The sequence below is a fragment of the Physeter macrocephalus genome, chromosome 10 (genome assembly GCF_002837175.3).
Source record: "Physeter macrocephalus isolate SW-GA chromosome 10, ASM283717v5, whole genome shotgun sequence".
Classification (NCBI taxonomy): domain Eukaryota; kingdom Metazoa; phylum Chordata; class Mammalia; order Artiodactyla; family Physeteridae; genus Physeter; species Physeter macrocephalus.
Genome location: NC_041223.1, coordinates 81,895,482 through 81,956,526, shown reverse-complemented (window position 1 = coordinate 81,956,526; position 61,045 = coordinate 81,895,482). Strand labels below are relative to the sequence as shown.

The following is a 61,045-nucleotide window of genomic DNA, read 5'->3' as shown; positions in this document are numbered from 1 at the left end:
CACGCCCCCTGACGCCCCCTGACGCCCCATTATCCACCACGCCCCCAGACACCCCATTATCCACCATGCCCCCTGACGCCCCATTATACACCACGCCCCCTGACGTTCCATTATCCACCACACCAAGTGACCTTCTACGGCACGACGCACCACGTCACCCCCTGCTCAAACTACCCTGAGGCCTCTAATGGCCACCGTCCCCGGGCGCTCGTGACCTTGGTCTGCCTTTCCCATCTCCTCCCCGCCCCCAGCTCACGTCTAGACTCTAACGCACACACTGGCCTCCTTCTGTCCTTTGAAGACCTCAGGTCCGTTCCTACCTCAGGCGCCTCCTGCCTGCTCTTCCCCTGTCTGGAATGCTCTGGCCCGGGGTCCCTGCGTGGCTCACGCCTTCTTATCAATCGGGTCTCTGAGTGCTGCCTTCTCACACTTCACCTCTTTCCTTAGCAGAGCCCACACCATCACTCTTTATTCCCTAACGGTGTCTTAATTTCGTCAACTGACTTACTGTCTACAGCCCTCTGTTTGCTTGTTCCCTATTTACTGCATTAGAATACAAGATCCAAGAGAGCAGAGACACTGCCTAACTTGTTTTCTGCTCTCCTCCCAGTGCTGAGTGAACGAATGAGTGAGTGAGTGACCATGTGCAGTGCTGGGCGTAGTACCATTTTCCCCCAGCATCTCCCGAGATTTCTACAGAGATCGGGAATTGCTTTTATAATGGCAAAAAAATAAAAAAATAAAAAGAAGCGAGTTTTTCGTTAACCAGGAAATGTTATTCCTTAAAAAAAAAATTCATCTGTCCTAATACTAAGTCTTTGGAAATTTTCTTTCTCTATTGTTCTTTTATGGACTCTTTGGATTTCAAAACGAGACCTAGTTTCTAAAATACCATACTGTTAGCCGGACAAAGTCGTGGGCCCAGAGTCTAGGCAGAGCACACAGAGCACACAGCAGGCCAGCTGCCTGTGGAGGACAGCATCAGGGTGGGTGTCCAGAGGGGAAAGTCACAGAGACCAGATGTCAGCAGACAAGGAGCTGGCCTCCAGCCTGAGAGCCACGGACAATGGGGAGAGCCTTACGCTGACGATGCAGGTACAGGGCTTTGTAAATGAGGACAGCGTTCTTTAAACTCAGAATGAAGAAGGAAGTCACCTGAGTCAGCAAGGTGGGCTGGCAGGCAAGCCTCCCCTGTGCGAGACAAGTTAAATCAGCTGCTCCAAAAACAAGCCAAGAAGTGACTGAGCCCTTTTCCAGAAGGTAGTCTGGGTTTGTCTGGGCTGTGATGTCCCACATTGAAATTGTGGCTGTCAATTCTTTGGGTAACACCCAACTAAGGGCATTAGGTGATGCTAGGCCAGGTGAGCCCAGACCTTCTCGGGGTTATTACTCAGGCGCCCGTGGGCTCGCTGCGGGTGCCCTGGACAGGCTTCTGGGGTCCCTTTATGAGTGTCACCTTTGCCAGCAATCAGGGTCCCTTGCCCTGGACTCCGGGTCAGGATTGGAGAAAGAAAGTAAGCTGGAGGTTGCCATGAGGTCCAACCTCAGTACTCACGGTCAAGGAACCAGGTTCACTCAGCTAGGGCTCCACCAGAGAATGAGGCTAGTGTGAGATCTGCAGTCATTCTCTAAGTAACTGAAATAACTCCCCAACCTGAGCATGAGTGATCTGAAAAAGTCCATGGGAGGCCCATAAGTAAAGAGAGAAAGCTGGTTGTCTGCCAGGAAACACTAAGCTTTGCTCCCAGACACCATCCACGCCATCCACCTCCGGCTGCCTGGTGGACTGAGTGCTGGTCCCAGTGGTGCAAACCCCAGCATGGTCCAGATCCTGCCAAAGCAATTAACTTACATCAAAGAAGTGGACTCAAAATGAAAACAAAGGGATTTCAAAAGTTCAACTCTGAGTTAAAAAGTGCACAGCTGGGGTTCCCTGGTGGCGCAGTGGTTAAGAATCCTCCTGCCAATGCAGGGGACACGAGTTCGAGCCCTGGTCCAGGAAGATCCCACATGCTGCAGAGCAACTGAGCCCGTGCACCACAACTACTGAGCCTGCACTCTAGAGCCCGGGTGCCACAACTACTGAGCCTATGTGCCACAACTACTGAAGCCCATGTGCCTAGAGCCCGTGCTCCACAACAAGAGAAGCCACTGCAATGAGAAGCCTGAGTACCGCAACAAAGAGTAGCCCCCGCTCGACACAACTAGAGAAAGCCCGCGCGCAGCAACGAAGACCCAATGCAGCCAAAAATAAATTTAAAAAGGAGAAAAAATAAAAGCACACAGCTGCTGGTGCTAAGTGGGTAAGCTGCTTTGAAAATTGGTGTTGGGTTCATAATGGGACTTGATTATTTCCACATGGTACTTAACAGGCTCATGAAATTCCTCTAATAGGAAAGAAATGTATTTTAAATGGTGGCTGACAGGAAAAATAATACTTGAAATTACTAAAAAAAAATGCAAAAAGAAATAGTATGGCAACTTAAGTATATTATATTGATTTTAAGCTGTTCAAATAAGACAGAATTGCTTAAGTGACTTTTTGCTATTAATATGTATCCAGTTGATTAGAATGGAGCCTTTTTTGTTTCTAAGAAACTGTTTTCGACTTTGAAATAAACTTCAATTATATTTGAAACTGTTTACCTGAAACAAATAAACTGCCAGGTATGTCTCCAGCGAACATGGGTTCATTCAGGATCAGCAGAGAATTGCAATTCGGGGTCTGCAACCGTGGTGAGCCACGCGGAAGTCCCCACACGGTAAGGGAAGGAGAAGGCTTTTATAGAGAGGAAAGGAAGGTAGGAGGGCTGTAGTATACAAAACATCCACGGCTTTTCATTGGCCGAGTCCTTGTGAGGAAAGAAGAGGACTCTTTCTCCCTCCGGTTGGGCTCTGCCATCATCAAAGGGTGCGAGAGCGCCCCCTGCTGGTCTCCGCACTCTAATGTAGGTTTCTGTTTATTACTTTTTTTTACAAAACCTTCCAGCAAAACATTCACCAGAGATTTCCAAGACTCCTTGAGCTAGACGTCATTTGCTGTCTGGATTAATCTCTAACACCTGGACCCTTCTGCCTCTGAATTGTGGCTGGGCCGTTCTGCTCCGTTTGGACTTGTTGACATACACATGAACAAGCAACCATTACTCAACAGCTTGGTTTTGTTGCTAACATCTTAAACCCTGGAGTCAGACTCTCCTGGTCTCTGTGAAATACAATACTCCCTAACGTTGGGAACCAAAACAAGCAAACCAAAACAAAGGCCCCATCAGCAGGGTCATCCAACTAAAAAAAAAATGTATCTAAGATTTGCGCTGATAAACAACATCCACACACCCTATAGGCCTCCGTGCAGACCACTAGCTCCTAGTAATTTGTACCAGCTTCCCCTCCTTCCAATCAGCTCTGCTCTGACCAATGACTGGCACACAACACTCGATAAATGTGGACAAACATTAGCTGCTCATCTAGATTCCTTAAAAGCAAATTCATTACAACATACCATGCCTGGGGCCCCAAGACACACTGGAACTAGTGACAGGGCCAAGCCCTCAGGTACTGGTGGGCAGCAGTCAGGCTCAATGAGACATGTCTTGGTACATGTGTGCCTCTCTGCTTGGACCACATAGTTACAGCCCTTAGAAGCAGAGACAGCTCCGCTTTCTGAGAGCTACTGTACGCAAGGCAGTGTGCTTATTATTTATACGATCTCCTTTCATCTTTGCCTTTATCTTTGCATTGCTGTGGGAGAAACAAAAATGTCAGCCAACCTCTGATGCTGACTCTTTAAGAAGAGATAATTCCATTCCCCAAGTTCCTCCACTAATGATATTTTTCAGTTCTTTGTATCAGGGGCCGATGGATACAAAATGACTCTGTATTCAATTCTACTCCTACTCAGCATTTTTATGAGAACTACTGTCTTATTTTAAAAGCCAGTATGTAAAGTACAGCAAAGTTTAAACCCATTTCTTTCTGGTTTTACCTTTTATTTGAAGTGTGAGAAACGTAAGGAAACAATGCACACATAATAACTCTACGGCTTGCTGTATTTTCACAAGCTGTAAACAGCACCCAGATAAAGAAACCGAACGTGAGCAACATTGTGCTCTTTCTTCCTGTCACCAGCCATTCCACGATGGTAACCGCCACCCCAACCTGCAGCCCCACTGACATGGTTTTGCCTGTATTTGTCTCTATGGGATAGAGTCACAGAGGATAAACTCTTTTGCATCTGACTTATTTCACCCAACTTTCTGTTGGTGAGAACCAGCTCTATTGCCATGTACAGTTGTAAACAGCCCCTGATCATTACTATATAGAATCCCATTCTTAAATACACTACAATTTATTTACAACTTTTAACGGCAGCTTGATGGGCAGGCTGGCTGTTAAGAATAGTCTGTGTCCTTCGGTGCACATATGTGCACTTCTGTTGGGCTTCCACCTAGGAGTTCAAGGGCTGGGCTACAGGATATACATATGTTCTGCTTTAGCAGCTACTGCCGAATGGTTTTCCAAAGTGGTTACACCAGTTTACATGCTTGTGAAGGAGCATTCCAGTTCTTCCACAGCCAAACCGACGCTTGACTTTTTCCATTTTGTAAATTGTAGCCATTCTCGTAAGGGGATTTTAGCTCATCTCTGCCTTACTCTTAAACCCACACTTTCCTCCGTGGCTGCAAGGTACAGCATGTTCCCTGGCGATAGTACAGGATCACCACCTGCCCAACTGCACTAGGCCACCTGGAGGACAATCCCAGCACAGTGACATGGCCTAAAAATAACAAATCCCACCCCAAAAGCCTGGAAAAGCAACAAGACCTCCACCTAGTCTCTTGAGAAGGAGGTAGAGAATCAGGACACACAGTGCACAGCAGGACGTCCTGCAGGAACGCTCAGGACAGCCCCTCCCAAGCCCCGCTGTCAAGCCCTTCTTCCTCAGGACTCCCCCTCGGCTCTCCTCTCCGCCGGGCTCTTCCTGTCTTTCTCCCATCCTCTATGACTTCGGGGCTCTCTCCCCCTCCTCCTCACCCTGGACAGCACCCCTCGAGTCCACGACAGACAGTCTGGCCAAAACCCAGTCCCTCGTCCCTCGAGGTGGGTGGAGCTGCAGATCATAAACATTATACCTGGACATTGCCCCGTATTACCTGCGTGGTGGGGATTCAACGTGCTGCACTCTTAGTTTTCCCCTGTCCCCTGTTCCAAGCTGGTGGCCTGTCCTGGTAACCACTTTCCATGACGACTTGGCCGGAGAGCCAAACCCCCGACCCCAAGGAGTTCTAAGTCTTTCGCAAAGTCCTAAATCCTCAAAGGAGATTGCCCTGGGGGTCCCAGAGAGAAGGAGAGAGGAACAGTGCCCGTGCGAAGAGGTGGGGCTGAGAGAAGGGACTCCCTTCCCGGGCAGGGGGGAGAGGACCTGGCCCGAGGGCCCTGCAGGGAGGCACCTGGCGCTGGGCTCTGCTGCCGTTAGGGAGGGGAAGAGCGGGAGGAGGAGGGGTGGGAGGAGGAGGAGGGGTGGGAAGAGGTGTTTCCCCCTTGGGAACAACAAGAAAATCACAGTGATAATAATAACACTTGTATCAGTAATAGACATAAAAGTTGTTCCATTTGGTGTGCAGGGAGTCATCTGTGACATCCAGGGAGTAATTCAGAAATCCAAGACAGAGTGAAAGGAGCTGGGAAGTGAGTGTGATGCAAGGCTGAGAGGAGGAAGTGCAGTGCCGCAGCTAGTGGGCAGCTGAAGCCTTTTTCCAGCGGGAAAAGCCATGGCTCCACCCCTCATTTCCAGCCCCACTCCCCCCCCCAACCCCCTCCCAAAGATGTGGGCAGAAAGGAAGAGGCTTCCGAGCAGATGTGCCTCTGTCCAGCCCACGCCCAGTCGGGGCCTGGTGAGCATGCAGGCCCTGTGCCCCTCGCCCTCCCTCCAGCCTTCCGTGCAGATGGACATGAAGCGTACCACTGCCCAGTGACCCAGGAAGATGCAGCGAGATCTGGGGATGGTCACTGGTCACCGAGGGAGGAGGCACCCCGGGTGCTGGCCCCCCTGCCCCACTGCTGTGGAGCGGAGCCCGGAACATTCAAGGCAGCACCGGTTTTGAAGGTTAACTGGGATATGTCAGCTGGGACCACGATGGCCTGGCAACTAGAGGCCCTTTCCTGACCCCGCTCCCTGTGAGCCCTGGATGCTGATTTGACCTGAGGGCCATCTGGGACGCCGACACTGACTGAGATGGGGTTCCTGGAGTCTGATACGGTGGGAGTCAGTCTTCTTCATTTGACTTAAAGGCAGTGAGAACTGGGATGTTTCTTGTACACTTGAGTTTACTTCCCACACCTGTGACACATGAAGTTCCTTTTCCACATAAACCTATTTTGATTAGTGAAACTATAAAACTGAACTTGCAGAATGACAGTGAGATAACTCCTGTGTAGGTCTAAACAAGAAGATTTTTATTTAGCCCATGTGAACATTCGAATACAATCTTAAATTTGAATGTAATCCCGTACATTTTTATATGATAGTCTTAACAATAGGCTATAATTCTCATCACATAAAACATGGGGAATTCAAGATCATAATGAGTAAAGATCTGACATTTCCAAATATTCACGTGCGTAGTTAAGAAGATTACTTGTCAATCAATGGTTTCTCTTTGTTCCACTGCTTTTTAGATTGCTGTTTGTTTTTCTTTTTTTTTTTTTTTACGTGAGAAACAGAAATACCTGAAAGAAATATAACTGCTGTCACATTAGCACCTACTCTGAACTATCTGCAAGTGTCTGCAACTGAAATGTTTATTTTTGAACACACAGCAGTAAAGTGTTGTCATGACACTGAAGAGAGGTAGTTGAATAATATACAGCCTGATTTTGAGAGACCCAAATTCATCATGATTGAAAATGAGAATTAACTTCAAAGTTATTGTCAGGCACTACAATCACAATCAGAAACATCCAGAAACACAAAGAAAAATTGTCAATGTTATTCTCATTTAATCTAGAATAAGTCTGATTTTCTAATAGTTTTTCCTTATGAATAAAGTCTGGGTAATAAAACAAATATTTATTAAAAACTTGCAATTCATTTTTCTTATAAGTTTTTCATAGAAATGACTAGGAGAAGGATTATTTTATATTATTATAGTGAGTAAAATCATAATAGATAGTAAGAGTGACAAAAATCGGATACCTCAATTATGCTGTGGAGTTTTAGGTGCCGTTCCTTTGAAAAGTCTGAAGTAGTTGAAAATGGATTATCTTAAGATATTCTATTTTTAGGAGGATGAAAAGGCAATATGACTATCCCCAGTGCATAAACAAACTGGAGCACAAAAATTTAATATATTCCTCAAGACCACAGTCAGCCATTAAATTATTCATATACATGTATACTTTAATGCTTCTATGTTTTTCTTTTGTCATAGGATTTTTTTTCCTTATTCTCTGTCCTTCAAAATGCTTTCTAAAAATCTAAGACCAAACTGAAATATCACCCCTTCCATCAAGCCCTCTCTGACCCTCAGACAGAAATAACAGACAAGGCTGGGTGTTATTCACCAATTCCATTTGCCTTAACAACTGAATCTCATCCCTTTGGATTTGGAAGAGTCTTCTTAAATTATGCCTAAATACAAGCCAAAAAGGAAGAGAAACTACGCCAGACTTGTTAGCCATGATTATGTGTGGGACTTGTACCGTGCATAGCTTTTAACTTTATATTTTCCGAATTTTCTCTTAAGGCCCTCTAGTTTATCGTCAGAAAAAGCCAAACAAAACAAATGGGGAGAAGTTTTATGAGCCATCGCTTTAATTCACAGCTAGGAGAAGGCAATGCTCCAAGGCAAGAATATAGAAGAGACATCGAGGAGAGGTCAGAGGCCTTTGGATGGAGGGTCAACCAAACAGTGCCCCCCCGCAAGATTTTACCCCCTTCACATGTTCTGTCCAGATGTGACCCTGTTCCTCAGGCAGCTGGGGAGACATGAGAACAGCCCCCGGGAATCCGTGCATCTGTTTCAAGAAAGTGTGAGACAAAAGGCCAAGTGGACACGTGGTGCCTGAGAACACTAGTCTCTCTTCCTTAAGTAAAATGAATAGAGAGGAAGGAATCACTTAGGAGCTTCTTGGGAGAAGTAAGAGGTGGTGACAGTCCATCTCAGAAGGCTGGAGCCCAGCTGAAGCTTCCTTGTGAAGTGATTCTGAGGAAGGGCAGCAAGTCTGCTCGCGTGCTGGTTGGGAAAATGGCCACCGAGGTGAGGGGTCTGGTCTGCGGGCAGCTCCGGACCCTCATTGAGCCACGTCTTTCCTTCCAGAGCGTGTCCATCGTAGGGCGGGAGTTAGAAAACTGCAGGCCTGTGCGCCAAATCCGGCCCGCCACCTGTTTTGTAAAGAACATTTTATTAGAATCCAGCCATGCCTATCTGTTTATGTGTCATCTTTGGGTGCTTTCACAACACGAGGCAAAGACTGGCCGCAAAGCTGGAAATATTTACTGTTCGCCCCTTGACAGAAGAGGTTTCCCACCTCTGCTCTGGGGTGTGGACCTGGCTGTGTGATGGAAGCTGGGTCGTGGGCGTGTGGAAGTTCCAGCTTGTGAAAGGCAGACGGCACGCGCCCAAGTACCAGGTCACGCCCCACGCCCCACACCCACCCAGAGCAGCACTGTCCCTGCTGGACTCACGGGGTGGTAAAGAGTCGGAGACATGAGACTCTGGCTGAACCGTGGGTCCAGCTACCACTTGCTGCCAGTGGAACAAAGGGAGAAGGAGTTTCGAGGACAGCCAAGAGCCTCCATCACACGGGGTGTTTGTTTTGTCCATTTGCCTTAACGTTAATCATTTAAAAGTAGGATCTAGCCACGTGTGTGTCACGTCATAGGCAAATGACCACATTTTATCCACACAGGAAATGCATTTGTACTACAACCAAGCCTATACACTTTCTAGTATCGATTGTCAGATAGAAGGTTGATGAGGAACAATTTGGTGTAAGGTGGGGGAGCTCTAGGGAATGTAGAGCCAGAGCCAAGATAGACAGAGTTTCTACTGGGACATGCAAGGGCGTAAGCAAGCTGGTCAGGACGGAACGTGGCTCTTCCCAAACAGCATCGTGGTGTCAAAGGGCGGCCTGGGGAGTGTGCCAGTGAGTTTGCAGGTGGAAAAGGTGCCATCCAAAATTCTGTTTTGTGAAACCATTCCTTAAACACAAAAGAGTTTGAGGCCCATTTAAAAAATACAGACCACATGCAAAATATTCTGTAAGTCTCCAACCAAGCTCCGTTTAAAAAGAAAAAAAAAAGTGTGTATAAAAAGATCTAATGAATAGTCACAATTCCCATAGGGGACTTTACAGTTCATTTGCTCCACTACCTTGTGAGATTAGAAGAAGAAAAGGCATCTAAGCTAATCTTTCTGCTAGGATGGCTCCCTGAGAAAGTTCCACTACCTTCTTGGGTTCAATTCTGAATGTCTGGAGCCATGCACTCTCCTCGTCCTTGTCCTGGAGGCAATTCAAAGTCCTGTGGAGGATTTTCCCAACACCCCTGGTGTAAAAAGCAATAGAGTGAGAGGAATAGGGGGATAGAAGTCTGGTCTTCACTCTCTGCTTCTCAACCACCAGCGCCTGCATGATTCTTTCCTCATGTTCATTCAATTTGTGTGTTCTTCCTACTGGATCGATGTCAGAGACAGAGCCCTAGGCTCTAAGAGTTTATAATCAAACACAGGAGCGGCTGCAGCAGGAGGGAAAATGCTCTGGCAGGTGCAGCCGCATCAGCCGTGAGTGATGGCGGAGGAGATGACCTGCCAGCTGGCACGGAAGGTTGGTGAGAGGTGGAAAGGCCAGGTCGGAGGAGAAGCATCCCACGTGGAAAGAGGGCCTAAGCAAAGGGGTAGGGAGGAAAGGATGTAACGAAGGAATGACTGGGTGTCAGGCTCAGCTCGAATATGGCACTCACAGGGGAGCAGTGAGAGGTTAGCTGGGAAAGATAGTAAGGACCCAGACTGGGAAAACAAATTAGCCTGCTGTTAATCAGTAAGCAAAGTGAGGGGTCCTGAGAAGGGGGGTGATTTGATCAAGGACAGACTTCAGAAGGATGACTCACAGGGCGATTTGTAGACTGGAGTGCGGGTAGGGAGACTAGTTAGAAACTAGTTAGAAAGCTAGGACAACAAGACAGATGTGGAGGAGATTTACCAATAAGGAACACATTCAAGGAATTCTTTTGCCTGTGTTGAACGTGATCCAATCAATTATCCTGGAGATGCCATTCATGAAAAAATGATGAAGCAACAAAATATAACACAGAACAAAGAACATTTGAAATTGAAAATGAGGGGACTTCCCTGGTGGCCCAGTGGTTAAGACTTGGCGCTTTCACTGCAGGGGGCACGGGTTCGATCCCTGGTCGGGGAACCAAGACCCTGCAAGCCTCACAGGGCACAGCCAAAGACAAAAAATGAAATTGAAAATGACTAGAAATGCATTTGAATTTTAGCCATTTGATTTGATGTTTATAAAGATGTTTAACTATTTTGTAAGCTGCAACGGGCAGTAACCTGAAACTCTGAGAAGGGTGCAGGAGCCTCCTGCTTAGGAAGAGGATGTAGACAGAGAGAGAATTACTGTCCTCCTCAGTCCTTCACACTTATTCCAAGTTAGAGGGACCGTCTAGGCACTACTGTTCCCGATTTTAAATGGGGAGGTAGTCTATTTCATTTATTTATTTTACTTTATCAAACTATATTCTGCATATAATAAAATGCACCTATTTTAAATGTACAGTTTGATACGCTTGACAATGTATACATCTATATAGTCATCACCATAATTAAGATACAGAACACTCCTTGGACTTCCCTGGTGGCGCAGCGGTTAAGAATCTGCCTGTCAATGCAGGGGACACGGGTTCGAGCCATGGTCCGGGAAGATCCCACATGCTGCGGAGCAAGTAAGCCCGTGCACCACAGCTACTGAGCCTGCGCTCTAGAGCCCGCGAACCACAACTGCTGACCCTGTGTGCCACAGTTACTGAAGCCCACGTGCCTAGAGCCCGTGCTCTGCAACAGGAGAAGCCACCAAAATGACAAGCCCCCGCAGCACAACGGAGACTCAATGCAGCCAAAAATAAATAAATAAATAAATAAATAAATAAATAAATAAATAAATAAATAAATAAATTTTTAAAAAAAGATACAGAACACTCCTGTCACCACCTGGCCCCCAAATTCCCTCCTAACTCTGCAACTGACTCCAACCCATCCTCAGGCAACTGCTGACCTGACTCCTGACACTATGGATTTAGTTTTGCCTGTTCTAGAACTTCATGGATATATTATACAATCATACACACACATTCTTTTGTGTCTGGCTTCTTTTGCTCAGAATGTTTTTGACATCCATCAATGATGTTACATGTATAGTTTCTTCTTTGTAAATTATTGGATACATTGTATGAATATTCCACAAATTTTTTATCCATTCATCTGTAACTGGATGTTTGCGTTGATTCCATTTTGGGGCTATTATGAATAAAGCTGTTATGAACATTAGTGTACAGACTCTTTGTGGACATAGGTTTTCATTTCTCTTAAGGAAATACCTAAGCTTGAGTCATATGGAAATTTATGTTTGATTTTATAGGAAACTGACAAAAAGTTTTCTAAAGTATTATAGTATTTTACATTCCCAACAGCAGTGTAGGAGAGTTCTGGTTGCCCCACATCCTTTCCAACACTTGATATCGTCAATCTTTTTCAGTTTTAACATTCTGGTAGGTTTGTAGTAGTGTCTCATTGTGGTTCTAATTTGCATTTCACTAATGATTAATGATGTGTTCATGTCTTTATTTTCCTGTCCTCACCATATATATATATATATATATATATATATATATATATAGTGTGGGTGTGGGTGTGTGTGTGTGTGTGTGAAGTGTCTGTTCAAACCTTTTACCCAGTTTTTATTGTCACTTGTCTTATTTTTGAGTTGTGAGAGTTCTTTACATAGTCTGGATATGTCCTTTTTCAGACATATGTATTGCAGATATTTTCTTCTGATCTGTGCCTTGCTTTTTCATTCAGTTTCTTCGTGGTATCTTTGGAAGTGCAGAAGGTTTTAATTTTAACAAAGTCCAATTTATAAATTTTTACGGATAGGGTTATGTTCTCTTTACAAAATCTTTGCCTGCCCCCAAATCTTGAAAAATTCCTATGTTTTCCTCTAGAGGTTTTATATGCTTAGATTTTGTTCTAGGTCTCTGACCCACTTTGAGTTTATTTTTGTGCACAGTATGAGTAACATTCAAGGTTCACTTTTTTTTTTTTTTTTCTATTTCAATGTTCAGATGTCCCAGCACTACCTACTGACAGTACTATTATTTCCTCATCAAATTACCTTGGCACTTTTGTCAAAGATCAATTGACTCTGTGAATGGTGGTCTATTTCTGAACCCCTTTTTGCATTCCATTGACCTATTTGTTTATCCTTACACTGAGGCCACAGTCTTGATTCTTTAGCTCTGAAGTAAAGCTTTAGAATCAGGAAATGGAAGTCCTCCAAACTTATTTTTGTTTTTAAGCATTATTTTGGCAATTCTAGGTCCTTTATATTTCCATACATGCATTAGAATCCGTTTGCCAGTTTCTACAAAGAAGTCCTGGGGCTTCCATTGTATTTATAGATCAGTCTGGGGAGAAATGACATATTAACAATGAGTTTTCTAGTCCCAGAATATCTTTCCTTTATATTGTCTTTTAAAATTTCTCTTAACAATCTTTTGTAGTTTTCAATGTACGTATCTTGCACATGTTTTGTTAAATTTATCCCTCAGTACTCCAAGCAGCCTGCCTTAGAAGTTATCTACTGCAGAAAGCAATCTTCCATTATTTATTAGTTTTATTAGCTTAATTCCCAGAATAACGATTTCTTCAAATTGATGGTAGAGGAGGGGTGGTAATGGGGGAAGGGTCGTTCCCAGTGGGAAGCATTTCCAGTTACAAGATAATTCCCTGCTGTATTAGAAAAAGGTATCTCTGGAAAACACTCACTCCACCCCATTCAAGGGAGACTGCAGACGTGAACAAGTCTCGCTGGTATCAGTAACGAAGCTACTTACTAAGACACTTAGATCTTTAAAGTTGAAAGCAGCTCTTTTATGGATTCCCCCATCTACAGATCTATGTGGAGTTACCAGTCAAAACTTATCTAATTTATGATGGTAATGGGCACTTGGAAATTTTTTTCCTAGGCCTAGATATTTCTTTTCGCAGAATTCCCATACTTTAGTTTGAATCGGCAATAGCATTTGTGCAATTACAGAGCACTTGTAGGAGGCTAAAGATTAAGAGAAATGTTTATCAGCGGAGTTTTACCTAGATGCACAAAATTCTTTTGAAAACACTTTGGGGAGCTGTTAACTACCCACTGATCTTTTTGCTTTGCACACAAAAATGTTGACGATAAAGAGGAAACTAACTTTCTGAACCATCAGATATTATATTATTTATTCCTCTCACCAAATCCCCTGATGGGTAGTTTATAGATTTTCCTTCATTTAAAAAGTAGATTACTCAAGATTCCTGAAAGAATTGTATTACAAATATAATAATAACATATTAACTTACACAATGCTTCTTCTGTGATATCAATTTTTTCCTCTTAACCATCAAATTAGATAAAGAAGGATTAGGTGTTATCTAATCAGGAACCCAACCCTAAAGACAAAGCAAAGAGCAATCTAAAATGTTATACAGAGATCTGGTTCTGTGTTTTTCTTTATTCCCTTTCTTCTTTACCTCCATCTTTCTCTCTTTTAAATTTTGGCCTTTCAACGAAAAACTCAGAAACCACAAATATTTAAGAAATACCAACAACAATGATAGTTTATTAACTGCTCCGTGCCATGAAAAAACAATGCAATTCTCTAACTTTCAGTTTCCTCCAAGGTGAATATTATTGTCCCCACTTTACAGACAAAGAAGCTGGAGCTCATGGAGTATCAGTGACCTTCCCCAAGGCCACATGGCCAACAGTGGAGACGGGATTCAAATCACAGAGCCCAACGTTTATCACACAGATGACTCCAAAACTAAAATATTTACTTAATTAATTCAACCAAAGGGTGAATAAAAAGGGACACTTTAGCATTTAGTTTAACAGATCTTCCAACCTGCCTCTATTTAGGAAAATACACATACAGAAAAGGTGACACCACATCACGGAAAGAGCACAGAGCTATAGGGGCCGGGAGCTAGAATGGAGCTAAACCAAAGAGCAAATTGTCACAAAATCGAAGAAACTCTTTAAACGTGTTTCTTCATGAGTAAATGCCAACGTCGGACTTCATGCTTTCTAAAGCCTGTTCCAACTCTAGATTCTACCAAACACCACCACCACCAACAACTTTGTGTCTATCATTACAGGGGTAATATTCTTTTCTCGTTTGAGTTTTACGTAAGTGATCTTTTCAACTCAGACCGGAGTCTTTAGAAACATCATAGACTTCTAAGGAGGCTGGAGTCATCGGGGCAGGTGCCCCGCCTTCCTGGACACCCTCTGTGGGCTGAAGCCTCCGGGAGACGAGACGCTGCTTAGCAGCTGCTTCCACCACAGCCCGGAGGCCAGAACTGAGATGACCTCGGACAGGAAACTGACCCCGTATGTGTCAGTACTTCTGGTTTCCCGGTGACCACGAGGGCCCAGGGGAGCCGACGTGTCCGTGACCCACGGAGGCTTGGGGTCTGAAGGCTGTCAGCTCCATCACCGGCACCACTGGCCTAAGTTCAAATCGCCAGCTGAGACCTTGAACTTCAGCAGTTACCACCTTAGCAGCAGCCAAGCCCAGCCACTCCACAGGCCTGCCCAGAGGACACCCCGGGCATCTTCTCACCTGTTCTCCTCTGCTGCCACAAATGTGCAGCGAGACCACGTCAATGCCCACAGATGCCTTCCTGAGCAAGAAAAGAGAGGGGGGTATAAAATCCCAATGACTAGTCCCTTTACCGAAAGAAATAGGGTCATTCCAAAGAGGCTGTCACTCCAGCCATGATCCAGATTTTGAACAGACGGGATGTTTAACCTAAAAGTAGAAATATGAACAAGAGTGACAGAGATAGCTCCCGTTGACAAGTCTAAGAGGTCCCTATCAATCAGCAGGATGGGACTCGTGAGGAAGATCCGATGAGCTCTTGAGAAACAGATGCTCCATTTTCTCTACATGTCTCATTTCACTGTGAGTGGTTTTGTGACCTCAAACAATTTTAGAATTTGAGTTCATTACCATAAGCTAAAAAAGGACAAACAAAATGAGGAACCGCCCTCTTCACAAAGTCATGTTCGGCTGAAGTGTTTTTCTGAGTATGTAACACACTCAAGCCTTTCTTAGGATGGCCTGAAAAAATGTTCATGGAGGTTAAAGGAATTTGGGCGACCATTTACTCCATCCATGAAAACTTCCGTAGGGTTTCCATTTAATGAAACCTTAAGATAAGCGAGTTCTGAGTTTCAATGGGTTGTCAACATGTAGGAAAAAGAAAAGCTCACATCAAAGAAGCAATACAACTGGAAAATTAAACATTAAGGTGAAAAGCCATTTCTTAAAGTGTAGCCTTTACTGTCAATCAGAATTTGGTCTAAAGTGTGAAACCAGAAGGGAAAAGTCAGCTCTGCTGTGAACTGCCAAGGAATTGCCTTTATTCTGCCAAAAGCTCCAGATGCTTTTCTTACAGAAACACTTCTGTCTCATGCTCTCACTTGTTTATTTCCACGCGCATAACGCAGCCAGGCACGGAAACAGGTACTCTGTTAATCCACCAAATGTGATTTTGAAATCACTTCATGTTATTTCAGATTTCAAACCAAGCAGGAAGAGTAGGACCGTGTACTTCCCTTTCTTTTTTTTAACCTCGGATTTGAAACTTCCGAGGTTAAAAAAACTTTAAACTGTTTTAAAGTTAAATCAGTTTAAAAGCAATTAATGACATTTGTTACTAAGGGACCCCAAATCAGGAAGAAATTATGACCCAAGTTTGTCAAACAAAGCATTAAATACTTAGGAAATGTTTCAATATAAATCTTTGTACTGGCATACAAATAATTCATTTTGAAAGCTTTGTCTGTGGAAGACATCTCATTTCAGAAATGGATCCAGAAATAGCTGTCCATATATTCACGCATCTTGTTTCAAGATATCGCTGCTAAACATCTTTTTAAATTCAGTGGCTGTTGATTGACTGCTTATTATATGCTGGATCCTAGGTTAGGCACCCGAGATACAAGACACACTGTGGCATCTTGGGAAGGCTGCATTCTCTCTGAAGGCAGAGGGAAACTTAGGAGTCTTTACACTAGATAAAGGCCTACAGAGGCAGCAGGGGTGCAAACGAGGGGGTGGATTGCAGGCAAACTCCAGAAGTAGAATCAACAGAACTTGTTGCCAAACGGGGTGAGTTGGCAAATGAACATTCCCACGTAGCTCCCTGGTTTCCAGTTCCTTTGGGGGATCAGGTGATGCCATTCGATGAGCTTAGAAACGTCGGGGGCTCAGCCCAGCCAGCTCCGTGTCATCCCAGAGGTGAGCTCTAAGGAGCGGCTGGTGCGGAAAGGCACACGTGGGAGGTGACGACAAAGTCCACTGGCAGAGCCCCGGTGGGTTCTTCCCCAGTGGAAATGTTTGCGCCGACTCGAGAGCCTGTCAACGTGAACACTGGCCAGTGGAGAATGCTCGGGGAGGTGAGAAAGCCACTCTCACGGACAGGACTCCAGTCTTGGGTGACACCGCTGCACGGGCCAGCCCCCTGTCCAGGCTGATGCTTTTGAACCCTTCCAGTTTTCCGAGGGCGCTCACGGGTTACGGGGCAAACACACTGGGCTGGGAGCCCGGGCTCCGGTGCCACCTCGAGCTCTTGCATCTGCAGCATCTGAGGGAGGACAGTTGTGTCCCCTCTCTTCGTTTTCTAGGACATTAGGATTCACACTTAGTGTCAACTACGGAAGTCTGTAATAGCCCTTCCCATTTCTGGACAGGGAAACAGGTAAAACGAGGGGGAACTGGTCGAAATGAATGCCAGAGGAAAAAGCAAATATTCAGCTTCTATCGGCGTCAATGAGAATTTATTTCCTATCTTATTGATAGTGCTGTGTGGTGCATTCTGCAAGGATTTACAGTTGAACGAGACAGCGGCCCAGGAACTCTGGTGACCCCATTTTAATTTCACGGTACGAAGATACTTACAGGTTAGAATTTTGAGAGATGAATATTTATTTAGCAGAAGATTATTCATCTTCCTGGTTCTGGTTGTTAGAAAACAATGGCAAGAAGGCCACCAAGTTCATAGAATCGATCACACACACGTTTTTAAACAGTGTTAACGGTGAAGTGGCCCTCTACTAAGGTATGACGTAAATGTCTATTTGGAGGGTTTTAAGTTAAAATTTCCTGCTTCCCATAAGAATCAATGCTGACGGTGTCCTAAAATAAACTAAGATCATCGCCTGACCCTGATCAAAAGGCTTCAGCTCTGTCCCACACTCCAGCTCTTTCTTGGCAGAGAAGGGAAACCAGTTCAAAAAATTATGCAGGAAGTAATAAAGGGCTATTTTGTCCATCCGTTACATTCACAATGAGGGAAATTTTCTATCCTGTCAATATCAGCGTGTCTAATATAAAATCCTCCATTTTATACCTGGTAGCTTTTCTAGTGAGAACTACATTAAAATAATAAACAAAGCTCAAGATGTTTATTTTGATCTATAAACCCTGTAAGCGTAGATTAGGTTAGATTGACTTCCATTGAGACAAATGCTGCAAATGCCTGTGGTGACCAAACACCTAGATTTTCTCTAGAATGCTAGCAACCACTATACAGAAGTGTCTTGGATATGTCCCTGGCATTTCACCCACGCTCTAATTCTCCCAAGAAACTCACAAAGTAGACACTGTTGCCAACAGGAGACCAGAGACCCTGAGAACTTACGTGACTCACCCAAAGCCACACAGCCAGCTGGAAGTGACCAGGTTGCTACTTGGACCCAAGTCCACCTGGCCTCCAAGCCAGCTCTCCCCGGTTAGACAAAACGCTTCTTTGCCCTTACTTTTTCCTCCTTCAGGGATTTTTCTTGAACTTCTCTTCCTGACAACAGTGAAATCATCCACTCAGGGATCTCAGACACCCTCTGGGTCCTAAGGTGAGCCACCAGGGCTCCTCTGGTTCACATCATCCACCACTTCTCTGTTTATTCTTTCCTCCTCTACCCTCTTCCTTCTCTCAAGCTGAGAGTAGAACAAACAAGCTATTTCAATCACAACAAAATATGTTACACACCATTTGAGAAGAACATATTTGTATATTCCTCGGTAGTGCTGAACATACATTAAGGTTATAAAAATAGTGGAATGCTAACGATTATAGCAAAATTAATAAACCCAGCCTTCCTTAGTAAAGTCAGATCTGCGGTGGCTCTCTAATCTCTCTCGTGAATAACCTATTTTTAAAACGCTCTTCCAATTAATCCCACATATTCACGGGGATAATACCAAGGGCAGGATCATCCTTACATGTTCCCTGTAATCAGGCAAACTCCTTAGTCAGTCACCATCACGGAGCCTAAACTCACCCACGAGAGGCCACCCTGACCGTTGACACTTTTCTCCAGGCTGGGATTTCCTGCCATCCCTGGAACACCAGCTCGCCTTCTCTGCATCCACTTGAGGCTTAAAATAAGGAACGTGTTTTAAATCTCTTCTGCGAACTGTCTCCCGTATTATTTAGATTTTACATTCGTAAATAAATGTAGACTCGGTCCTGCTTTTTTCACTCTACTGAGAATCTCCATCTTTTTAAGATCTTAGGTTGCCTTCTGACATTTGACCTTTGGAGAAAAGCAAACATCTCTATTTTCTGTTACCAGAATGTGTCCCTTAGGACGGTGATTGCTTGTGTGTGTGTGTTGCTCTCTCCCTAAACAGCTCATCCCAAAGCCTGCAGTTAAAATCATGCTTTCTCGCCACCATGGCTGTGGTTTGTTCCCTCTCTCTCTCTCTGAGTTTCTCAATTTTGCACAATGTGATTTCATTCCGACTCTTACTAGTTTGTTCTTAGTTCTTTCATACGCTCTTTTCCCGCCTCTATAGGTCAGCGCAGGCAAGCTCCAACGTGATGCTTTTCCTCACCTTCGTCCCCGCTGTCCTGTGGCATCTCGAGCAACGTCCTCAATTGCATCTCACAGCTGCATTTTTCTTAATCAAAAAATTGTTGTTAGAAGACTAGCTCTATTAAGTGAAAAAAAAATCTGTCCCCTCCATCAGTTATTCATTTTCAGTCATCTATATTAAATATACTTTTAAAACTGTGCATTCAAGTGAAAAAGAGAGAGAACAGTAAACATCCAGGTACTTACACGTGTGATCTGCCCTCCAAAGTCTCCCGACAAAAATAACTGCCTGTGTAAAGAAGATCTCACTCTTCAAAATACAATATTTATTTTAGGGGATGAAAAGGAAATAATGTTGATCTCATACCATAACCATAAAAAAAGTCTAATCATAGAAAAACAGCAAAGTCATTTGTTCCAGCTCTTTAAAAATATTTTAATCATGCAAAATCAGCATAATGCTAAAATGTTAAGTAAGATGAAGTGGCTTCTGGTCGTTTTACAGGATGTATATTTGGCAATAGTTATTAAAAATAACAGAACTCTAAATATATAGTTTCAGAAACGATATTTTTAAATACAGCAGTAAACAACAGACACTACTGCACTTTATACATTTTCTGGCATAACACTGCCATACAGTTACAGGATTATAAAATAAGTGTTTCATAGTACCATACAGATCCAGAAACTGGTTACAGCTCCTACCACATACACATGGTATTGGTGTGCACGGACGTGCACAGCGTTCTGTAATTCATCCTGCAGGAGATGTCAGAGCACAGAGAAGGCCCACGGCTGCTGGAGAGTCAGCGCTCACGTAGGAAGGAAAGCACACATCTTTCTAAGAATCTACCCATTTTCCTGAAATACTCAAAGTACAAAGGACACAACAGTTTCCCAGTTGAAACAGTGACCGGACCCAGTTAGCCATCTACCTTCTTAGGTAACACGGAAGAAGAGTGGACAGCTCACTTGGGAAACAAGGAAACAACCTTCTTATTAAAAGGACAAAGAACAAAACGCTTGTCAAACCCTTGCTCTGGTTTGCTGCTCTTAACTGTTGGCGCCACACGAGGAAGGCGCCATGGCTCTCGCTGGCGTGGGCTGTACCGTCACAGCGTCAGAAACAGCCTAGCGCGGGACCTCCTTCCCGTCTCTGCAGCCACTGCCTCCACTTCACTTCCTGTCAGTAGAACCACGGGCAGAGGAATGAAACCTGGTGGCGGATCATGTGATTATTTCTCTCAGTCTGTGAAAGGTTTCCACCTCCTGTGGAGTAAGCAGAATCCAGGCTGCAGATGAGACCACGAATGGGACTGCTTCCCATTCACACCAGTCCGGATCTCCCTGGCACGGATCACACCGAGCACGTTCCCACCGTAGAGCTTCTGCACATCATCCTCATCTATTCCTCGTTCCAGGAAATTCTGGCACTCCACAAACCTACAGTCAGTTACATCTTTATTTCTATAGTGAGTTTCTAGTTAGTTTCTAATTTTTTGTTTCGATTGTTATTTTCCTCTCCTCCACATGAAACTAAACCCACCAGCAATGAAAAAGGTGTTCATTTGACCAACGAGTGCAGACCTTGGACACTTCTTAGGACCAAAGCTTATTACACAACTAATCTCTCTAGTTAATGTAACTGTTCCACAAACTCCATTAGAAGACAGCGATCACGGGGTCCGACACCCTCGTCATCCAGGGGAGGCTCCGGAGACCCCTCCTCCGCTGGAGAGGATGCAGCCCAGTGTACGTGCCCCTTCACCAAGACGCCCACTCTGGCTCTCGGCCACCTCCCCGTCTCTGGACTCAACCTCCAGGAAGAGTTTGGGCCATAAAACGAAGCAGTTAATTGTATCCTCCACATGAACACTTTAATTCAGGGAAACAAACATATTAAGAAGTTATTTCCCACAAGTAACTAAAACAGTAAACTTCTCAACAGATGAAGGAAAAAGCAGAAGATGACAAAAAACATTCTCTCTAATCTAGGGAAAAAGCAAGAACAGTACTGTTTAAATGTTTCTAATAAAACTACAGCATAAAAGTCCAAATTAATTTCAGATTCCTCCAACTATCTACTGGAATTAAACTTTTAAATCATTTCTCTAATAGAATTCCATTCTCTACATCCCTCGGTATCGAAAAGCAAAAGTAAAACACAGATTAATATTACTTGTAGTAACTGAGAGGTGTTTACAATGAAAATTACAGGGTGTAGCAAAATTAGGCAGAAGCATAAATAAATGTAACAATGAAGTTAATCTTTCTGCTGTGAGATCCTGCTTACTTCTTTCCTCAAATGTAACACATTTTTGAACATTGTGGCTAGTACACTTCGTTTCCAACTGATGCTATTGATACAAATGGAAATGTCTCCAAAATGAAAAAGCAGGAATGTAAATTTCATTAAATTAACTGATCTTCACGGTTTGGAATGTTTCTTATGGCAAGATTTTATAATGGAGTAAAAATTTAAACTTCTGAATGAAAAGCATTCACAGTAGTTAAGGCACATCTGGACACCTCCAGGCATTCATATTTATAACTATATTATTATATTATTAACTTCGGTAATAAGGAATTTCTAAAACATGGTCTGTCCCTAAGCACAGTCTGCTGGGTGGGCTGGAACAGGCAAAGAGGCAGGGTGTACTCACTGTTACCCGAGAGATTACTCAACAAATATGCTCATGGAATAAACACTAAAGAATTCTAAATTGAAAGAAGTCAACCCTTTGTACACCCCTAATTTTCCAGATCCTACTGACCCAGGCCATCATTTTCTACAACTGCACCTACATTTGAAATGATTCTTGCTTGTCTAACTTCAGCCTACCTTACACTTAATGGATATACCCCAAAGGAAAAAAAAAAAAAAAAAAAAAGGGAACTTTTTAAGTGGGAAACAAAATAGAAATCTTCAAAACTACTCCTATAACAAAGAGTCCCCACTCATCCCAAATAAACTTGAGAGACCCACAGATGCAATTACAATCAAGCAAGATCAGGAACACCCTTCTTTTCTCAGGTTAGAAAATAAAGCTTTTAGAAGAGCCTCAGTTATAGAAAGACAAAAAAACTGGCTTGATTTAGTTACTCAGTCGATTATACACTCAACCATAACTCTACTATAAACTTGGGAAATTTAACTTTAAACAATTAAACAAATATTCTCTCTCCATCAGTTCAACCAATTTTTGACAACTTGATACGGAAGTTTACTTTCTAAAATGATTTTTTAGAGAGTAACTCAAACGTAATACTGTACTACAGTATTTTTCCTTTTTCACCAGAGCATTCCTTCTTCTGTCAGGTGAAAGTGTAAAAACTAGAAACAAAGTAGGTAATTTTTAAACATAATCCTTATATTTTTAATACTTAGCAAAAAATCTTAGAACTTCTCTGGTAACTCCGGAGTCATAAGTTTTGTTTTCTCCTTGAAACTGAAAAAGGTTGTTTCTCAAAACTAAAATTCAAAATAAAACTATACCAAATAATTTTTGAACTGAGAACTGGACCTGACTTAGAGAAAGCAGACATATTTTCAGTTCTGTCATGATTCTTTTCAGTTTTTTATGAGATTGAGCATAAGAATGTATAATGGTACAATACTCTTAATGTTATCAACTTTTTCTCTACAGAAATATATCTTGTCATTATATATCACTTTACAGTATTTCAAAATATTTTCACATATATCATCTCCTTTGCGATATGAAAGCACAAAATATTAGAAATATACTAGACTAACCAAGCGGTATAACATGTATTTGCCTGAAATGCAAATTAGTATTTTATCAATAGCCAATACTGAGTATCTTCACAGTCCATGGTACAATGATAAAGTCTATATATTCACAAAAATTCCATAAAGTTGCTAGGTATTTGGCCATGCTCCACTGCGTTTTTATAACAGCTTCTTAGTAAGTTTCTGCAAGCACATGGTTGTTTTTAAACATACAAAACATCACAGTCAAACCCAGAGGGTTGTTTCATGTCGTAACACACACACCTAAAGACACACCTATAGATCTTATTTTAAAACTATTGAATGTACAGAGTATTCTTAATGGAAAAAAACTCTAGATGTTCATAATTTTTATCTGCAAAAGGAATGCCATCCTCTCACTTGTTTCCACTGAAGAATTCTCTCATAAGTTATTTACAGATTAAACGTAGGAATCATACTGTTTCATGTGAGTATGCATCTCAAAACAGCATGGTAGAAAAAGGCCACTGTTTTAAGTGGAAGCCAGGCAGTTTTCCCTTGAGACTAAATATTCTCAAATTAAACAGTACAATCTAATCAAATCCCTAATTAGGAATATGCTAAAAGTTAAATTACTGAATGAAACATTTTTACTTCTAAGGGTTCTGAAATACTACTAGTTTCTAAGTGATTCAGATTATATCCATTTATTTTAGTATCTGTCCACTTCTTAATATTTTAATATCTGGTCACAAAATTTTAACATTATGCATTTAGAAAGTGGTGTGAACACCTTATCATGTATGCAAAGTTGGTAAGGTATTCCAAATGAATCATATTCCTACAATTCAGCCCAATGTGACAACCTACTCCCATGCCCTAAGCTGTAAAACTGTTTATTGAGCTCCATGGGGCCATTACAGGGTCCATGTAAAAAAAAAAGAAATTGAAATGCAAAAGCAGAATTGTTTCCCCAAACCCTAATGCTCACTTCACAAAACAGAAGAAAGCAAAAACTGTCATGTTATGAGAAATGATAGTGAGAAAATATTCTATATTTACTGGAATACAATATCTAAAACGAGCGTTACTAACATTCATATAAAATAAGTCAGATTTGATCAACAATGATGTTTCACGTAAACTTCAAGGCAATGAAACCCTTCTAAAGCATACCACTTGTGTGTTTATTTTCTAGAAACCCTCTGCTAAAGATCCTCTGATCAATAAAGGTTACAGAAGATGACATAATGTGGTTTAAAAATAGGACATAGTAAAAATTCGCTGAGGGTTAAAGTGAATAGAACTTCCCTCAAGAGGCTAAGAAACACACAAAAGCCAATTCCTTTCTAAATGAAATGAAAGGAAAAAATTTTTTTTCTGTGAATTGCTTTCACTATATTTGTACGTATGCTCTGAAGCTCTCACCACAGTGTTTGTTTTCGAATGTGTAATAATTAGTAATGATAGTATGAGCAAGAAAGTTATTTGCTCTTACCCAATATTAACACATTCAGTGCTTACTAAAACTGAATATATGGGATGTCCAGTCTGTTCTCAGTTTCGAGCTTTGACAACTTAAAGATGCAGCAGATTATATTTTTTCTAAAGATATACTGTGGACTAAGCCATATTAATGTCAGAGGCCACGTAACACTGAGATATTCATGGTTTTAGGCACCACTGCCTTGTTGCCGGTGCCAGACGCATGCCTTTTGAAAACGAATAATTTCCTTTCTTATTTTTTAATTCTTCAGTCATTTGCATTCAGAAACAAGCACCAAATTTGTACAGAACAGCCACAGAAGGCAAAATTCTCTTCTTGGATTTTTGCATCAAAATTTGTTTTTAAGCACTTAACACAGAAAACCATTTTTATTATTTTAGACAAAACAAATTCTTGAAATAATACAGGCGACAGTCCCCTCTATGCCATGTAAATGTCACTGTAGGTAGGTCATCCGAATGTACACTAGAAATGCAACCGTGCCAGCTGACACAGGTGGCCAATAGGGAGAGAATGGAGAGGGGGAAGAGGAAAAACAGCAGGACCGACAAACGGGGAGGGGCAAGTATATCTCCCCAAGAACATCCATCCCACTTACCAGAAACTAAAAAGAAGCTTGCTGAGGTGCTGTAATGAAAAAACTCCCAATTTCTTCCGAATACATCTGAGAAGACCAAATTCTTTCTCGCAGCTTAAAAAAAAAAAAAGGAATCCATAAATCGGGCAAAGGGGTGGCAACCTAACGAAATGATCCTCTTGATTTTCTTCGTGTAGAGTGGAGTCTCTCCAAAGAATTTATTTGCTGTATCGAAGACTCCATGATTATTTCCAGATACACTGAAAATAGTTTAAAAGTAATTGTTGTGTACAGGATTCGAAAACTCACATGCCCAAAGTGTCACAGAATACATTCATTAACTGGGTCCCGTCTTCAGACTTCTGGCTAAATATTAAATTCACTGTCATCCAAAATCAAAACCAAGTGACAACCTAATGCTTACAACAGAGATCACCAACAGCCGGCGACCCTCCGAAACGTGGCCTCTGTTCCTCACGCACACGGGTTTGTGGGCTTCCTGACAATTCACTGTAATAGTGCATCATCGTGGGAACCTGTCTCTCCAGGACTTTCACAGTCCTTGTTACGGTTGGCACGCTCTGCATCTTTTTCAGAGGGAGACGCACTCTCCTTTTTCTCCGGCGCCTGAGCAATTGTCTCTTCTGGTTGAGGACTGGAATTGGCGGCGTCACTCTCTCTCCCTGCGTCTCCTGGCCTGGCAGCCTCACTGCCGGCCTCTGAGCTGGGCCAGTCTGTCTCCTCCCCCGGCTCCCCGGGTGCCACTTTTTTGTCTTCGGCAGCTTTGCTATTTACACGCACAGCTGCAGAGGGATTTTTGGAGTCCTTGGGTTTTTTGTGCATAGACGTCTGGCTGTGATGCCCCGAGGTGGGCGGGGCGGGGGTCTTCGGGGCTTTGCTGCCCTCGGGCTGTTCCCTCCTGGGTGGTCCCCAGATAAAATTCTCCGAGGGCGTGTAATGTTTCTGGGCGAACCGCAGGAGTCTTCTCCTTTCCCTTCTGTCTCTAATTGTGTACACGAAATACTCCAGGGCGCTCTGTTTAATATTGGGGATGGTATTTTCCACGAGAGCCTCATGAAGAATAAATTTTACAAGAGGAGATTTGAAACTTTCATATCCAAGCTCGCCGAGGCTTTTCAGAATACGAGTGATCCTTAAATAGTTGTGCTGAGACCTGGAAGAGGATTGAATACAACGAAGGAGGAAAATTAGGTGGCGGAAAGCGGGGGCATAAAAACCACCGGGAAACTACTTTTGATGGAAGCGGAAGCTGGGAAAACATGCCTTGTAACGACTTTGCTAAAAGTCGTAGTAGACACCGCTAAGAAGAACAAAAAAGATGTGAAACCCCTGTACCTCAGTGTAATGCCAATCTATGTAAAACTACAACGCATAAAATAAATTCTCCTTTTTCCTTTAGTTCTTCGTACTTGAAAAACATTTAGATTTTAAATGTATTCCCACGGATGTCGAATTGCTGTTTGTTTGTTAAATACACTGAGGATGACTATCTACTACACAAATGTATCGTACCTGTCACAGGTAAACAGTGCTGAGCACTGGTGACCAGCCGAATGTACGACTTACAGGGTCAGGGGGCCAGCAGAACCCGCCATATCAACCAACTCAGAAGGAAAGCGGCAGAAACCATTCTACCTTGCTAGAACAATTCTGACAATGGAGGCAGAACTGACTTATTTAGCAGAGCAAAGAATGTAGGCTTTGGAGTCAGAACTGAATTCACACCCCAGCTGTGCCACCAACAGCTACGTGAAATCATGGCACCTCTAAGGCTCAAGTACCCTCATCTGTAACATGGGGGAAAGGGCCCACACCTCACTGCACTTGTAAGCATCAAATTAGCTGACATATATGCAGAGCATGTGGAACTCAATAAATTTCAGACACATTTAACATCAATATAATTATTGGTATTGGTATTATTCAGATTTGGTACTAAGGACTACCATATGTGTACCTATCCCAACTTAATCACCTCATTCTCTTCCGTCTGTGGCCTCTCTCTCACCTCCTCTTTCCCTATCACAGAATTTAAAATTTTTGCTTCTAATGGCATTGACTGCAAAGACTCCTCTTTCCCCAGATTGCACTAACATCTTTCTTTTTTTGTCCCCAAACTAAAGCCATTAGCAGATGAAAGCTTTCCAAACCTATTTTGTCACGATTCATAATCTTGCCCCCCTACCTCACTCAGCCCAAGAGTTGCTTTACTACAAATACCTGGCTGCATCCTAAGGGAACCTTCAGGTCCATGTATTAATCATGTGTGTCATCCACAGCCCGGGTTAGTTACTCACCCAGTATTGCACCACTTATTCCTCACTTCCCAAACCTGTCTATACCTCAGACACTGAACTTTAGACAAGCATCACATACTCCTGCCTTGGCTTCCACAAGTGCTTGGTATTCACTTAGGAATAACTAGCAACTTATTTGGGAAGCATGGAGAAGGATACTGAATTATTTGAGGGATGGAAGGGTGTGGTTCCATGGCCTTATATTTTAAGAAGAGAGTTAATTTGGACAAAACTAAACCCTTAATGATGTGGGCTCACCAGACACTAGAAATGACACCTCCAGCAGTTTTCATTATCTCCAGCCTTCTGGATGTTTACCAAACTAGTGTTCTCTTACTATTCAACTCTTTGAAGGCCAAAGGGTAGAACATAGCACAGATACATTTCAGTTTTATGAATCTGTATTTTTTAATAGTTAGGAAGTACCAGTCTTTTGAGACAATACAAATTTGAGTGAAGTTAAGACAATGTCTTTATCAGCAAGACTGATCCAATGCAGAGTTTGCATACTCTAAAAACCTGGTGGTAAAATCCCAACATCTGCTTCACAAGTCTATGAGAAAGAGAGATATGGAAAAGCGGAAGAATGTTTTCCTTTAAAAATCCCAAAGAAGAGTTAGACGACACAACAAAATTTACTATATTTGCAAGCAGCTCAATTTCACATATCCAGTCCAGGATGAATGACCAAGATATAATTTCTGTGCACACTTATCTGTAACAACACGTTCTCCAATTTAAAAGTTTACATAACAGTAGAAAAGGACAAACACTTGGGTTAAAGAGAATGAAGATCAGGATTATAAAACAAAATTATACAAGAAAGAAACTGGGTGTTTCAGTATGATTTGAAATAAATGTCACAAAGAAATACAAAAAAAACCCCACTCTCCTAGAGTTGAGTAGACTTTGGGGTTGCGTGGCAGATAAAAGAGAGAAGCTGGGCTTCCAGACAGCGTTAAGGGTAAGAAGGGCTGAAGCTGTCAGGAAGAGCAGGTTAGCGAGGAAAGGACACACAAAAGCCAAGAACCAGGAGACAGAAAGTAAAAGTGACAGGGGATTCCAGGGTCTAAAATACAGCTCTGTAATCCAAGGTGATTACAAATAAAATTGGAAATCCATCTTAGTGGTTGGTCTATATATCTTTACTCTCGTGTTTGAAAATGTTTTACCTCTTTTAGTCATGGTCACTTGTTCACTAAACTTTATTTCAGTTGATTTTCATTCAATATTTTTTATCCGCTGGGCTACTATAAATGTATTGAGTTCCCTGCTTACTGTGAAAAACTCAAGATGTCATACAGATTAAAACACAGATAAGAGCTATAAGCAATACCCACGGAAAAGAAAAATGATGGTGGAAAGAAAGGGAGCAGGATGGGGCAGTAAGGGTCAGGTTCCCCTCCCCGTCCCAAGCTAGGAGATCATTCAACGAAAGCCTTCAGAAGGGCGGTTTCCAGCTACTAATTTGAGGATCTGACAATAAAACCCCAAGGAGGATTTAGGCAGACAAATCTGTTTTGTTCATCATTATTCATTCAACAAGGAGGATTTAGGCAGACAAACCTGTTTTGTTCATCATTATTCATTCAACAAACATTTACTAAGTATGACTGCTATTCCGACCAAAACAAAACCAGGTGGAGATTCTCTAAAACAATAGTCGTGGGTACACGGAAGATGAGATGCTACCAGATCCTCTTCAAAGGCTGCCTTCTGCTGTCCTTCATGTCAAAGGCTACTTGCACACAGCTTTCTGTGACAGTCTGACACAGGTGCTTAGAAACTGTCCAGAGATAGCTACCTGCATTGCTTAGGCAGAGGCATATATACTTCTGCTATAAGTGCTCTACAGAAATCAAAGTGAACTTGAGTTACGAGTTAATGGGTCTTCTAGTCAAGATCATAAAGCTTTATGCCCATATCCTGCGTGTTTTAGTGCAAGCTACCATTTTAACAGCGTTGATTATAACTCATAAAGTAAATGGAAGGCTTAAACATTAATATTGTACTCATATTCATTTTACCCAAGCAAGATAAAAGTTCTAGGAAAACACAAAAAATTTAGTTAATCAACGCAAAAAATTCTGTTTGGGGCAAAGAAAAATTTCTTAGGTTAGTTTTAATTTTTTTTTCTCTTAGTACTTGCCCAGTTCAGCTAATTACAATGTGCTAAAAATGTTTAAGGTTGGCTTTATAGTCCAGTGCTCATAAGTCACCCTATAATTAAAAAGAAAAAAAAAGCCAGTTTGCATGCAAAGAAAATAATAATAATAAAAACCAACTCTGGGCCTAAGTGTTAATGAAAGTTATCAATATCCAAGCAAAAGAATATAGCAAATCAATTCCCAATAAACTGGTAAAATTTTCTTCCAGGTGTCTGGCTTTATTAAGCAAAAATGGGCTTCTGGTTTTGACCTAAATGGCGAAGATTCTAATTTTCCCTCTCTCGTAGTAAAATGTATGAGCACTTGTCAGTCTTATGAAATGATTTTTATACGTCCTAGGCTTAATTCATAGATTGAATCTAAGGAGGCACTGTGCCTGAGGGGCATGCTGAACTACCAGAATCTCACCACCTAGGGGATGGGTCTGGGAAAGTGCACACGAACAACAACCGCAAAGGCCAAGCAACGTGGTGTAAAGAGGGAGCGAGGCCACACTTGGCTGGGGGCAGCGGAGATGCTTCAGGAAGAAACAGCTCCGAAACCGAGCAGCCGCGTTTCTACCTGGAATGTCATTCTTTTCTGGCTGCTGCTTTGTTTTGCTTTAGAATATAGAACAGGAAAAAAATGCATTTCAGACGAGCTTTTGAATTCAAATTCCTGAGTCCATCGGTTGCTTGTTCTATGAACCACAGAGAATTCCAACCCGGGAAAAACACCACGCCAGCCCGGGTCGCACTGCGGGGCTTTACTTACTCGTTCAGGTGCTGAAACCTTTCCTGCCAGTTAACAGCCCGAGCAACATTTCCAGTTTTATCGATCAGTTTTATTCCAAAAAATTCCAACATCATTTTATAAGCCAAGAGGAATCTTCTAATTGCCTCTTTTGTTTTCTTGAATTCCTAATGAAAAAAGAAAAGTCAGCTGGGTGACTTGGACTTACCAGGGCCATCAAATGGCAATATTATTAGGCTAATTCACACCAAATGAAATGAGCTTGCCTTACCTCAATTTCATACGTAGTTAGTTCTTTAGCATAAAAGTTCAAGCCTTGTTCTCTCAGGGGGAAAAGCCTACGTTTCAGAAAAATAATATTTTTATATTAATGTTGCCTGGGAGACACACATGATGAAACAGGTGCGAGAGAGAGCACACGACTGACCATTGGATGTAGGTGTGGCTGTATTCCAGCTTCTCGTAATCTCCTTTCCACTTACTGAGAACTTCTTCAATGTAAACACCTAAAAAGTAAAGATTTAGAACATGAACCAGACGTGTAAAGCATTGTTGGAGGCATTTTAAGACTGAATCGCTGAAGCCTTATGTTAAAACTTAACAACAGCACACAACAACAATACTTTTGTAAGATGAATACCCTATGCCATATACTCTGTTATGTAATAAGTCTAATTCTAAAAAAAATTTATGGCATCTCAGATTGGAGAAAGTGCTATTGGACAGTTACTCTAAAGCAGAGGCTGGCAACCTATGGCCTGCCATCTGTTTTATAAATAAAGCTTTATTGGAACACAGCCAGGCACATCCATTCACGTATTTTCTATCATAACAGGGGAGTTGAGTAGTTGCAACAGAGATTGCGTGGCCCGCAAAGCTGAGGATATTTACTCTCTGGCTCTGTACAGAGAAAGTTGGCCAACCCCTGCCCTGGAGGGTCATAGAGTTCTTGAAATAATAGATCGAATAAAAATGAAATGTATGCCAGGCAAAAAGAAAAGAAGGAGACAAAGATGGGAAGAAGAGAAAGGAGCGAAGCAGGGAAAAGGAGGAAAGGGAGGCGAGGAAAGGGAAAGGAAATGGTGGTGAGCGCCTCCTAGCGGCGGGGGCCGGGATTACACAGGGTGTAGCCAGCCCGCTGAATCCACCCAGCACTGTCTCAAACCAGCGTCACCAGCCCCTGCTTTACCACTGAGGACATGGTGTGATTTGCTCAGTCACACACTAGCAAAACCAGGAGTAGAACACAGGTCTTTCTGGTTCTGAAACGTTAAGCCCCCTTCTTCACCACATCTAGTTCTCCTTTAAGAACTTATCACGGCAAAATCCTCTGCTTCCCAAATCTGTCTAGTCACAACTGACTGTGCGGCCGTTTCGTCAATTTTATAGGAAGAGAGACAACAACCTAATATCTTTCTTTTTTTTTTTTCCGGTACGCGGGCCTCCCTCTGCTGTGGCCTCTCCCGTTGCGGAGGACAGGCTCCGGACGTGCAGGCTCAGCGGCCATGGCTCACGGGCCCAGCCGCTCCGCGGCATGTGGGATCCTCCCAGACCGGGGCGCGAACCCGGTTCCCCTGCATCGGCAGGCGGACGCGCAACCGCTGCGCCAGCGGGGAAGCCCAACCTAATATCTTTCTAAACGTAACTCATCTCCTTCTCGTTTCCTCCAGAGATCACCAGTTTGTGCTAGAGGTCCACACTCAGGGTTTTTGGTAAAAGGCTGTTTTTTAATCATCAGCATGTTGAAGCCATTTACCTCCATAATTTCCCATTTGTTTCCCCTTCCATCTATCCCCCCTCCTACTTAATAAGTAACATACATCGTTGCAGCCTTATGCTTACTGGCAAGTGTGGGGTGTGTGTGTGTGTGTGTGTGTGTGTGTGTGTGTGTGTGTGTGTGTGTGTTCACACATACTGCGAAGGAAAGTGAGAGTTGATGTAATTTATATTTGGGGTGTGTGTGTGTGTGTGTGTGTGTGTGTGTGTTCACACATACTGCGAAGGAAAGTGAGAGTTGATGTAATTTATATAATAAACTAGAATAACATTTTATGTGACCTTAGCTAAAACTTCTGACCTCCACCAGTCTTATAAGATTTCCAAATAACTTTTGTGATAAAGATTACAAAAAATTAATGCATTGCTTTAAGTTATTGCTCTAAATTACCACCTCAAAAATAAATTCACTGTCAGAAACATAAAAATAATTGAGTTAAATACTGTCATTATCTCTATGTTCAATGCTTTTAGTATTTTGAAGGCATTCCTTTGGGAAAAGTTTTTACAATTCACATCAGAGTCAAATTACCTATCTATCATTGCATTTCTTCAAAAGGTTTTCTTACTCCAGGTCCTAAAAAACTAACTTATCTAATTAATACTATTTCAGTTAGTAAATAAAGCAGTACCTTTCTATCGTTAGTCAATACAACAGGGCATTTTTATCTAGAGGGCTCCTTCCAAAACAGTGTCCCTTCTGGGACACCAGAAATCAACTAAAGATAAGGGGATCTGGCCATTGCAGCAATGTTCTTACATCCTAATTTCCAACTGGTGCGTCCGCCAGTGCACAAATGTTGGGAATTCCTTAGATATTCTTCAGCCAGTTAGTTCATCAAAGAATGCAAGGTCCTGCCGCTCGGAGAGCTTTGCAATCCATGACCCTCGTTCCCTGACTCACACTGCTGGGGATGTGGCTAGGTTTCCACTGAGAGTAAAGAGCAGCAGCCAGGGCCATCTGGTCACCCCACAGAGATAGGGGCTCTACGGACGGGGAGCAGCCAGCTTTCTGGTTTGACCTGGATAAAATGAGGACGCCCACCACGAACCACGGCCTGGTGCCTGGGTGAATCGTGCATATTACCACGGAGACCGCACCCTCTCACTAAAGGTTTAGGAAAGATCCTGGGAGGGCAACTGTAGAGTGTGGAGGAGGGCCAGTATATCTGACAGAGTTGCGTGGAGATCTACGGTGTCTGCAGTTCCCTCCCTGGGATGTTGGAACGCTGAACTGGGGCTGCTCTAGCTCCCTGACCTTGAATCTGAAAATCGACAGGAAAGATGATTCTAATAGAAAAACCACCTTTCAATTAGGTCCCAGAGATTTTCCGGGTTTGGCACGGTGAAAAGAACACCGAACTCTGGAGCCCAGATCCAAGTCTGTGATCAAGTCTATGATCAAAGTCGGTCATCAAGAACCAGCAACTTCATCTTTAAAATGAGGAAACTGAATTTGATCTCCCTTATGGTTCCTTAATAATCTAATATTCTATGGTTCTCAAAATCTCCTCTTTTCCTCTCACAAAAATGGCCCCCACTACCTTTCAGATAGTAGTCGCCACTGTAAACAGGGGGTGGGAAGGATTGCTAACCCTCAGGTTACTCCCCCAGAATCTGCTGAGCAGATGCTCACAGCTCAAGGGTCTAGGACTCTGGAGACACAGTGGACGGCAGGGCAGAGTAAAGCCAGTCAATGAACAATGACTGCACTGACCATGGAATGAACGAAGAATGACTAGCGGTACTACCAGTTAAAATTTGCTTTTTACCAAGGTAGCGGCTTACTCACCATCAGGCTTAAATGGAATTTTATTCTTATAAAAACGAAGATTGCTCAAGTCATTTTGATATCGGATATCTTTGAAGTTCTGCTAAAGGAAAAAATAAATCAATCTCCAGCATATGGACATATAAAAAAAGGCACATTTGCTCACTGGCACCACAAAGTAACAAAAACAGAAGGGAAATATTTTACATTTTAGAAAAAAAAAATTCTACAGTCTTACTGGGTACTGGTGTCGGTATTTGTACAAATCCCTCGCAGCATAAAAACTTCTCTTTGGTTTGGCAGGTACTTCAGTGGAATCAGTCCCCTAAAATAAAAAAATGAAATTCCATTTACATGTTAAAGCAAGATAGTTTCACCAAGAAGTTTCCAGAACAAACTTAAAATAATGAACATCCATAAAGAAAGCCTGAAAAGTGTCAAGATGTCCAGATAAATGAAGATAGTATAAATGTCCTCTTAAGAATGCTTACTAGCAACATTTGCTGGCATTCTCGTTTCCTGAGTTGAAGCCAATAACATTTGCCCTAAGGTGTTTCACTAAATAAAAAAACCTTATTATTCACCAAAAGCCTATAGAGGCCAAATGTTATGGATCGGTATCCATTAGAAACCTTAAAACCTTAGAATTCTTAAAATGAATTCAAGACCTACATTTTACCAGAGGTTACACAAGTGATTCTTTGACCAAACTTATTTTAGAATACTTTACATAACACTAAAAAAAAAAAGTGTTAAGATAATAAATCGATTCCTCAAGGAAAATTGTCATTAATTTTGCAATGTTTAGCTGTACTTGGAAGTCAAGTGATATTAATGCAAGGAGAGGGGGCTTTTAACACAAACTAAATAGCTTTCTAAATTCCACCCTTTACAGCACCATAACAAGTACACAAAGGTATGAATAACCTTCCATTAATTCAGTGATAATACAATGTGATAAAAGCTAGAAAATTTCAAATATATACACACAAAGCAATAAAAGCTCTCAATTAGAATGAACTTCACATTACATTGTAGTAACTTATATGTGGTAGTTTACTCACACTATTTAAATTCTAAACAAAACTCCCAGCCCCATGACGTAATTTTGAAAATATAAGATACAGGTCAAGATAATCAGTTCGCATTCTCTAGCTCTGTGTATCAATACTTTGGGTCCAGTGTCACGCAGAAGGGCAACAAGACTGGTGACAATGATGAAACAGATGACAAAGTTTAGGTCTGATTACTCATTAAGAGCTTTGCCCCTACCCTTTTCTCCTCAGCCCCCGCCCCCATCTGTGCGGACAGACTGGCATCCTCTAAGCAGTTTTCACACGTTTCTGAAGTGGCGTGATTCTCACTATTACTACAAGTACGGAGATACTTAACCAAACTCGCTGGTGTTTAACACTGGCTACTCTGTCACATTACATAAGCAAGGCAAAGCTTACGTTCTGGTCCTTGCCACACGTTTCAAAATAGCTCTGCCTAGCAGGTTTCTGAATCTATTTAGCCTGAGCTACAACCCCATGACTCATCATCCGACATGTGTACAGAAAGCACTTTTCCATGTACAAAGCACAAAAATTATTTCCTTTGATTCTTATAACACACCTGGCAGGCAGTTAGGAGTGCTTCCATCTTAGAAACAAGGTAACCCAGGCTCGGGGAATTTCACCAACACCCAGAGCCCAGCCACAGCGGCAGAATGCGAACCCCAGGCTCTGGGCTCCAAGTCTAACTAATTAGGTCTGAATCAGTTTCAGCTCCACCAAATGCGAAGGATCATTATAGAAACCGTGGTGTAATGTCAACAGCCCCAAACTGGGAGTCAGGATACTTGGGCTTGAGTCTTCAGTCTGCTGCTGCTTTGTGAGGCTTTTAACTGAATCCTAGTTTGATCATCTCTGAAATGAGGAGAATGACTCACACCCTGCCTATTTCCCAGGATTATCACGGGATCGCCCACCTCCTCCAACCTCTAAATGTGCCAACCTGCAGGCAGTGTCCCTGCTCCCCCCACTTCCCGCTCCTCTGGTCTCTATCCGACCCCCTTTCACCTGCTCGGCCACCGATTTTGTCAACATATTATTCCTAGTTCCTGTGTCACCAAAATGTCCCTGTCTTCTGGGTCATTTCCTTCAGCAAACATGCTGTAGTATCTCTCATCTTAAAACAAACATACACAAATTGGAACTGCCCCAAACCCCATCTGAATGACAGATCCATAGCTCTGCTCCCTTTTACAGGAAAGCCTCACCGGAGAGCTGACCAGAGTCCCCGTCCGCCTCCTCTTCTTCCATTTACCACCCCAACCAGGCTCTCACCCTCCGCATTCCATCCACAACCAAAGGACTCTTGTGAATGTCACCTAACAAATTTCCATCTCACTGAGCATCCTTCTTGGTGCTCAACTCAGGCAACCTCCCAGCAGCATGGGGTCAGAGAGGCAGAGTTACATTCACGACTCCAGCAGGTCAGAAGTTCTGATGCTGGTGACAGGCATACTTGGGTTTGCACCTCTCTCTCCCTGGAAGCTAACCCCTCTCCTTCCTGAAACACTGTCACCTGACACAGCTGCCCTGGTTTCCTTCCCATCTCATCGGTCGCCCCTGGTCGGCCTCATCTTTCGCTCCTCCTCCTCACGTGCTCTCAGTGGAGGAGGGCCCAGGGCTCGACCACATTTCTCACGCTCCTTGATGACCCCATACCTTCCCAGGACTTTAAATACCTCCACTCTCACATGCTGATGGCTCCAGTCCTGGACTGAGGCTCCACTCGTAATTAACTACTCACCAACTCCACTTGGATGTCTCATAAGATATTAAACCCAAGAGCATTCTTTTTTTTTTTTTTTTTTTTTTTGCGGTACGCGGGCCTCTCACTGTCGCGGCCTCTCCCGTTGCGGAGCGCAGGCTCCGGACGCGCAGGCGCGGCGGCCGTGGCTCACGGGCCCAGCCGCCCCGCGGCACGTGGGATCCTCCCGGACCGGGGCGCGAAGCCGCGTCCCCTGCATCGGCAGGCGGACTCTCAACCACCGCGCCACCAGGGAAGCCCCGAGAGCATTCTTGACTTAACCTCGGATGCTGCCTTCCCCCTAGACTTCCCCACCTCTAGTTAATGGCACTGTCGTTTGTCAGCTATTCAGTTGGGCTAGGAATACAGCAATGGAGCTGGTAAGAAGTAGTCAGTCTGGGATAGACTTTAAAGGTAGCTCCAGTAGTTCTTGCAAATGACTGTGGGGTGCAGGGCACAGATGAGGTGGACAGTCGGAAGCAGCATTAAAAAGTAGAAGTTACATGGTGATACTGAGAAGAAAACTTAATCATTAAAGGGGAAAAGGAAGGGTTGGGGCCATTTACCATTTACTGGGGTTGCAATTAACTGATTGAAACATTAATTATAAAACTGTTTTATATAGATGGACCAGGTTAGTTGGACTGAACCTGAGAGGGTGTTTTTTGACATCCCAAACTTCTTCAGAAGGTTTCTTCATTTGCAGACAAGCGGAAGAGAAAAACACTGGAATACAGTGTCTCATACTTTCCTGAGGTTGCGTTCCCAAGGCAAGATGACCCAGCAGCAAGAGGCAGAGTTACATTCACGACTCCAGCAGGTCGGAAGTTCTGATGCTGGTGACAGGCATACTTGGGTTTGCACCTCTCTCTCCCTGGATGATCTTGGGCAAGCTTCTCCTAAGCCTCAGTTTTCTCTAAAGTGGGGACTCAAAACAGGAACTCCCACCGTACCCCACCCCTGAAACTGCAGTTGATGGAAATGACCTGGGTAGCATAGAGCCTGCACTAAGGCTGTTTCCTCCTGACCCAAAAGGAGATGATGGTCAAGATGCAGAAGGCAGCCTTCCTATAAAATATACCTCTGATTCCTCAATCCAAGAGCCCGTGGTTACATCAGATTTGGCGGGGCTCCACTTCCCACCTCATCCCCCCATAGCTGGTGGGAGGGAGGGCCTGACCCGGGACCACCAGCCTGTCAGAGCTCCGCCAGGCGCACTTCTTCAGAGGCTTGGCCACGCAGCTCCTCCTCTTGAAGTTTTCTGTATTATTTTCAGACCATCAGAGGTTAAAAGGGATATTTATCTCCTTACGAACCTTTCCTTCGAATTGTAGTGGGCAAATGACTTAAGCACAGCTGGACCAACAAGTCTTCTGGGTGAAACAGGAATTTTGAAGCGTGCCCTGAACTCCTGGGTTGGAAGGCCTGACTTGGAATAGGAACCCTGGTGTTTTAACGTCGGATGGGGACTCCCGCCGTAGGGAGACGGCTCGCTGCTCCATCGCAGTCCCACCTCATTCCGGTTTTTTTTTTTTTTCTTTAACCAATAACACGCACTAGACGGGTTTTCACAGCCCTCCGTTCGGAGGTAGGTTCCTCCCACCCCGCCTTCCATCACCCGTCTGCGGAGGCAGAGAAGACACCCCTCCAAGTTGGGTTCTGCCCGGAGGGACCGCCTCGTCGTGCCCGCGCTCAGGCCCCAGGCCGGCAGCGGGCGGCCCCGGGCGACCTCGGCGCGCAGGCCTGGGTCCCGGGGCGGCGGGACGGCGGGGGAAGGACGAGCCGCCCCGCTCAGCCCCAGCCCAGGCCCCGCCCCCTTCCCGGCGGCGCCCCCCCGCATCCCGGCCCGAGGCCCCCGCGGCCGCGTACCTGCTCGGCGCCCGCCGCCTCGGCGTCCCGGTCGGGCGCGGGGCTGGCGCGGGGCCGGCCGCCGGCTCGCTCCGGGGGCTCTGAGGGCTCCGGGGGCTGCGCGGGCTCCCGCCCCGGGCCCTCGCCGCCGCCCGGCCCCGGTTCCTCGGGCTCGGGCTCCGAGTCCGTCTGCCAGGTGGAGTCGCAGTCCTCCACGGTGGTGGGCTCGCGCACGCCGACCCCGCCGAGCAGGTTGCCCATCGGAGAGGCGGGCGCGAGGCTCCGGGCTCCGGCTGCGGCGGCCCTAGGGCCCTGGTAGGGCCGCGGCCAGGGCGCTGGGCGGCACCTCGGCGCCCAGCCCGCTCTGCTTGCGCGCGGCGAGCGGCGGGCGCAGGGCGGGGAGGAGCCCGCGGCCCCGGGACCGCCGCCCGCTCCCGAGCCCGCCCATCGCTCCCGCCTCCCCGGCCCCGCGCGCCGCGCCCGCCGCTCTGCCCCCCGGAAGGCCCGCCTCCCTCGGCCTCGGACGTGCCCGGGGGGCGGATCGGGGTCCGAGGAGGCGTCGCCGTCTGCGGGCGAGTCCCGTCCACATCCCGCCCCCTCTCCCGGCTGGTCCGGGAGGAAGACGGATTGGCCGTGTGGCAGAAGACAAAGCTGGTGGTGACCGGGCCGCACATCAATAGAAACCCCGAGCTACCGAGACTGCATCTGGGCAGCCACCCAGCGTCCCCGCGGACCACAGAGTCGAAGCTGTCTGCTACCTCATCCAAAGAGCAAAAGCAGCAATAACCGTCAGACTTTCACCTGCATCCGTGGATGGTTTCCCTAACACCCGCTGCGCATCTGTGCTCGGAGGAAGAACTCAGAATCCTCGGCCCCTTGGTCTGTTCTGTAAATGGAGGGACAGCAGGGGAAAACGTGCTTTAGAAGTCCCTAAAGGTGAAACAGCACGATGGAACAAGTGACTCCTGTAAACTTCGCATTGTGGCCTTCCGGCTAGAGGAGGCCACGCCTGCACGTGCGCAGCCCGGTGGGTGCTCAGCTCACATCTACACACTGTGGGCTGAGTAGACAGATTCGACGTACACGTCTAAAGCTTCTTTCTAAGTGTTTCGTGGTGAAATAGGAGACCGCAACAAGGACGATGGGCTGTTTCTAGGGCGAGGATAGGTGAACAGGATGCCCATTCCACAGGTAAATCAGGACTGCCTGTCTTCAAGCACTATGGCTGTGGCTCTGCCCCTAATCAGTTTCTGGCCTTGGACAGGTCACACAGCTACTTTAAACCTAAATTTCCTATCAAATAGGACCCGATTTTCTCTTCCACATCCCTTGCAGCCCTGACTTACCACGATCCACGAGTGATCTAAAACTAATAAGTAACAGACACACAAATAGACCTGACACACAAAAAAGACTTGTTGGTCATAACGGCTTAGTGAAGAAAACATGGGGCCGGAGTAGGCCCCACGAATCTAGCTAGAGTCATTTAGTTTGGAGTCTAGTCTGGAGTCATCATCCAATGGCAGAGGACCAGAACACGTTGCAGAAGTAAATGCTGTCCGTCTAGCCGTAAGCATCCCGGAAAAGAATGTCTAGTGATAGTTGCTGTGCCCGGGTGCTCCTGGTCTGGCAGTGTGTAGATTACAATTGGCCTCATGTTCTTTGCTCACCTCCCCTTGAGAGGTACTGTCTAACTCCCTACCCTTTGAATCAAGGCTGACCACAGGGGCTTGCTTTGGAAAACAGACTGTGGAGGATTTTCCAGAATATCTGGAATTTGCAAGGTAAAGCTCTAAGGAATCCTGCCTCTTCTCCTGAGGTCTGGGAACCTACTATTGTGTAGCCCTGAGCTGCCATATAAGAAGTTCCACTCCCCCGGAGACTGCGGGAAAGGCCGCTGTGTCTGTCTTTTGGTCGCCAGTCCCAGCGAGGTCCTGCCTTCCAGCATCCCCTGCTGCATCCTGCTGGGTGTTATTGGATACTCCAGACCAGCCCATGTGCCCACTGAATACCTCTCAGTGACCTCCACTGTTGGCATACGGAACAAAGGAGCCACCCAGCAGAGCCCTGCTCAAATTCCTGACCCTCAAAATAGTGAAAACAATAAAATGGCTACTGTTTTAAGTCACTAAATCTTGCAGTAGTTACACAAACGACGGCACCATGAAAAATGTCTGTGAAAGCCTATATGTATTTGTACATATAACTGCTGCAATTGAATCTTTACCTTTTCCACCACCTTTTGGCAAATGTATCAGTTGTTATAGGGCAACAGATTTTGTGCCAAGTTGTGCAATATATTTTCTAAAGAATATAATTTTACATGAAACCTTTACAAAAACCTTAAGCAGTGATTTTTCAAAGTAAGTTTGGAGCAATAATTGATCACATTGTGTCCAATCTATGTTAAGAAAGTTAATTCTGGAGGTCTCTCATCTCCAGGTTCTGTATAGGAGTTACCCTACCGGGAAACCTAAATTTCTTCATTATCCCTACCTTTGAGAGCATTTAACATTCCCGCATTGACACTAAAGAAGTATGTCTTTGCTTCAAATAAAAAATCCAACACTTAGAGCCATGCACATATTAATTTATCGATACATATTAACTCTAATCATTATTCACCAGTATATCTTCAAAGAATATTGAACTCAGCAATTAAATAGATATACATGGAACGAGGAGAAACCAGTATCATAATGGCCTATTACAAAGTATAACTTCTGACTCCCTGTACCCAGAATCCACACTAAGCTCTCCAGATACTATAGCCATGCTCCAGTGTAACTATTTCAACCTTGTCATGGTTTCAACCATGTCCTTGAAGGGTGAGGCCATTGTCAGGAGGACCTGGTACTTCAGGAACTAAACTTTTTTGGCTAGAATCCAAGATACATGTGACATAAATTTTTTTATAGTGAATTGTGTTTTAGGGACTTTAAGAAAGAAGGTTTATTGTTATAGAATTTCCTCTGAGAGACTTTCATATAAAAGGAAAAGGTAGATCAAAGGCCATTTTATCCAACCTCAGGAGTTAACTTCTCAGGAGCTCCTGGGAATTTTAGACCCATGGAGGAAAAAAAAAATATATGTTATAAAAAAAAAATCACCCTCTTTTATCAAAAGCAGCTCTATTTCCATTACTTCCGAGGGGACACTTTTTGTTTTATCGTTTTGTATTCAGAGGAAAAGTGTAGGGAGTAGATAAATGACATCCTCAACAGAAGTGGGGAGTCGGAGCTGCCCTGGTGGTGTCCATCACATGTCCTCTGCAGCCCTTTCCAGGCCACTGGAGTATTTGGCTAAAACCCCAAGTATGAACGTACCGTATTCAAGGAACCTAAGAAGCAAATGATTCTAAGATGCATCTTATTCCATTCCAGAGATATTTAAATGTGAAAAACTGTACATTCTATAATTCATGCAATATGGCGGTTTGCTACAAGAGAGGTTTAACATTTTTAAAGGACTCATTTATTTCTAAGAAATAGTTTACAATTCGGAGGCCAACTCTAGATTCATATCCAATACTGAGTATTTTCACAGCTTAAAGCCCTCTTTCCCAATCGCACGAAAATTATTAATAAAGCAAAGGTAAAATGTTCATAGAATTTATGAGTGTTGAATTAGTGGACAATAAGATATCAGTGGAGGTAAGCTGAAATTAATGTGATAAGAATTTGGTAATAAATCATCATTTGCATAACTAAACAAATAAATTCAGCCTGTAGACTAAAAATAGAGCCATGTTTAAAAAGTAATAACATTTGTTCAATAACAATGTTTGGAGTCCTTAGTTGAACAATTCAGCAGCATTTAGACCCATATTTTGGGTTTTGATTTAAGACGCTGTGCTGAAAATAGAAACTGAAAAGATCTTTTCTAGCCACACTTTAATTAAGCAAAACATTCAAAATTTTTAAAGAAAATTAGTATAAAAGCTATTAAATATAGGAATTTTGACGTCGATCAAAAAAGGAAAAGAAAGGTTGCCTATCACCTCCAAAGTTATTACTTATTTCCCATGAATAAAAATAGATATGTATCCCCACATTCCCTTTTTCCAATTATTACCATTAAGTATTTGTTATTATTTTATATAATTCTTGTTTGTGGCCCTTTAAATTTATCTGATCACTTAAAAGCATTACAGTAACTGAATAAGGAGTGGATATGTAAACACATTCTGGATTTTCCCCAGCTCAGAAGGGTGCTTGTTATTAAATCTACAGCCAAGGAATATGTGATTCTTGTGCATTCCTCCAGTCTTCCTCGGAGTTGCCGCCCTTCTTATTTACAGTTACTCTTAACCTTGTGAAAAGACTCCCCGAGGCATGTTGTAGGAATGGATCACTTCCAGGCTTCTCAGAGCACAGGTGCCCCTAGGAGGACACATCAGAACCAGCAGACGTGCTGTCACTGAGCCCAGGGACATGCCAGAGAGGATGCAGAGAGACCCAAAGGCAAGCATTCGGAGCTCTAGCCCAGGACCTGATGGCGCCTCAATATAGCAGAGGAACCCAAAGACAAGTATAGGCTGGCTAAGGCTTAACCAACCCCGGACTCTGGTCTGGCCTCCCATGAGATGGCTGTGCCGTTTGGGAGGTTAAAGCGTCATTTCTCATAGTTCTCTCCATTGGGAGAGAACTTGGGCCTGGGTATTGGTGACAAGGCACACTCCATCCAGATGGCCATCTCTTCACAGAGAAGCACTGTCCTATTTGGCAACAACTGTTTCTTCCAGGCTTCAGAGCTCACAACCACCTTTAGATGGATGCCAAGGGATAGCTTTGTCTCAGTTTGAAACTTTGTTTTCTGATAGCTAATCATCTATTCTACCCAGTTTCCGAGATAGCTCTAAGGATCCTCATTTCTTGATATTCGTGCCCTTGCAAAGTCCCTTCCCACACTGGATGAGGACTGGCCCTGTGTGGGCAATAAAATATGGCGGACGGGATAGCATGTGACTCCTGAGGCTAGGTCACAAGAGGCATTGGGGCTTCCACCTTGATCCGGATCGCTTGCTCTGGGGGAAGCCAGCCGCCATGTCCTAAGGACGCTCAAGCAGCCCTATGGAGAGGCCCACAAGGAGAGGAACAGAGACCCAGCCGAGAGGCAGCACAGACGTGTCGCCATGCGAATGAGCCACTTGGACGTGGGTCGTCCAGCCCAGCCATGCCTTCAGATTCCTGCAGCTCCAGCTGACTGCTGACAATGACCACTTTAAAGCTGCAGCCAGATGTCAGCTGAGGCTTCCCTCCAACAATGAGAATTATCCAGCCTAGCTCTTCCTGAATTCTTGGCAAAGCAGAGACCGTGAGAAAAAATAAGTGATTATTGTCTTAAGTCACTACATCTTGGGGTGATTTATTACAAATCCCTGGAGTAACTGGAACGCCATCACCGAGTCAACACCATTCCCAGCTTCATTTATGCCACAAACTTTTACTGAGCATCTATTATATGCCAGGCCCTGGGCTAGGCTGGGATACACTGGAAGCTCTCAATCCCTTGGGAACACAGATGAGTAAATACAAATGGCCACAGAAGATCTTATAACAAAATCCAAAAAAGGGGTGATGATTTTCTTTCCTTCGTCGATAAGAACTATTCATTCTTTCAATAAAACGTATTGCATGCATTCTGGGAACCAGTCACTGTGATCTGTGATAGACACTGGTGGAAACGCTCACTCAGACTCTCAAGACCGACATCACAGGCTGAGGAGATAACATAGGGAAGGAAAGTGAAGACGGGGTAGCTGAATTTGGCACACTGTGACCTTAGTGACAGCAGTTTCTGCAGAATGGTGAAAATAGATAATAAATTAGAATAGAAAGAGGAAGCTGAGCCTGCTGGGGTAGAATTTTTTCTTCTAAAATGTTAGTGGCTGAGGAAGACAGTAAGGTCAAGAGCTTGGTTCTCCTTCCCGCCTGTACCCTGGGCTCCACCAGCTCTACTGGTTTCACCCCATGCCGGTCACTGCCTCTTCTTCATGGTCAGCAGACTGAGATCATCGGAAAGGCTGGCTAGCTCTTACTCTGAGAACTTCCTGGGGTGGCGCAGGCAAAGTCTGCATGGCTGAGAGGCCGTCCCAGCCACACAGGCCCAGGATCTCTAACTTGTCAGCATCACCCAGTTGACCTAAGGACTGAGACAGTGAGCGTGACATCAGGGCAGGGGACACTAGATACTAGGGACAAAGACCACTGCTTCCTCTCGTATGTGATGGGGACAGAGCCGGGCACCCTCTAATCCAGGCACTGGTCTTCTAGCCCCCTGTGTCTCTTAGACACTGGTTCTATCTGAAGATCCATCAGGGATCAAACGATCCAGGTGGATTATTCAGGGAGGATATTCTAAGTCTCTGAGAACCCATCCAACATGGGCTCTAGCCAGGCTGAACGGCCACAGGAGGGCTGGAGGGTCCGCCAGCTGCTGGCTTGTGGGAGCTCCAGGGAGGCTGGGAGAGGGCCCTGGGTAGGGCCGGGGGTGGATCGCGACTATATAACAACTGCGGGACGGTTTCAATTTCCAGCTACGGTCAGGCTGACTGTCAATGTCCCTCGATTATGTGAACACCTTGGTGGGGGACAGGCTCCCTCAGAAGTCCTTCTCTTTACGGTAATCGCTCATTTCAACCCAAGTCCGTTTAATGCTGAGTCAGAATTTTGTTCTCAAAGGAAAACTCTATTTCTAAGTTCTTGAAGACACTCCATTGTTGCCCCAGGTATTGTTTCTAAAAAAAGGCAGCAAATTGCAATGGGATTGATATTTTTCTTCCTCAGAGCTCTCTGTAGTAGGTGATACATTAAAGGCATTTTTAAATGCTCTCTAACAAATTATGAGATTAATGAACAAACAAGCCTAACCCAGTAGCAGTGTGTTCCTTTAAACTGATATCTCTGACTTTCATCAAAATCTGTTAAGGTGGGCTTCCCTGCTGGTGCAGTGGTTGAGAATCCGCCTGCCGATGCAGGGGACACGGGTTCGTGCCCCGGTCCGGGAAGGTTCCACATGCCGCGAAGTGGCTGGGCCCGTGAGCCATGGCCGCTGAGCCTGCGCGTCCGGAGCCTGTGCTCCGGGAGAGGCAACAGCAGTGGGAGGCCCGCGTACCGCAAAAAAAAAAAAAAAAAAAAAAAAAAAAAAAAAAAAAAAAAAAAAAAAAATCTGTTAAGGAACAGAGTATTAACAAAAAGTTAACTCACCAAGCTCCTTATGATTGGGAGCTCTTAGCAGTGCACGGATTTCAACTACAACACATTCACTCACTGATTGTAATGACATGATATCTCTAGCTGTCTTTGCCACTACGAAAACACAGAAAGGGTTGATTTTTGTTCTGAGTTTCAAAAGTCTAACAAAAGTTAAATGAGACAAACATTTAATTGTGTCTGTGCTATAGGTTCAATCATTCAGAAATCCTTGGGGGTGGGGGGGGGTCAGAGAAAGAGCCCAGTCTGATCCCAAGTATATGAACCACAACTGCCAAATATAAAAAAATAGATGCATTTTTTTAACTTCAAAATAATTACTAAGTCATCTTGTCATTTTTCCTCCCAAAGTAATAGCATGACTCACTGGTTGCGACCAGCTCTTCTATTCATGTAACGCTGCATCTAGCAATCCATTTAAGTGGAAACTTTCCCCTCTAATTTCTTCTTTTATATTTTGTAAAATAGAAGGAACAAAAAACTCAGAGTCTAATAGATTTCTGGGCTTGCATTTGGGAGTTGTGGGAATCTATATGGAATAATTCCCAAGAGGGCATTTCTACCTTAATAAGTAAAATGCCATTCCTAGGAATTTATAGTAGAAACCAGTCAGCTGCACTGTCTTTAATCCCTGATACGGAGTTTCTCAAGGAATATTAATTGATGGTGACTGAGAATATTACATGAAATGTTTTAAGGTGAGGAGAAGCAAACCTGGGTAAATTCAATAGAGGAAATTGATCGAGAAGCATTAATTCCACTTCAGAAGAATATAAATACTCTGACAGTTGTACAGTTTGGTTATAAATCCAGAGGTGAAGACTGAGGGGGAAAATAGAATTTTGCAATCTCCCTCCAGCCAAGACCTAAGGGACCTTGCTATAATTCCTCCTGCCCTCCTCCCAACGCTGTCAACCTCTCCCTCTTTACTGGCTTACACACACGCCCCCCACACACAAGCCCCCCACACACGCACACTCGCACGCACACACACGCACACGCACACGCACACACACAGATCTTCCCCAGCTTAAAAAACAGTAAACTTGACCAGATACCGCTATAGCTACTATCCTAGTTTTTACCTTCCACTCATTACCAAACCTCTCCACAAATGACAAATGATCTACGTGCTTCCACATGCTCATGATTCACCCCCTCCAAAACCGTATTCCATTCCCCACCACTCCACTGAAACGGGAAGAAGTTACTGCATAAGTTTCGTAAATTCTGTGACATGTCACTCTGCTTGCTGTATTTACCTCTTGGGTGACCTGCTCCGTCTTTAACCGTGGTCAGGATCCCACCCTGTTCTGGCTCTCCTTATACCACCTCCCAGTCTTTCCTTAGTTCGCATTTCCTTGGATACCAACTTATTTCTCTCTGTTCTGACTCCTTTGAAAAAGTCATCAGTTGTGACAATATCAACTCTCAAAATCTAACCTCTCTGCTGGGCACCATTCTATACTTTCAGTCTCATCCTCTCATGGGGGTTCTACTGTTGGCCCAAAAGTCTGGAAATAAATCTTGCTACTTAATTTCTTCACCGGTTGAACTCTCTTGATCACTTCTTGAGTAAGTTAAAGGTTTGTTCGTGAAAACCAGGGACACAAATCTTCCAGGGAAATATATGACGTGTATACGTGCATTGATGGAAATGCTGCATTTTGTGCAACGTTCACGGCCATTTTGCATTGAACATGCACTGCTCAGGAGGAGCAATACAATTAATGCATCATTAAATGCTACTGTGTGTATTACAATACCCTAAATGATTTCTTACGCATATTTGCTCATGTTTACAGACCTTACGGCCATCCTATACGGTACCTTTGAACGATTACGATATAATTCCTATGGGTTCCTTCCCACCATCTCAAAGTCTCAATGATATTTATTTGAAGAACAAGTGTTGGGTAGCAGGTGCTGGGCCAGGGGCTGGGACACAAAGATGAATGACCCATAAGCCCTGTTCAAGATACCGTAATCCAAACTCCTGACCTTTCTCTTCTGAAACCAGAGGCTTTCCTAACTTCTCTGCCATTGTCTGAATCACCCAAGTTGGGGACTTCCCTGGTGGCCCCGTGGTACAGAATCCGCCTTCCAATGCAAGGGATGCGGGTTCGATCCCTGGTCAGGGAAATAAGATCCCACATGCCCCGGGGCAACAAAGCCCACGTGCCACAACTACTGAGCTCGAGTGCCTCAATGAGAGAGCCCGCATGCGGCCCACGCGCCCTGGAGCCCGCACGCCACAACTAGAGAGAGCAAAAGCCACACGTCACAACTAGAGAGAAGCCCACGCACTACAACGAAGAGCCCGTGCGCTGCAGCTAAGACCCGACACAGCCAAATAAGTACATACATAAATATTTTTTAAAAATTCACCCGAGTTAAAGATCTTGGCATTATCCTTGATTAGTTCTTCCTGTTTATTTCCTCATACTGGTAAATCTTCAATATTGGGTTCATTTCTTTCTTTTCTTTATAGTGGTCGTCCTAACTGTTCCTTTATGTTTCTTATGTTCCTTATGTGACAATGGCCCATTGTCACAATGCTAGTTTAAGCTCCTGACGCTGCAGACCTGGATTACTTTGAGAGCGCTCCAATTGCTCTTTGTGGTTCTACCCTCTCCCCTTCTTCCAACCCATGGAGTATATCATGGCCAGAATTGTCATCCATAAGAGTCCATTTAAAGACCCTCATTCCCTGCTCATCTGTCTAGGATGGGTGCTTGTCTTTGCTGATCTGTCTTTATCTCCCATTCAAGCTGATGACTGCTTACTCTCGGCCCATTTGTCTTCTCATGGACACCTTGGGTTAGGCAAAGAATTTTCAGGTGTGAAACCAAAAGCAAAATTCATAAAACTCTTAAAAAGTCATAAATTGGTTTTGATCAAACTTTAAAACTTGGCTCTGCAAACGATACTGCTAAGAGAAGGAAAAGACAAGCTATAGATTGGGAAAAAATATTAGCCAGTCATATATCCAGAAAAAAAAAAGGACTTGTGTCCAGAATATATATTTTTAAAAAGCCCTCAAGATTCAACAATAAGGAAACAAACACAATTTTTTAAATCGGCAAAATACTTGAATAGGCACTGTACCAGAGAAAATATACAGATGGCCAAAAGGCATATAAGCACATGAAAAGATGCTTCATATCATTAGCCATTTATGGAACTGCAAGAATTGCTAAAACAAACAAACGAAAAAACACTGACAATAATACCAAGTGCTGATGAGGATGCAGAGCAGCCGGAACTCTCACATGTTGCTAGGAGGAATCCGAAACGATACAGATACTCTGGAACAGGTTGGCAGTTTCTTATAAAGTTAAAAATACACATACCGGGCTTCCCTGGTGGCGCAGTGGTTAAGAATCCTCCTGCCAATGCAGGGGACACAGGTTCGATCCCTGGTCCGGGAAGATCCCACATGCCAAGGGGCAACTAAGCCCATGGGCCACAACTACCGAACCCCACGTTCCTAGAGCCCGTGCTCCACAACAAGAGAAGCCACTGCGATGAGAAGCCCGTGCACCGCAAAGGAGAGTAGCCCCCGCTCGCCACAACTAGAGAAAGCCCGCGCGCAGCAGCAAAGACCCAATGCAGCCAAAAAAATGCATGAAACGAATCCTAATGAATGTGTTTAGTACAAACTATTCTTATAGCAGTTAAAAATCTTATAGTCCTCTCTTAAAGGATAGTTTCTTTGTAAATATATTTAGTGCCTTTTATATTGAGATAAGGAATGCAAATGTTCAATAAACACTTTCTGAGTAACTACAAAAATACAGCAAATGATATTTGTAATATTTATTTGCAAAATGCAAGATACTTATGAGGTTTTTTTTGATACTTATGAGTTTAAAATGATAATTATGAGACAGAAACAACGTGCATAGTACTAGGTAATAAAAATAATTATGATCGTGGTTATAATAGCTATGAATTAAAAGATCAATTGTAGGGGCTTCCCTGGTGGCGCAGTGGTTGCGCGTCCGCCTGCAGATGCAGGGGAACCGGGTTCGCGCCCCGGTCTGGGAGGATCCCACATGCCGCGGAGCGGCTGGGCCCGTGAGCCGTGGCCGCTGGGCCTGCGCGTCCGGAGCCTGTGCTCCGCAACGGGAGAGGCCGCCAGTCATATATCCAGAAAAAAAAAAGGACTTGTGTCCAGAATATATATTTTTAAAAAGCCCTCAAGATTCAACAATAAGGAAACAAACACAATTTTTTAAATCGGCAAAATACTTGAATAGGCACTGTACCAGAGAAAATATACAGATGGCCAAAAGGCATATAAGCACATGAAAAGATGCTTCATATCATTAGCCATTTATGGAACTGCAAGAATTGCTAAAACAAACAAACGAAAAAACACTGACAATAATACCAAGTGCTGATGAGGATGCAGAGCAGCCGGAACTCTCACATGTTGCTAGGAGGAATCCGAAACGATACAGATACTCTGGAACAGGTTGGCAGTTTCTTATAAAGTTAAAAATACACATACCGGGCTTCCCTGGTGGCGCAGTGGTTAAGAATCCTCCTGCCAATGCAGGGGACACAGGTTCGATCCCTGGTCCGGGAAGATCCCACATGCCAAGGGGCAACTAAGCCCATGGGCCACAACTACCGAACCCCACGTTCCTAGAGCCCGTGCTCCACAACAAGAGAAGCCACTGCGATGAGAAGCCCGTGCACCGCAAAGGAGAGTAGCCCCCGCTCGCCACAACTAGAGAAAGCCCGCGCGCAGCAGCAAAGACCCAATGCAGCCAAAAAAATGCATGAAACGAATCCTAATGAATGTGTTTAGTACAAACTATTCTTATAGCAGTTAAAAATCTTATAGTCCTCTCTTAAAGGATAGTTTCTTTGTAAATATATTTAGTGCCTTTTATATTGAGATAAGGAATGCAAATGTTCAATAAACACTTTCTGAGTAACTACAAAAATACAGCAAATGATATTTGTAATATTTATTTGCAAAATGCAAGATACTTATGAGGTTTTTTTTGATACTTATGAGTTTAAAATGATAATTATGAGACAGAAACAACGTGCATAGTACTAGGTAATAAAAATAATTATGATCGTGGTTATAATAGCTATGAATTAAAAGATCAATTGTAGGGGCTTCCCTGGTGGCGCAGTGGTTGCGCGTCCGCCTGCAGATGCAGGGGAACCGGGTTCGCGCCCCGGTCTGGGAGGATCCCACATGCCGCGGAGCGGCTGGGCCCGTGAGCCGTGGCCGCTGGGCCTGCGCGTCCGGAGCCTGTGCTCCGCAACGGGAGAGGCCACAGCAGAGGGAGGCCCGCATACCACAAAAAAAAAATAAAAAAAATTAAAAAAGATCAATTGTAGATATAAAGACCATCATATTAGTTAATTTAAAATGTTATGTTAAATGTTCAGTGAGGATGCAGACTGTAAAGAAAACCTGTACATGTTTGAGGATGTGCCACTGTGGAGAAATGCCAGGTGACACAGATAGCAGAAAAATCTCTATGAATTTGCTTATACAGGTCTTCCCAACACAGAGGCTTGCACAGAGTTGAAAATCACAGAAAATCACCCTTGATCCCCAAAAAGAAGATATCAAGTTTTTCATAAAAACGCGATATACACTTTATATCTCTACTATGCCTTACTCTCTGTAAGACATTCAATATGTATTTATTGAATACATTTGAGTTAATCTACTGCAGCAAATATAAAGCTAAGTAAACAATACAAATTGAATTTGTGAGAAAAAAAAAGAAGCCTTGATGTGTAGGGAGATAGGACATCACCATGGTGACTGCATTCTAGATGCCAAGAACCTTCGACAGTCTTCCGGGTCTGCATGTAAAAGAGACATGGATATGACTCTTCTTCAGGACGGTCCAGGGAAACTACAACCAAACCTGCCTGCTCTGAACTGGACATGTGACTGATGGAAGCTAATTACGAGTCTGCTCGCCAATGTACAGCAGCGATGAGCTGGGTTTGTGGAGTCTGCGTGTGCATGCAGTGTGTGTGTGTGCAGCTGAAGTTTTTTGTTAGTACAACTGTTACAAATCAAAGATTTGGCTCAGGGATGTAGAGAACTTAAAAGAATGTCACTTCTTCGTCGCTCATGACAAAAAACTGTCAAAATGGCCGCAAGTCCATCATTTTTCTTGAACTCATCAGAGAGCCGAGGTTGCAGGATAACCAACCAGCCCCAGATCTAGGGAGAGACAGCCTTTTGCAGGGAGGGACGAGCCATGGCCACCTGCTTCCCAGGGCAGACACAACAGACCCTCAGCCAGACTAGTTAACAAACAGGCAGAGGCTGGACATGGGGTGGTGAGAGACGTGGAGCCCCTGAAAACTGGAGGTGGACGGCGTGCACCTTTGCTCTCCACGTGTGCTCTTCTCCACGAACCCCACCCAGAGGGGACTGAGAACGCGCCCCTGACTGCCAGAAGAGCAGCCTCTCCTGGAGGGGTCAGACCGCCCCACCCGGACACTTCTTCCTCATCTCACCTGTGCAACAAAAGCCTTAAGGTCTAAGAGAGGCAGGGAACAAACGCTGTCACCCTTAGGACACGGGTGGAAACCTGCTGCAGCTGAGAAAGGGAACAGAGAATAATCCTTGCACCCCTAGTTGCAGTTCGCCTTGGACAGACAGGGGACTTTCAGCACTGAAACTGGGGAAGTCCCTGCAAACTGGGAGGAGGCAGTTACGCTAAGCCCGGCGAGGCTCTAGAATCCCTCTTCGGTGAAGGACCACAGTGTGACTGAGGGCAGGACAGGAGCACGGCGAAGACCACAGCCCCAGACACGGTGCCTGCCTGACACGGAGGCTTCACAACACCCTTGCCACCCTCTCCCACCCCCAGGCTCACAACCCGAGTGACAGGTGACGGGGAGGCTGCTGGAGGAGGGCCTGCAGCTGCAGACAGACCCTCCCAGAGGTGCAGTGCAAAGGGGGAAACTACAGCAGATGGTGGAGCAGACGTCAAGAAAAAGTACCAGCAAACTCGCCCCCAGCTGAAACACAAGGAGTCGCTGAAGGGATCTGATGCATGCGGCACACCAAAGAGGGAAGCTCCGACTCCTCCAATCCCGACTCGAATTCACACACTGAAATTCTAGTTGAAGGACAGGTGTGTGCATTCTGAGGCATAAAAACGATTTCGCTCACCTCTAGTGTCCTCAACACGGTGTCTGGCTTTCAACAAAAAATTATGAGGCATGCAAAAAGGTGAGAAAACACGACGCACTGTCAAAACATAAAGCTATCAACAGAACCAGATTCAGATATGCAGAAAGGTGAGAACTACCTGACAGATAAAGCTCTAGTGGAAGAGGAGGACAGTATGCAAGACCAGAGGGGTAATTTCAGCAGAGAGATGAGAATTATAAGAAAGAATCAATCCAGCTGAAATGCACAGTGAAACCACAGCAACAGAGGAAAAGAATGCCTTCAATGGGCTCATCAGCAAACTTAACAGAAAACCAGTGAACTTGATGAGTGGTTAGTAGAAATTACCTAAACTGAAACACAAAGAGGGAAATACACGTTGAATCTCCTAGGTATTTACCCAGGAGAGTTGGAAACTTGTGTCCACACCAACACCTATCCTATCTGTATTCATAATCACCCCAAATAATTTCCAGTCCGTGAACAGAAGAACAAGGTGTGGTACACCCACGCTCTGGAAACCTGCTCAGCAATTAAAAGGACTGAACTATTCCCATTGGCAACAACACCGATGACTCTCGCATATATGTACCAAGTGAAAGTAACCAGACCCCAAAGGCCATACAGTATAGGACTCTAATTAAGTAACTGGAAATAGCCCAAATAGAGACAGAAAATAGAAGCATGGCTGCCAGGGACTGGAGTGGTTGTCTGCAAATAGGTAGCCCGAGGGGGCTTTGAGGAAGAGAATTACGCTGTCTCACGGTTGCGGTGGTGGGGTACATGGATCGAAGCATTTGTCAAAACCCAGAGAATTCTACGCCACGACGAGTGAATTTGACTCTAAACCAAAAGAGACCAGGATGTGGGAGGGCACCCCCAAATGGAATACAAACTCTAAAAAACGCTGCTCGCCTAACCTATGAATATGTCACATCACCACCTAACACGGGGGGGGAAGGAAAGACCCAACCCAATAACTTTGGAAAGCAGTATTTTGATTGATGCTATTAAGGCTAAAGACAAAAACTGTTGTACAGATTTGCCGTACTCTAGTTAGTAAATGTGCTCCTCACAGAGATATGAGTTAGCAATTCTGCACATACTTGTGTGAGCTAGATTGAACCAAAAAGTAAATATACTGTAAACCCCGAGAGCGAGGTTTCCAAATGTCAGAGAAAGAATAAACCCCATCGTATTGGTATTGGGTTGAAATTGGATTGGAAAGGTAGAAAGATTGATAGATAGATAGAGAGACAGACAGATCGATAGATAGACTGATATATACAGGCCAATAAAAATAGAAACATAAATGTGTTTATTTACACATGCATAAATGTGTATCTTCATTATAAGTGTGCATGTGGGGTTAATATTATACATATTATGTATATACACACGTATATATGTACCTACATATTATCTATTTTTTGCTGATTCAAATTCATGTGTCTCTTTAACTCCAGCTCAGTGCCACCTTCTCCATGAAGCTTCCCAGTTATAACTTTGTAGATTCCATGCACCTTATAGCTCTTATAGCACTGATCAGATATGTCTTGTACTTTTGTTCATATCTTACGTGTCCTTCCAGAGAGCAAACTCTGAAAGGTCTTGCTGGACTTCTACCTTTTACGACGCCCATGATCTCTTAAATGATACAGGTCTTCAGAAAATTTCCTGAATGGAATTCAACGCGGAGATGTCTATACGCCAATCTGAATGTCTAGGAATCAGCGTGCCCTTGGGGTAATAGTTCTCTTTATGCTAGACTGCCCAGGGCCTTCGAAAGTCCAGAGATATTCTCTAGGCTTCAGTCCTGGGCCCTCAACTCCTCCCATTCTCTTCAATACCATCTGGTGCCGATGGCCATGGAATGAAAAGGCAGTCCTGCTGACCCTGTATGTACACATCCAGCCTTAACTTCTCCCCATCCTCCTGTGCCCCCTCCCCATCCCTCGCTCCTCACCCACCTCCACGCCACCAGGAGGGCCTTGCCAGCTCTCTTCCAGTTCTCCCCAGTGACCCCCTCTTGTCTACCACTGCCAGGGTCTTTCCCTGAAACTTCTGAAGGCTTTGGGGCTGATCATCCTGTTTTACACCCTTTATTTCATTTCATCTCATTCTGTATGAAGCAGTTACAAGGATTATTTAAAATCTAAATCGTATCATGCATCGGTTGAAAATTCTTCAGTAGCTTCGCATCGTGCTTAGAATGAAATCCAGTCACTTTATTTATTTATTTTTTGTCCTCAAGTTTCTGCACACAACTACATGCCCAGTCCTGAGCCTTCTGTCAGTTCGCAAACTCAGCTGCCTCTTCCCTTCTTTAGGGCTTCTGCATCCTCAGCACTTCTGCTAGAGCACAGCTTCTTAAATTGTCTGCAGTAAAAGATCAGATCTCTCCCCCCCTCAGTCTATCACGGAATTATACTTTGTAAAATATGGTAAAAATCAAGTACCAGAAAAAAATTTTTAAGACGTTTTATTTTTAGGTTGAACAGACATCAAGGTAGTCTATCAAATTACTATAAATGTTTTCAAATGGTTATTCTCAATTTCTGTACAGATCTCATTAGGGTTCAAGAACAGTTTGCTGACGTGGGCTACTGAGTCACTCTGTGTATGACTGGTCCCATCTGCTCTTTAAGGTCATGGCTTAAATGTCACTTCCTCCAAGAATCTGCCCTGACCATGCTGTCTAACTAGGCCCACTTCCCTCTATAATATTTTCTATCACCGCATCCTATTTGTTTCATTCATAACACTTATCTAAATTACACACACACGCACGCGTGCGCGCGCACACACACACACACACACACACACACACACAGACACACGTTTCTCTGCTTACTTTGCCCCCTGCCTCTTCCTCGTAAACTCCATATAGCAGGGACTGTGACCATGCTTTTTTCACTAATGCATACCAATTGCAAAGTCAAAAATGTCAAATTCTATTGGAGCTAATGAATTTCTTGGAGACTTTACTGTGCTAATATGAACTGTGCAATTCCAAGAGAGGTTTATAAAGTACAGTTTCCCGAACTCATCTGACCAATAGACCTTTTCTTAAGAGGTATTCTGTAGAGTACGTTGGAGAAAACAATGACCTAAAGAAACACCCAGAAATGTTGTATATGCTGACACTACTTTCACCAGGTTATGAAGTTTAAGTTGCATTGACATTTAAACTTAATCTGCCATCATTATTTCGTGGGTGGAGAAAGTAGAGAATTGCAATCATACCACAGGCTTGGGGGGATAGGGGTGTGTGACCCTCATCTGCCCATTTTGCTCTCAGCTTCCCTTCTACCTTTTCGCATTCTGGGGCTGAAACACTTACAATTAAATTTCCCAGACTTCTCAGCCAGATGACTTCTCTGGATGGGCTCTTCCAAAAAGAGGTGCTAGAAGGGGACTGGGAAAGCTGAAGGAAAAGGAAACTTCTTTTAATTCTGTTTCTGACAGCAGTGAGTGGCCTCAGGCTTCCCTGGCCTTGTGGATAATGGCTGGTGGCTGCAGCTCCGGCACCGTCCACAGGTCAAACAGCACAAATCAGCCAGCCAGCTGTGCCCTCCTCAGTCTTCCGCAGCTGCAGCAGCTGCGGCAGCAGCGACAACGAGTTTTGCAGTGGCGTGGCTTCTGGCCTTCCGCAGTGTACGCTGTGAGCATCCTGCCGGGTCTGGCAGCACTGCCCCCTCCCTTGTGCCGCCCCAGCCAGGGCCGGGAATGACTTGTGTCGTCACTGACTCTTCATTAGCCTGCCTTCGGCCTCTGCTCCATCAGACCTTCCAACACTGTTGACACCGATCCCCTGTGTGAAATCCCCTCCATTTGAAACACCTAGAGTGAGTTCTAACACTGATTGATACGGGGTCAGAATGGGAAAAGGTGATTCTATCTTCCAAACTGCTGGGAAGCAAATATCTTGAATAATATCCCCCAAACTTCGAAAGAACTTTAAGTCTGAAAATGAAGCAGGCAACCCCATAAAGTGCAATTATGAAGTTTATCATGGAGAACTACATAGGGGCAGGATCGGGTGCACGATGACCCAGAGGCATTTGCAGCTGCAGTCCCTGCACCTCCAAAAAGGGGTACAGGGGGACTTAAAGGGACAAAAGCTAAAATCAGAATCTGTCTACTAGGGACAAGTTCCCGTGTCTGCACCAACGGGAAGAGGGGCTTTTCCTCTTCCTGGGGGTTCTCATGATTATTGACCATCTGAGTCAGCAAAAGGCACTCTTCGGTTTTCATATCAGATGAGGGCAGAGGTAAAGGTTGATGGAGAACTTATCTGGCTTTGGTTGATCCCTTGTGAGTTAGGCTAAAGCTCAGTCATGCAGAGGGGGTGCGGGTGTGACTGGGGGCTAAGATGGAGCTGACAAAATGCAGTCAGAGTGGCTCAGCTACACACAAACAGAAGGCATGAGGGTAGAGAAGTGTCACCTGTTCTGCCTGATGTCAGTATGAGTCAGGAAGTAAACATTATGAGAAACTTCCAGAGCAAAATTGAACAATTAATCCTGGGAACAAAACCATAAGTGGAAACAGGAGCCCAGGATTCTAATCCCCATCAATCACGGAGTGACTTTTGCAGTCACTTCACCGTTCTCCCTGCTTGTTCCAACACCAAGGGGTGTACAGAGGCCCATAGCCACCCACCCACCATCTCTATCAAGCCCCCCAGAGCCAGCCCAGATAAGCGATCTAAGTAAATGCCACGTGTTCACCCTGCCAATGCAGCTTCAGGACAGGACTCCTAGTTCCCAACTCTCTCTCCAACTGGACTATCACCCAAAAGCACAAGTAGAAAAGCTGCAGTTGCCTCTATTCAACATCTATTAAGTCCTTCTTTTGTGAAGCACTGGGCAGGGATACAACAAGCTCACATAATGATATGTGGGAGACAACGATGTGTACAAACAACAGGAAAGCTCTGAGTGAAACAAGACCTATTGCTATCATAGAGGGAAGGATAAAGGCAACAAGGATTGGCAAGAAGGAGCAATGAATTCTGTGGGGATCCTTCCAAAGGCTTCACAGACAATTCATTGCATGCAGTGGAGCACAGGGTTCACGGGTGCTCCAGGGGGAGTCCGACTGAGTGGGTCCATCAGAGACCAGACCCACAGTACTATCCTTTATGGCACTAGGAAGCTACATGAGGCTTTTAAACTAAAAAGGAAAAGAAAAAAAAAGACACTAAAAAGGGATGTGAAAGAGTTTTAAAATTTGAAATATTTAAGTATAGGAATAATGTTACTTGAAGAAGAAAATACTGAGCATTTAATGCTATTCTTATGCATCTGCTACACTTAAGAGTATATGTATGGTATCCCACCAGTAGGATGCCCGAGACATAATCAACAGAAGGACTGTCCCATAACAATGACACAACCAGGTCAACTGAAATGTTGTTGGAAAGAAATCATTATGCTGAAAGACTAAAAATGCAGTTGCAAGAATTTAACGTCTCTTTGAACAATCTAGAGTGAAAACAATATTTTTTAAGCTTCCAGATGTTACTGATTTCGAAGGACACTGAGAAATGATAATAGTTTATGGATATAAAGAAGCTGGAAATGTGATTCAATATTGCATAATAAGAAGCAAATTACAGAAATATATCCTGAACTGATAGAATTCCTGCATGTTCCATGATCAGGTAGGAAACGGTAATGGTACAGAGACTTAGAATGCCATTACATGGGAAATTAGTTATGAGCTTTCAAAGGGAAATGGTAGAAACACTGATAAAGTCAGCACTCTCTTGAGCTATATATAAATGAGGATGTAAATGAGGAACTCTAATCTAGGTGAGGAAATTCTAAACCCTCTCAAACAACCTTAGGATAAACTGCGCCCAAAATATCTCATTTACCTTTGATTAGCACTTTATCAAGAAGATGGAGACAAGCTGAATGGGGAACTAAGAAAAGCAGCTTAGTATTGAGGAAATTGATTTATGAAAAATATTATAGGAACAAAATATGTGCAACTTTGCAAAAAGATGACTAAGGAATTATGACAGTCTATAAATATTTGAAAAGTATAAACATCCAGTAGGGGAGGAATTATTTAGCATGTTATAAAGAGCTATAATTACGGTTTATGGAATGAAATTAGACAATGAAGATTTAAAGCATTTGAAGCCAGTTTTCTTGGGATACTGGAGAAGTGTATTTCAAAAGGTAAATAGTGTGGCCTTTTCGGACATCTGAATGCTTTTGTCTGCTTTGGTTGTTTCTATTCTTTAAAAAATATAATCAATGTCATGAAGAGAGATAGGCATAAATCTCTTCGTAAGTGTATTTTATTCTTTATTTTGCACACTCCCTTGTTCTAAAAGAAGATCAGGTGGCTCACTCAATTGTTTGGCAATAGAATACAGAAGACATAAACAGAATCCATTAACTTCTTCCCCAATCAAATGCTAATCCTTTCCACTAGACCTACTTACTAGCAATGAACAAAACTCACTAACTGGAATTTTGCCTAAACATTACTAAGGGACTGTAAAATCAATGATCTAGACTAACTGGAGTTATGTACCTAATTGAGGTAAAGACAAATGCCAGCTCCTTTACATTGAAAAGAATGAAGACTTGATTCGCGCTTGACACTGATTACAGCCTCCTTCTTGAATTGTTCCTGTGCCTGTGAAAGACCTAAATATGCAGCCACGACGACTTTGCAGTGCCAGGTTCCATATCTTACCCTGGACGTCCTGCAGTCTCCTCCCACTCAACAGGCTCCAGATCGAATTCATTTGACAAACAAAATTAAATGTGCTGCTCACTTTGTGTGTGCTGGCCCTGTGGTGCCCAGCGAGAGATAAAACCATGACCGTGAAAGAATCCCTAGGGGAGGAGGCCTGGATCTTATCCCCCCCATCATGAGCCATTTCCCAGTTTTAACCTACATCATTCTGTTGTAAACACTAAGGCTGGGTTCCCAAAAAGTACATGATTTGCTGAGACCGTGGTTCATGATTTATTGAGACAGCATCTTTGGATAAAAGGAGTAAGCGAGATACGGCGGATGAAGGAGCTATTCGATAAGGCTGTGGTAGCGGGTGGAGCCCAGCTGTGGCCTGATCTGTGGGGAGCTCTGGAGCATTAATTGTACCAATGAGTTGATCCCACCCTGAGGCCACAAGGACTGAGTTTTGGATGTGCACGTCAGTTATCACTGACCATGGGCTGCTGTCTCCCCGTGAGCACAGCATGCCCCCCTCAACGTTTATGCTCTCTTTCTTTTAGCAGACGGCAATCTTCTGGAGAAGAAGGCAACTGCGAGTAGTTATAGCCAGCTCTCAGAGCAACTGGGCACGGATGTATTGATATTATCTGATGTAGGGCACCTGACTGGCCACCAGCCATGCCCGCTATAAACCTCACCACTGCCCAGCCACTTAGGGTCACAACTCCTATTCCTATCAAGCCATACTGCAGTAGTCACTGAATCTTGAAAAGTCTTCCTGTGCATTTTGTTTTCTGCGTTCTTCCCTTCTTGTTTTTTCCCAGCCACCACTCAAAGCCATCCAAGTTCTTACGGACTCACACTTAAGCTTCAATCACATTTTCCTACTAGTCTCTAGACTTCCAGAGGCAAAAAGGTATCATCGGTGTGCAGAGCCATGAGGTGGAGATGAGGTGTCCTGGAAAGCACAAGTTCTGATGAAATCACAGCCATCAGTCAGCTCCAGACGTGGGAAACTGCACCCAGCACTGCAGATCTTCTGATATTTTAAGTCAGAAACCCAAAATTTTCGTGAAGTCTTCTAAATTTCATATGGGGTAAGTGATCTCAAGTTGTTTTGTTTTTACGTCGTATGTGAGGTAAAAAAGAAAAAACATATCTGCAGGTCAAATGGACCCACCATAGCCATTTTGCAAATTCTGGCCAAAAGCCCAGGAGAAGAGATGACATTTAAATTGACATCTATAGTTCAAAGTGAAGGGAGATAAACATTTCAAAGGAGACCCAGGTAAAGTACTGTAGAGGTTCAGGAGAAAGGAACCAGACCCTGAGCCTTCCTGAATAAGGATCTTGTCTTTATTAGGGTTTGCATCTCTGGTTTCCAGCACAGTGCATGGAAAAAATCCGAAACAAATGTTGAGATGAATAAATGAATGAAGGAGCAAACAAGGGAATGTTTATCTCTGTATGTCCTTGCAAGGGAAAGGAGTGATGCTACAGTCCACGACCAAGCAGCCATCCCAGCGCCCGCCAAGCACCATGCCGACACTGTCACACAGTCCTCTGGCAGTTCCGTCATCTGG

The 61,045-nt window shown here is 44.0% G+C and overlaps 1 protein-coding gene across 6 annotated transcripts; it reads right to left on the bottom strand.

The window, feature by feature from the left end:
* Nucleotides 1–8,299: 8,299 nt before the first annotated feature.
* Nucleotides 8,300–38,720, bottom strand: OGFRL1 (opioid growth factor receptor like 1). 6 transcript variants are annotated; one of them, XR_002893253.3, is made up of 8 exons: nucleotides 38,391–38,720; nucleotides 33,961–34,047; nucleotides 33,744–33,825; nucleotides 30,603–30,681; nucleotides 30,447–30,513; nucleotides 30,197–30,342; nucleotides 24,979–26,131; nucleotides 8,300–8,383 (listed from the first exon to the last, which is right to left on the bottom strand). XR_002893253.3 is itself a non-coding variant. In XM_024133050.3 (7 exons), the coding sequence occupies exons 1-7, from the start codon at nucleotides 38,628–38,630 to the stop codon at nucleotides 25,465–25,467; spliced, it is 1,368 nt and encodes a 455-aa protein (XP_023988818.1). In that variant the 5' UTR covers nucleotides 38,631–38,720; the 3' UTR covers nucleotides 19,494–25,464. The 6 variants fall into 6 exon arrangements, 3 of the variants coding, with proteins under 3 accessions (XP_023988818.1, XP_023988819.1, XP_028350491.1); XR_003681542.2 differs by lacking the exon at nucleotides 8,300–8,383 and adding an exon at nucleotides 19,217–19,240; XR_002893252.3 differs by lacking the exon at nucleotides 8,300–8,383 and adding an exon at nucleotides 19,494–20,427.
* Between the last annotated feature and the right edge of the window lie 22,325 nt (nucleotides 38,721–61,045).

What these genes read in the sequence shown, in the direction of transcription:
- OGFRL1 (XM_024133050.3), bottom strand. Translation starts at nt 38,630, where the DNA reads ATGGGCAACCTGCTCGGCGGGGTCGGCGTGCGCGAGCCCACCACCGTG. An exon ending in AGGCGGCGGGCGCCGAGCAG is followed by an intron (nt 34,048 to 38,390) that starts GTACGCGGCCGC and finishes TTTTTATTTTAG; the next exon opens with GGGACTGATTCCACTGAAGT. An exon ending in AATTCCATTTAAGCCTGATG is followed by an intron (nt 30,682 to 33,743) that starts GTGAGTAAGCCG and finishes TTTACTTTTTAG; the next exon opens with GTGTTTACATTGAAGAAGTT.